Source organism: Triticum urartu, chromosome 2 (genome assembly GCF_003073215.2).
Source record: "Triticum urartu cultivar G1812 chromosome 2, Tu2.1, whole genome shotgun sequence".
In the NCBI taxonomy this organism is placed as follows: Eukaryota; Viridiplantae; Streptophyta; class Magnoliopsida; order Poales; family Poaceae; genus Triticum; species Triticum urartu.
In genome coordinates, this window is record NC_053023.1 from 361,471,286 (window position 1) to 361,543,374 (window position 72,089).

General features: G+C 43.4%; 3 long non-coding RNA genes across 3 annotated transcripts; all 3 read left to right on the forward strand.

Annotated features, from left to right (window-relative positions):
* The first annotated feature begins 5,353 nt into the window (after positions 1-5,353).
* LOC125537306 lies at positions 5,354-7,731 on the forward strand. The gene is made up of 2 exons (XR_007295776.1): positions 5,354-6,077; positions 6,714-7,731. It is a non-coding gene; the product is annotated as an uncharacterized LOC125537306 (long non-coding RNA).
* Positions 7,732-8,521: 790 nt separating this feature from the next.
* LOC125537307 lies at positions 8,522-10,721 on the forward strand. Its single transcript, XR_007295777.1, has 3 exons — positions 8,522-8,607; positions 8,706-8,763; positions 9,717-10,721. It is a non-coding gene; the product is annotated as an uncharacterized LOC125537307 (long non-coding RNA).
* Positions 10,722-12,544: 1,823 nt separating this feature from the next.
* On the forward strand, positions 12,545-13,985 carry LOC125537308. The gene is made up of 2 exons (XR_007295778.1): positions 12,545-12,851; positions 13,543-13,985. It is a non-coding gene; the product is annotated as an uncharacterized LOC125537308 (long non-coding RNA).
* The last annotated feature ends 58,104 nt before the right edge of the window (positions 13,986-72,089 follow it).

A 72,089-nucleotide genomic window follows, 5' to 3' on the forward strand; every position in this document is an offset into this window, starting at 1 on the left:
CATCGCGCGCTGGGTCATGCCCATGAGGTCAGTTACGGTGCTGCTCCGTACCCGAGACCGCCGGTGAGTCAATGTGCCTACTGTAGCTCCGGCTTGGATGAGGGGTTGAATGAATCCGGTCACGGCTATAAGAGTAAGCCTGTTGTTGCACTAAAGCTGTTTGAAGGAGCTCCCTAGTCCTTCGGGTTTCAACCGCTGTCGGAGTCTCACCCTCAACTGGTAAAGCCGCCAATCGCATCGCCGCAGCAATCATGTTGTCCAAACGGGTGGAATAGTGACCCGACGGTGTTACCACATGTTGAGGTGGGGTGTTGTTCATATACGGAGAACTTGTCACATGCGGCTGACCCGGCACCCCACGGCTTGGCGCTTCAGTCATCAGATTTACCACCGGCAGGTTACTGGCCCCGGCTCCAGGGGTGATGAAGAGGTCCCTTGACTCATAAACTGAAGGCGGATGACTCCGGTATTTTCTCCTCAAAACTTTGTTCGACGTGTTCTGATCCACCATGAGCCGGTATGAATCTGCTTGAATCCGCTGTGGTTGGGCACTTAAAACGGCCCGCTCTGCAGCCATCCTCGCGTTTTCTGCTGCTAATTCCGCCTTAGCTTGTGCTATCTCATCATGCAGCTTAGGTATCTCTGCCTTATGCTGCTCCTGGTTGTCTGGGGTTACCTCAACCTCCATCAGAGTCGCCAGAGCATCCAACAAATCTGTTAAGATTTGAGCCGGCGGGCGCGCTGAAACGCCAGCCCCGGCTACCGTACTGCTGCACTAGAAGTCATAGCAGCGACGGCTGTTGAACCAAGAACCGGCTGGGTGCCAGCCATGAAGATCGCCACCCTGTTCGGCGGCTCACGGGGATCCAAAATACTGTCACCATCGGAACAGCCCCCAAGCAGCCCGTCTTGTAGCTGATACATTGAGTTGGTCTCGCCTGTGGATGACTCATCATTAGAGCAGATGGCCGTCTCACCGCCAGAGACAGAGCCTTCCAACTCAGCCCCATGGGTGAACCCAACGAAGACATGCCTTACGGCGGGTTGAGCCCGGGCGGGTCGTGCACGCTGAGCCGTCTTGATGATGTCGATGCAGATGTCCGGCTCAGGGCCGGGCTCGCCAATCTTGCCGATGAAGACGTGGATTCCGCCGAAAGGGACCCGGTACCAGTACTCAATTGAGCCGGCCTCGGGGCCCCGGCCTGCATCGTCGATGTAGAGCTTGTCGCGATGACTCTTGGTCATCCGGCCCACAGCGTATCCCTTGAGCCCTTCGAAGCTACCCTTTAAGAACTCAAAACCGCCATGCGCTGGTCCCACGGTGGGCGCCAACTCTCGTGGAAGTGTCACGGCAGATGTCCTCATGGAAGGACTTAGTTGTGGAGCCATTGCGATGAGGTTAGCTTAAAGGGGTTAAATGGGACAAAGGACACGGAGAGTTTATACTGGTTCGGCCCCTTGCGGTGAAGGTAAAGGCCTACTCCAGTTTGAGGTGGTATTGCTAGGGTTTCGATTACTAGGGAGCAGACACGCTTTGCCTCGCTTTCGACTATTTGTTTCTTGCCCTAAGCCGCTGCGGGGTCGCCCCCTTATATACATGGGTTGACGCCCTGTAGCCTACAGAGTCCCGGCCGCCTCATACAAACGTGTCTGGCTCGGTGACTTATCTTACATGCCTTACAATTCAAGTTTACATATACATGGCGGTTTACACTTACGGACCTTAAGCCGCCTCCAGACTTGGGCCTTTTAACAAGCCTATTTATGAACCGCCATCTTTAGTATACTCTTGGGCTTCTTTTAGATGAACCGCCATAATGGATGAACCGGCCCCTCCTGGGCGGGTCATATCTGATAGTCATATCCCCAACAAGTTTGGCTTCAGATTTGAGGATCCCGGAGACTCGGTCATCTTCCTATGATGGTGAGCCTATGCCTTGGAAGATGGATGGCAAGCCTACTACATCAACAACTCCATCATCACCACCTCCGAAGAAATAGACATAAATACATGGGTATGGGAAATACCCTTGGCAACTTCCAAGCTTGGGGGAGGTGCCCCAGTATCGTATCACCATCACATCTTTATCTTTATCATTTTTCTTATTTCGATCCTTTTGGTTATATCTTGATGTAGTAGAATAAAGTTTTACTATGATCTAGCTTTCAGTTTTGTTTTGATCTCTATATATATATCCCGTCTATTCTGATAATATTATTAGAATAGTTATTCTGATAACACTTCCGCACTGCATGCTCAACGCGAGGGCACTGCACTTTCTTTAGCAAGAGCACTGCATTACAGAGACTAGTGAACTTCGTGTCGGAAAAACCTGCGCGTAGTGTTTTTTCGGTACTGTTTTCGCTGTAATTTTTTAACCGTTTATCGGAACAAGGTGTGTAATATATCATTGGAAAGCTACGGATTAGGCGCAACTTCGCCATGTTGAACACTTTTCGAGATTCCCCGCGGTTTAAGAGCAGTTTCAAAAACGGTGCGGCCCATAAAGAGTGGCAGCGACCGTTTTTTCATGTTTTTTTCTAAACGCTCGTCGGAATGGGGAAAATGATACACCGTTGGATAGATATCATCGAGGCGCATCTTTTTCATAACTATTGTTTTCTCTAATTCGTTATGGTTTAAGATCAATTTCAAATTTACTAAATCGCAGAATTCTGTTTGTCAAAAAATTTCAAATTTTCGGTACTGTTTTCGCTCCAGTTTTTTAACCGTTTGTCGAAACAAGGTGTGTAATATACCGTTGAAAAGCTATGGGCGAGGCTGAACCTTCATATGTTGAAATGTTTTTGAGATAACTTATGGTTTTAAGTTAATTTTGAAAATCGTGCGGCAGACAACGAGTGGCAGCGGCCGTTTTTCATGAAATTTTTACGAACCGCTGATCGGAATGATTCAAACGATATGCCGTTGGAAAGATATCGACGAAGTGCAACTTTTTCATGTACAACACTCTCTGTAATTCTTTACGGTTTAAGAGGAATTTCAAATTTACCGAAATGCAGACACTTTGTTTTTCGCGACACCTAAATCGACGTGGGTACTTCATCCGACTGAAAACCGCACTGCATCGGACGAAAAACTGCACTGCATCAGACGGGTAAGAGAACTGCATGGTTTCTTTTTTGTGGGACGTAAATTTTTGAAGACGAGGAAGAAAACCACACTGCTTTTAGACTGAAAACCACACTGCATCAGACGAACTAGCGGACTGCATGATTTCTTTTTTGTGGGACGTAAATTTTTGAAGACAAGGAAGAAAACCACACTTCTTTTTAAACTAAAAACCACATTGCATCAAACAGGCAAGCGAACTTCATGATTTCTTTTATTTATACATAAATTTTCTCGCATGAGTTTTTGTTGTCTTTTTTCGACTTTATTTTATCAACGCGAGTGGACCGCAGATATGAGGGCGAGTGAACCGCGACATATATCAAAGTGAACCGCATTACTATTGTTGTTTCGCTATTTTTCGCATTTTTCATGTTGGGCACAAGTGAACACCATCACTCTCAAAAGTGAACCACATCCGTGGACCGAACACACTGAGGTGTTACATTGATATAGTGAACCACAAAGGAGTTTTATAGCGAACCACGTGAGAGAACAAAGTGTGATGCATATCATATATCCATTCATTTTTTACACAGCCACCCACACATACATACACCCAAAATCAACAATGTCATCAGCCGAACCAAAATTGAGGACTAGTGAACCAAAATCAACACTGTGCACAACAATATGGCGAATAGCTACACCAAAAATTATTTGGAATTTTCAAATGAACCAGAAAACAAAAAACACACCACAAAGGATCTGTGCATACAATAACCAGTTTCTTGAGTGCACTCTTTTTCTCTGTTTTTTTGGAACTAGACGCATATGCTCCTAAACTAGACACGAGGCTGGAAGGCTTGCAGTGCCGCCGCCACACTGCATGCCTCATGGAGCTAGACTGCAATTCCGCGTGCCGTTTCATCGTCATCAGGGAGAGGTTGAGGGAGGTCCTGCTCACGGCTCTGCGCATGCAAGCTACAGAACTGCTTTCGCCCGCACAAGCAATTTTGTGCGCCGGCGGACTGCATCGACGATCGAGATGACCTGCATCGGGGAGCGACCTGTACAACATCAGTGAAGAACAACGAGAGGAGTAGAGGTGAAAGAGAGACGGGGCTATCATGCACGTCGCTGTCAGTGGACTGCAGGAGGCGTCAATGTGCACACGACGGAGCTGCACTGGAGGTTGCAATGTACTGCACCAAGAGAGAGAAAAAGGATGAACAGAGCACTGCACCAAGGATGCCATGGAACCGCACCTCTTCGCGTTGCCGCATTGTATCTGGGAAAAAAGCCTCTCCAAAGGCAGCGGTGCAGGGGAGCCGGAGCTTAACACAGGTGGGGCGATGCGTACTGCAGGTGCCCGTGGGATGGACTGCAACAGCAGGGTGAACCATGATCTGTGGTGTGGATGACGTCGCCGAGCATGAACTGCGACATGGAAGAGGGGCGTTGACAGCGATCTACAGATTGGGGAGGAAAGAGCTGTGGGGGTTAGTTTGGAGAACTGCTTCGGTTGCAGGGGAGTGAGAGTGGCCAGAGCAGGCGTTGGTGAGGAGAGGCCAGGACTGCACCGAACTAGGTGACGAGCTACAGGTGCCGGAGCAGGGAAGACTGAGCTGCGCCGCTTCAAGCCCCGGATCTTGGCGAGGCCATGACGAGGACCCAGCCCGACGCCTTACCGGAGAAGAACGAGAGGGGGGAGATCCTCGTCGGGACCAGATCGAGGCAGTACGGGGGATGGGTGGGGGCGGATCCGGTGGTTGTTGCAGTCCACAACCATCAGGGAGTCCGGATTCGGTGGGTTCTCGTCGTGAGCCCACGGTCGGATGCGGTGCTCGGCGACACTGGTGGGAAGGAAGTGTTGGTGGCCGGGGCGTGGGGGTTCTGGCGGCGTCGGTGCCGGGAAGAATGTGGGGAGCGGGGTTTCTAGCGGCATAGGGGCCCCGACAGGGAAAAAGTGGGGGAGCGGGGGTTCTGGTGGTGCGGTGCCCCGACGGAGAAGAAGGTGGGGGCGGGGCTTCTGGTGGCGCGGTGCCCCGGCGGGGAAGAAGGTGGGGGAGCGGGGGTTCGGGAGGGAAGAAGCCAAAAAGATGGGGTTCGGGGCACGGGACGGGGGTGATGTGTTATCAGAATAAGGTAGAAGTGTTATTAGAATAAAGTCTTAAGAGGTGTTATTAGAATAGACCCACCCTATATATATATATATATATATATATATATATATATATTCTATTACTACTAATAGAATATTATTTTGTTACCCTCGGCCCTATAAGGCGGGGCCGGCCCCAAAAGAAGAAAACAACCCTGATCCTCCCCGCAGATCCTTCTTGCCACCTACTCTCCGTGCCCGCCGCCGCCCGACCTCCTACCCACTGCGCCGCTGCCCGGCCTCCTCCCAGCGCGCCGCCGGCCGGCCTCCTCCCAGCGCGCCTCCGGCCGGCCTCCCCACAACCGAGCCACCGCTCGGCCTTCTCCTCGAGTGCGCTGCCGCCTGGCCCTCTCCCCATCGCCGGCAGCGTCTCCATTCTGCTCCGGCCGCCTCTCTCCCTCCGACCCCTATAGGCGCACGCGCGACGCAGCTTCGCGAATCCAACCCACTTCCCGATCCCATCTCCTCCTACAGCGAGCCACCACCGCCGTCCGCCGCCACCCCATGCCCCGCCGCTGCACGCCGCCACCCCTCGCCCCGCCGTCGCGTGCCGCCAGCCCACTTCCCGTTCCTACGCATGCTGTTGTGAGGTACGAGGCGGAGGACAGACCGGCGACACACGCGCTAGGGATGCAGAGGACAGGCACAACGGCGACGCAAGGTGGTGGTCATGGCGGTGATGCGCCTGTGCGTCGCCCAATCCCCTGCTGACCGCCGCTCGAAGTTGCCCTCCACGCCGCCGACTCATCGCCGGCGCGGCCCCCCTGCTTCCTCCCGTGTGGCCTTCTTCCTCAGTTTGCTACTGACTCATCGGTCGTTCTTCTTCGCCAACACCTGAAGGTCCTGTTTCTTCATCTCATCATCTTCATTTATTTTCGCTGCTCGCTTGGCAGTTCATAGACAAAAAAATTGAACGGGGGTCTCTAAATATTTTCTTGATATATGTCTAAACAGGACCAACTTTGCCATGTTTTCTGCTTGTATGTGTGTGGTTGAACTATTTAGCTTTTGAGTGAAGTTCAAACTTCATATGTGTAAAGGTCGAATCAAATTCAGTTTTGTACATATGAGGTTGAGCCAGTTTTTTAGGCTACTGAAACCAATCATTTGATAGGGAATTCAGAAGAACAGTATATATGAGCATACGTGAAGTTGAAGTTCTTGGTTCAGGAAAGTAGACATCCCTATTTTACACTCTTCTATATTTTCGGTCACAAAAACATTAGGAAGAAAATGCTCGATCGAGAAGTTCACACACTACTGTCTCAAACGTTCGGACGTTCTTTTCCGTACGCAAAAATCGAATACAGGTTAATTCCCCATGAAATTCGCTTTGTTGCTTTTCTTCCTCACCCAGCTATGTTATGCAAAAAATAGTTCAATTTTGCTAATTCGTCCAGTTTTGATTAGATAAATTTTGTAGTTCATTTTTTTTGATTCCTACTGACTATAGTTTCTTTTGGTTTGTTGCAGCAGATCAAGCTAAATTCGAGAGAGAGAAAATTAGTTCACCTTTGTGTGTTTTTTCAGATCATCTTACATGTTAAGCACCAAACCGACACCGCGGCTTCTGCTGCTGGTGCTAGTGTGGATGTTAGCAAGTTCAACTACCAGTCTACGCCGAGTTCAGGTACATTGTCGTCGACGGCCAAGTTCAGGGATGCCTCTGTGCCTAAGGCAAGTTGACGCACTTTAACCAGTTCTTTGTAATAGTCCTATTTATTGCTTTGATCTTGTACAGCAAGGTGAGAACATATCTATTGATCTGACATGTTAATTAGGGATTTAGTTTTCTCTCGTTCTTCTAGGGGAATTAACCTTGGGCGGTGGGTAGCACATAAAATGCATGCCCGCCATATGTTCGCTATATTGCTGCAGTAGGATTTTAGATTTTTCGTTCTACCTTGGATGCACTGAATACGTGACATGTTGTGAAATAATTAAGTACGGAATTCTGAGGCTGTATGATCTATTAACAACATGAATTGCATTTTTTGCATCCTTACTGGATGCTAAGGATGGCTAGATTATATTTGGCATTAGCACCATCGGTGTGTATGCAAAATCCTCTTTTTTCTCAATTATGGTACTCTTGCTGTATACACATGGTATGACTATTCTGAAAAATTTAAAATTATAAAAGCAGATAAGTTCACGGGTTCACCGGTGGAAGTTCAAGGAATAAAAAGATCAAAGAAAAGGAGTGTTCAGTAAATGGTAGTACTGTCTGCTGTTGGCTGATGTCTCCTGTTGCCTGAAGCCCCTGCTGCTTGCTAGCTACTTGTTGTGCGTGCGTGTTTGTGTGCTGCTGCTGTTTGTTGCTGCATCAGGGTGATGTGAGAGAGATAGATAGATAGCAAGTGGAATGATCTTCCACATTGACTAACTCGTGACACACTTGGTTCAGTTTCTAAATTTAATCTAGTTCAATTAGAATTTTAATACAGTTCAAAGACTGTTGCTGTTTATCTCCTTGATGTTCAGTTTTGTGTTCTCTTGTTTGCCCCAATTGATCCTTGTGTTAATGTTTGTATATGTTGTGCACTTCTGATCCCATAGTGAAGTGAAAAATGACAAGCGAGCTAAGTACTAGTTCGGAAAGTTTGCAAGTTTGAACACATAAACCTAAAAAAGTTCATTGAAAAAGTTTGGTTTGCCTGTTCCGTGAAAATGTCTTGCTAAACAAATATCTCTTGTGCACTTATTTATGCCGCGCCCCGCCGCCGCCTGCCATCTCGCGCACCGCCCGCGCCCCGCCGCCGCCCGGCCAACCCGCGCCCCGCTGCTGCCTGAGCCTCCTGCCAGCTACGTGCCCCGCCACTTCAGCGTGTAGGCCATTCAACTCCGACACCCCAGGCCGTTCACGTCCGCCACGAGTGTCGGTTCAATGCCGCCCCGACAATCCAACGCACGTTGAGAACTACAAAAGAGGTTCAGTTTCTGAACTTTTGAACGCCAAGAGGTTCAGTTCAGAACTTGGTATGGTGGGTGTACTACTGATAATCCCAAACTTGTTCCTCTTAACTTCAGTAGAAGAATTTCTGGGAATAGATAAATGTGTGTATGCAAAGTGTTGTGTGATGGGATGTGGCCTGTGGCTGGGTTAATTAGCTAGAGATCTCAATTAGCTATGCCGGGGCAGATCCTTTGTGTCTGTACAGTTTAGGCCAAGAAGAGAAGCAAACGTGCTGCTCATCATTTGCCATCATCCATCTCTACTCAAATTATGTTCATCTTTTTCAGTTCATCTTTGAAATTTCGGTCCATTTTCTGTTGGCAGGATGCGTAAAAAAAGTCGAAGGCAGCAACTCAAAAATAGATGAATGTTGGAAGGAAGATGTATAAGGCTGAGAGGAAATATCATCTTGAGGTCCGTTACCCTTCAACTTATAGACATATATGCTCAGTTATTGTTGTGTAACATAGAGTTACCCTGGATGTAAATGCTCCTTCTCTTGTGTATTTCAGTTCAACATTTGGTGTTTCTTCAGGTCACTTTAGCGTGCATTTTCAGTACATCTTCCAGGTGAAGGAGCTTCCCTTCAGTTAATTTTGTTTATGTAGAAAAAAGATTGTGTCAAAAAATTGAAGGCATCAGTTCAAAAGGGTATAAGGCTGAGAGGAAGTGGTCTCAGGTCACAAAATTTCCACTGAGAAAAAATAGCCACAAACAGGTTGAGTTCACTACACAGAATCTGTTTGTTCAAAACAGAAACAAGCTCATTGTTACAACCCGGTGAATGCACAAAGGAAAAAAATGGGAATTAAAAGAAAACTTGTAGAAGTTTGTTGTATGCAATTCTGAATGTTCGAGTCCCAAAACGAGAGAAGTACAAAACACTGTTGCAAAAAAAGATAAAAAAATAAACACACAAAACATTTTCTTTTTGGAAAAAATATCATTCAGTTCAACGATATAAACCATATAAGTTCAAGGACGATGATAACATAAACCATTGAAAAGTTATGAGGATAATCATAAAAAAAAGTAGAGTAAAGTCCAATCTATGAAAATACATCAGTACAAAAAAACACATATATCAGTACGAGTACTTTGTTTTTCAGACAGAAAAATAACACGATGAGAGAAATTCAAAATGATAAAAGTTCAAGTGGTAAAATGAGAGAAGTCCAACATATCGTCGCACAACAATGTTGAGTTCAAAAGAAAATACAAAACATTTTCATTTTATTAAAAAATCATTTAGTTCACATTTTGAATATATACTAATAAAATGTGTGGTGGCATTGTCCACATTTTGAATTTAAACCACTAGCTTTTTTATACACAAGGTCTTGTCCTGGGAGAGCCCTATATAGGCATGAGCACTACTGCTACAAACTTTAATCCCCCATTTTTTGGCCTGCAGAGCATTAGAAAAAAGTTCAATTTTGAAAATTCATTCAGTTCTCTGGTTAGTAGACTAGTGGTTCATCTTGCTAAATCTTGTGGTTTAAAGTTTCTTTTTGTTACAGCAGTTCAGTGTGTATTTTAAGAAGAAAAACCAATATTGGCGGCTGCACTGGAGCCGCGTGACTACTATTGCTGATAGGTTTGTGAACTAATAAACATTCTTTTTATGTTCCTGTGATGTTTCATATTTTTGTGAACTGGTAGTTGATGCTCTTTGTGGACTGATAGCTGATACTTTTTGTTAACCGATAAACTGAATAAATGAGATGGATGTATTATCAGGCCGCGAAAATGATGTAAAAAATATGTGCAGTTCAGCGGATGAGTATTATGCATGTCCTTCTAATCTAAAGGTAGTGGCACCACTAAGAAAAACAAAATAATCAGTTTTTTGTAGCCACGGAGGGCATTTGGCTCACTAATCTTCCATTGCTAGAGGTACTGCCTCTTGAGTTAATTTATGAAACTGAAATCATCCTTTTTATGTTTTCGTGTTGTCAAATAAAACCAATTTTTTTGGACATGCGGCGCTCAAGCCGTTCACCCTTACCACCACAAGCCGTTCACCTCCGCCACACGAGGCCGTGCGACGACGCAACTATCAGAACGTTCACCTCTGCCATAGGAGGCCGATGCAACGCTAAGAATGTTTTGTTCTTTTTCAGTACATGTTTTGTGTGCTTTTTAGTACACCTACTTAACGATTCTATGTCCAATTTCCCCTGTTTAAGTGTTCTTCCTATAGCACAATAGGAGTTGTGTGTTATGCCTTAATAAGCATTTGAGAAAACCTTGTATGGATCGAAACTAGCATATGTTATGTTCTATTCTTGTAAATGAAGCTCCACTTTTGTTTCGTTTGAGGTTACTTAACATAAAAGTTAGTATATGTTCTATTGTAAAAACATATCTAAAATGTCATGATGCATGCTAGCAGAAATCTGAAAATACACTCAGCTCAGTTCCTATATTTTATTTCAGTTCAATTTAGAACTATTTGCAACTGTTCAGACTCGAGTGTTCCTATATTTTATTTCAGTTCGATTTAGAAGTATTTACAACTGTTCACACTTGAGTTTACAACGGAAAAACATTTGGAAGTTTAGCGAGCGAAAATACTTGTTAGATTAATTTAAAAAGTGTCATACAGTTCAACTTTTATATATAATAAATTCATAATGAAATGTGGGAACAATTCAATATGTGTGTGTGTTAAAAACATAACAGTACAGAGAAATTTGGTACGTACTTGTTGAAAAAAATCGCATCAGTTCGAGAGGCATGGAAAAGAAAATTTGGCACCAATAAAGTTTGAGGGAAAAAACAACTTTAAAAGGAAACGTGAGAAGCTCACAAATTAATTCTGTGACATTGACGTTCAAATTCTACAACTGATCCATACAAACAAAAACGGTCGTCCGTTCTACAAAGGAAAATTGGTTTAATTAAAAATATTGATCAGTACAAGTAAAAAACGGTGGTCCCTTCAAAATAAAAGAAATAACAGAAATTCAAATTGTAAAAGTTCAAGCAAAAGGAAACCCCATGCAATTCAAATGGTAAAAGTACAAGTCATAAAATAAGAGAAGTCCACAACATTATTGTAAAAAAATGTTTAGTTCAAAAAAAGAATAAAAAAACATTTTGTTTTTGAAAAAAAATATCATTCAGTTTGATGATATAAACCATGCAAGTACAAGGCCGGCGATACAATAACATTCAGTTCAACAATAAAAACCATGCAAGTTCAGGGCTAGGATACAGTAAACCGTTAAAAATTTACGAGAAAAATATTACCCTAAAAACAGAGCAAAGTCTAGTTAGTGAAAATATGCTTAGTACAAACCCATGCAAGCATCAGTACAAGTACTTTTTTCGAAACAATTTAAAATTACCCTACAAAAAATAGCTCAGAACAAATATACACATATATCAGTACGACTACTCTGTTTTTCAAACGAGAAAACAGCAGGATCCGTCATACTGTATTCAAGATTACTCTTAAACGTTTGCGAGGTAAAGAAAACGTCCAACATGACTAAGTTTCGCATTTTCGATAGCTATCCAATGGTATATTATTTGCCCCATTTCGACAAACTTTTAAAAAAAACCGCATTCAAAACCAATTTTAACTGTATTTGAATTCGTATTTAAACCGTTAGGAATTAGAAAAAACTTTCTATACGCAAAAGTTGCGCATTTTCCATAGCTTTCCAACGCCGTATCATTTGCGTCAATCCGATAAACCGTTTGCAAAAAACAGTGAAAAACATTTCGCCCAGAATTTCACCGTTTTTTAAATTACTTTTAAATCGTATAGAATTTGAAACAATAGTAGATATATGAAAGATGCGGATTTTCATAAGCTTTCCAACGCCATCTCATTTTCTCAATTTTGACAAACCGTTTGAAAATTAAGTCCAAAATACGATTCGCGTTTTCGGTTTTGGAAAAAATGGTTTTTTCAAAACTGCTCTTAAATCATAATTTTTTGGTAAAAACAAATTATAAGATTGTAATGTGGATGTCAAGAGCTTTCCAACGATATATTACACGCCCTGTTTCGACAAAAAAAGTTACAAAAAAATTTGAACTAAAGAAGACGATTTTTGACAACGAGAGCAAGCATTAGTTCAACTGCTCGAATTTCATCAATTCAACCGCTTGAATTCATCAGTTCAAGTAGGGTAATAGAAGAATATTTTGTTACACGTAACAGAATAGCCCAGATGTATGTATGTATGTGTATATATATAGGACAACACTATTCTAATCCCAGAATTAGAATAATTATTTGGATCACAGCGCCCTATGTAAGCTCGATGCGGATGTTCCCGTAACAGAATAATATTCTGTGTGTGTGCGCGCGACCACAGAAAAAGAAGGGGAATAAGCCCACCCCACCTCCCCCCGATCCTGATCCCACCAGCTCCCGCACCTCCCGCCCGCCGCCCCTTCCCCAACGGGTGGCATCGGCGCCGCCGCCACCTAGCCCCCAACCGGAGACACCGCGGAAGCCCCGCCATGCCTCAACCGGAGACACCGCGGCCCCAACATCCCGCCGCCGCCCCCAGCTTTCCCTGCCGTCAATACGCGTCGCCGTCACGTTGTGCCACCACGCGCCGCCGGAGGTGGAGGAAGCTTCCTCCCCCACAGCGCTAAAACCGTCCACCCCATCCCCTACCGCTCCCTCCGGTGAGGTAAATGATGAGATCCGCCACCCCCTCTGTACTCCTCCCCAATCGTGCTTGTATCTTCAAGATCTGGGATGTAGTTCTGGAGGCTTCTCCTCACTCCATGAACGGGGTTGCTCATTGGAACACACAAGCCGTGGTGGGCTGCAATTCGGCGGGCACGTGCAAGTAGTTCATCTTTGGCCTGTGGCGTCACCCTTTGCGCTGGCGAGCACCGGAGCTGGCCTGAGGCGTGGTCCTACTCGTCGTCCCTTGGTGCCGCTCGGCTGAAGAGAGATGGAGCTCCGCACAACGTGCGAAGTTCAACGGGTGAGCCTACGCAGTCCGACGGTGCGTGTTGGGCAGATGGTGAGCCTCCTGCGCCTGCTTCAGCCACGAGAGCGTCCACTGTGACACTTGCACCGACGGATCAGTGTGGAAACAACTCACGGACGGGGTTTCCTGTATGCAGGCACGCAGCTGCCGCGGTGAAGCCCCTGCCTATGTAGTTCAGTTTTGCCTACTGCTGCATTCTCTGTTTCTTAACTGAACATTTGTGATAGACGTATGTGTGTGCTTTCTACTGATGTGTGTGTCGTGCAATGGCATTTTAGCTAGCACCCAAACATGCTTCTTACTTTGTTGTATGTACAAAATTGTGGTTGCTCGCTTCTTTCTGAGTTACTTGATTGTTGTACGTCTGTACTTCCTATACCAGTGATGAACCTGCAACTAGAGGAGGGCTCGGCCTGCAGCGAGAGGAGGGCACGACCTACAGCCGGGTGGCCACATCCGGCAGAGAAGATAGATGCAGCTGGGTGATGGATCTTGCACGCGCCCCTCCGGCCAGGAGGCTGCCAAGCTGCTGGGTCGTTGGCCACCAGCAGAGCAGCAGCAGGTCATCTTTCCCCACCTCCCCGTACAGAACGCTGACGATGACAAGCTTCTCAGCCCCTCTGCCCTCCACCAGTATTCCTTGTAGAAATCGAGCGTTGGTCCCAACAAGCTAGGAGAGGTTCATGTATTTTTGCTCACGAGGGAATTTTACCTAAGTTGACGCAAAAAAGTTCGTTTTGTAATTCATGGAAGTTTGATGCCTATGCTTTTGAGACTGAAACTGTTTTCATTTCATGAAAGCCAAAAAAATTTGTGGATGTGTTGTGGGTGTGTGTGTGTGCACGCGCGCACACGCGTATTACTCTAAATTTTAGAACTCTTTTTTGTCATGTTTGTTTTCCATATTGGTTTTATAGTGTCAGTTTTTTGTGTTCATGGAGTAAAAAATTAGGAAGTTCAATTTTGAGAAAGCGGCAAGTTCACCCAATACGGAAAACACTAAAACATACATTGAATAGAAACTTTTTTAGTTAGGTTCAAAATGGAAAGACATGATAAAAAAATTGATCTCTGTTCTTTACGGTAAAAATGCATCATGTATTGGGCGGTTTCCCCAACTAGTTGCTCTCTGACACACATTATGTTGCTGCTTTCCTTTTCCTTCATGAAACTATTACAAAAAAATAGAGCATAGAAGTTCAATATTAAAAGTAAAAAAACAAGCGAGCATTTCTTGAAGACAAAAAAAGGTTTATGTGAAGTTCATATTCTCTACCACAGATAGTTCAATATGTTCACTTACCGCAAAACACACACATTGGGTATCCAAAAACAAAGAGGCAAACATACAAAAATTCAATGAAGCTCAAATTTTAAAAATAGAGAGGTCTGAAGTTTATTAAAAAAAGAAAAAATATTATTCGTTTCTAAAAAATAAAATAAAACATTCAGGTTTAAATACCACAACAGTTGGATGTTCATTAAAATACTCCTAGAAAAATAACTAGGAAGTTCAATTCTAAATAATAGAATAGTTTGAAGTATATTAAAACCTTGGATTTTTCTCGTTATGAAAAGAATAAAACCAAGATTTTCCTCATTACTAAAACAATAAACCCAAGAAGTTCAGTTTATAAATAGTAGAGTGGTTTGATGTTTTTACAAAACTCTCATTTCTCCTGTTACTAAAGAATAAACCAAGAAGTTCAATTTAATAACAGAGTACTTCAAAATTCAAATAACACAATTTTCTATACATAAGCTTTTCCAAGCGGTATTATCATACCCGGCCGCCGGCCCGTGCGCCACCGGCTATGGCTCCCATCTCAGCTACACTTTGCCACCACCTTGAACCTCAGGGCGCCGAATATGGTAAGGATCCACTGAAAATTTGAAACCAGTGGTTCAACTACTACATGGAGTGTGTTTCAAATAAGAAAAAAAAAGACAAGGTATAAAAAGACTTTAGAAGTTCACGTGGTCGCCCCAGGAAGTTCAAATATTCTTGTAAAGGAGGTTCGCCGTCTATTTACTTGTGCAAAAACACACACAAAACGTCGTGCAACTCCGACGAACGGGTGGGGAAATTACGAACAAAAAAATTTGACCGAAGTTCAATATGAAAACAACGAGCAATTCAACTATTTATATAAAATGTGTTTTCAGTTGAGAATAAAAAGAATACAAAACTAAAAGCCTAAAAGGTTTGTAGCGAGAAGTTCACGTGCTCCTCATGCACAGTTGAAAAATTAAATTGTGAGACGTCTAACCTTCAATTACATGTAAAAGAGGAAAACCAATGTTGTTTTCGGCATTTTATGCTCTCAAAAGGAAACGAATTTGTAACAAGTGTCTACATAAAAAAGTTGTTTAAGAATAAAACCAAGAAGTTCAATTTTAAAAGCAGAGCAATTTGATATTTATTTAAAAACTCAGTTTTTCCCGGTTACTAAAGAATAAGACCAAAAAGTTCTATTCGAAATAACGAAGAAGTTCAATGTTTCTAACAAAACTCCAATTTTCACATTTCCAAAAAACACACAAAAAAGTTCAAATAAAAAAGTTAGAGCGGTTCGATGTCTATAAAAACTCAGATTTTTTTTCGTTACTAAAGTGAAATAGAGAGAAGTTTAAATTGACAACAGACGGAAGTTCATGTACTGTATGGTGTGTATTTCGTATGGAAAAACAGGAATAAAAAGGTGAAGTCCAAAAAACTGTTGCTAGAAGTTCAAGTGCTCGGCCCGAGAAAGTTCAAATTAAAGTAACAAAAAATAGTTTCGAAAATTTAATTAGGAAATGGATTTCCCCGTTTGTAAAAAAACATAGAAGTTCAAATTAAAGCAATGAGCGGTTCAATGTTTATTAAAAACTCGAATTCTAACCTCTAATAGAAAATAAAACCAATGTGAGGTTCGAATTAAAATAACATGGAAGTTTGGAGTTTATTAAAACCTAAGATTGACATGTTCGAAAAAAAGACAAATGCGATTTTGGAATTTTTAAAACCAACTCATAAAATGAATAAAATTTCTTGCTAAAAGTTCAAGTGCTCGACGAGGGAAAGTTGGAAATTGCTACCCACTTTAGGCACACATAATTCTCTCTCCCGTTTCTGTCTATGCTTTTACAAATAAATCAAAATTTAAAAAGAATGTGGAGGGAGTCCAATATTTATGACAAAACTAGGATATTTTGATGATAAAAGAAATAAACTAAGAAGTCCAAATTACAAAATAAAGAAGTTCAATATTTATAAACAACTCATATTTTCCTTGTTAATAAAGAATAAAAATAATGAAGTTCTAATTAAAATAGAGTACTTCGATGTATACGGGAAACTCAAATTATTAATGTTTCTAAGAAAAAAAGTATGAAGTGCAATTTACAAAAAATGTTTAATGCTTATTTAAAAACATATTTTCTTTCTAAGAATATGACTAAGAAGTTCAAATTAAAATAACAGAGAAGTTTGAGGTATATAAAAAAATCAGATTTGTTGCAAGAAGTTCCCGTACACCTCCGTGCACGGTTCAGAATTTATATTCCGGGATGCCCGAACTCCAATTACATGTTTTAAAATGGCAAAAAATGACGTCCCACCTTCAATTGCGTCCGAAGTTCATAGTGAAAACAATGAGAAGTTCAAGTACTGCAATGAATGCATTTCAGGTGAAAATAAAAGTATAGGAAAATAAAATCTTAAAAGGTTTGTTGAAAGAGGTTCAAGTGCTTTGTCCGGGGAAGTTCAAAAATTCTTGTGAGAGAGGTTCACCTTGTATTTCCATGTTCGTAAACACAAAAAAGAAATTGTTTTTTGCCTTTTAAAATAATTCTCTCAATGCACAAAGAAGTTTAGTTATTATTTGGGAGCAATTTGATTTCAAAAAGAAAATAAAAAATTCAAATTATAAAAATGGAAAAAGTTCTTGTACTACATGGTGTGTTTAATATGAGAAAAATGAATAAAAAGGCAAGGTCCAAATATTTTGTTGTTATAAGTTCAAATCCTCGGTCGGAGAAAGTTAAAAAAATATTTGTGAGAAAGGTTTGTACAAAAGGAATATCTTTTGTGTAACACTGACGAATGAATGAGGAAATTACAAACGAAAATACATCACCGAAGTTCAACGTGAAAACAGCAGGAAGTTCAACTACTATAGTGAATGAATTTCAGATGAAATCTTTTTAAAAGAGTCACGAGTATGAAAAAACGATCAACACGGGAAAGTTGCGTGTTTACAGCAGTTTTCCAACAGTATATCACTTGCTCAATTCCGGTGAGTGGATGGAGAGCTACGAGTAGTGGATGGAGATCTACAAGCAAACAAAGCACGTGAAAAGCAGAGTGAAGTTCAGGTACACGCGCCGAGAAGTTCAGGTTCTTCACGCGGTGCATTTTCGAATAATGTCTTTCGCGATAAAGGTAGAACGAATGATCTTGCCATTTTTGAAATTACATGAAAACGGCTAAGAATCAGAGAAAATCCTCAACATGGAAAAGTTTTGCATCTTCTGTAGCTTTTCAGCGGTATATTATTTGCCTCATTCCGATAAAGTTTGTAGAAATTACGGGGAAAATACGTTTTTAGCCATTTTTAAAATTGACTTAAAACTGTAAGGAATTGCAAGAAACAATATATACAGAAGAGTTTCGCATTTGTTCAAGCTTTCCAACGCCATATCATTTGCTGCATTCGGACGTATGGTTAAAAAATTAGCTTGAAAATACTAACTCGGTAGAACTTGTATCATTTTCTAAATTACTTTTAAACCGTTCAAAATTAGAAAAAAACTTTTAACATAAAAAAGTAGCGCATTTTCATAAGCTTTCCAAAGCCATATTATTTGCCTCAACTGGATTCGCCGTTTAGAAAGGGCATCAAAAATACGAACTCGGGTGTTCCGTTTGTGAAATTCTACGATTTTCCAAATTACTCTTTATCCATAGGGAATTAGAGAAAATTTTCAACATGTGGAAGGAGCGGTTTTGCAGCAGCTTTCCGACGCCATATTATTTGCCTCATTCCGATAAATAGTTTAGAAATGCGATCGAAAATACGATTCACGTTTTTTATATGAGGAAAAAACGGTTTTCAAAACTGCTCTTAAACCATGTACATTTTGCCAAAAATTTAACTTGGGTCATGATACTCATGTCCATAGCTTTCCAACGGTATATAGCAAGCCCCATTTGGACAAAGTTGGCGGAAGTTCAACCTAGCACTCGGAGAAGTTCAGGTCAAACAACTCAGGCAGTAAAATTGCAAAAAACGCAATTTCATCACGACCTAGGAGCAAAATCCGCCAACGAGCGAGATTCCTATTTTAAACTGGTATTTAGTTGCTAAAAATGTTTCTAGATTACACTAACATCATATAGAACACGACTAAACAGAATAATTCACGGGGAAAGCCACAGTTGCGAAGATAGCACGAAGGTCGGGTTCGTACAGAGGGAAGTTCAGGCGTGTTACTCAGGCAGTTTAGGTTGTGATCAGAATAAATTCTGATCCCGTGATCAGAATAGTGTTTATGTGTCTATATATATAATATATATATATATATGTAATAAAGACTAGTTTTGAGTTGAGGGCTTTGCTTTCTTGCTATGATCTTGAGGGAATAAAAGAAAAGAGAATACAAAGAAACAAAAAGATCATATAGTGATCTTATGGAGAGTAATGACTTCACATATAAAGAGTATGATGAATAAAAGTTGTTGAGAGTTGACAAACATAGTTTTGGTCATTGTTGCAATTAATAGGAAGTAATAAAGAAAGAGAGGCTTCACATATAAATATACTATCTTGGACATCTTTTGTAATTGTGAGCACTCATTAAAATATGACATGCTAAAAGGTTGATGTTGGACAAGGAAGACAACATAATGGGTTATGTTTTCTTATATCCGAATAGAAGTTATATTGTCATGGATCCTCCAACATGTTGAGATTGCCTTTCCCTCTCATGCTAGCCAAATTCTTTGCACCAAGTAGAGATACTACTTATGCTTCCAAACATCCCTTAAACCCGTATTGCCATGAGAGTCCACCATACGTACCTATGGATTGAGCAAGATCCTTCAAGTAAGTTGTCATCGGTGCAAGCAATAAAAATTGCTCTATAAATATGTATGATCTATTAGTGTGAAGAAAATAAGCTTTATACGAACTTGTGATACAGAAGAAATAAAAGCTACGGACTGCATAATAAAGTTCTTTATCACAAGCGGCAATATAAAGTGACATTCTTTTGCATTAAGATTTTGTGCGTCCAACCATAAAAGCGCATGACAAGCTCTACTTCCCTCTGCGAAGGGCCTATATTTTACTTTTATCTTCTACCTTAGACAGGAGTCATGGTGATCTTCACCTTCCCTTTTTACAATTTTTCTTTTGGCAAGCACTATGTGATGGAGAGATCCAGATATTTATATCCACTCAGATGTAGGTTATCATAAAGTATTATTGTTGACATTACCCTTGAGGTAAAAGGTTGGGAGTCAAAACTATAAGCCCCTATCTTTCTCTGTGTCCGATTGAAACTTTGTACCCATAAGTATCGCGTGAGTGTTAGCAATTGTGAAAGACTAAATGATAGTTGAATACGTGGACTTGCTGAAAAGCTCTTATATTGACTCTTTCCGATGTTATGATAAATTGCAATTGCTTCGATGACTGAGATCATAGTTTGTTAGTTTTGAATGCAGTTTCTGATTCATACTTTACCTTGTGAATGAATTGTTACTTTAGCATGAGAAATTATATGACACTATATGTTGTTGTCCTAAAGATGATCATCATGCCCTCATGTCCGTATTTTATTTTATCGACACTTCTATCTCTAAACATGTGGACATATTTTTCGATTTCGGCTTTCACCTGAGGACAAGCGAGGTCTAAGCTTGGGGGAGTTGATACGTCCATTTTGCATCATGCTTTTATATTGATATTTATTGCATTATGGGTTGTTATTACATATTATGGTACCATACTTATGCCTTTTCTCCCTTATTTTACAAGGTTTACATGAAGAGGGAGAATGTCGGCAGCTGGGATTCTGGACTGGAATAGGAGAAAATATTAGAGAGCTATTCTGCACAACTCCAAAAGTCCTGAAACTTCACAGAGAATTATTCTGGAATATATAAAAAAATATTGGGCGAGGAAAGCACTAGAGGGGGCCACCTGCCATCCACAAGGGTGGGGGCGCGCCCTACCCCCTGGGCGCGCACCCCTACCTTGTGGGCCACCTGGCAGGCCCCCGATGCCCATCTTCTACTATATGGTGTGTTTTGACCTAAAAATTCAGAAGAAGCACCGCCGTCTCGAGGCGGAACTTGAGCAGAACCAATCTAGGGCTCCGACGGAGCTGTTCTGGTGGGGAAACTTCCCTCCCGGAGGAGGAAATCGAAGCCATCGTCATCACCAACGATCCTCTCATCGAGAGGGTGTCAATCTCCATGAGTATCTTCACTAGTACCATATCCTCTCAAACCCTAGTTCATATCTTGTATCCGATCTCTGTCTCAAAACCTCAGATTGGTACCTGTGGGTTGCTAGTAGTGTTGATTACTCCTTGTAGTTGCTGCTAGTAGGTTTATTTGGTGGAAGATCATATGTTCATATCCTTAATGATAATTAATACTCCTCTAATTATGAACATGAATATGCTTTGTGAGTAGTTACGTTTGTTCCCGAGGACATGGGAGAAGTCTTGTTATAAGCAATCATGTGAATTTGGTATTCGTTCGATTATTTTGATGAGAGGTATGTTGTATTTCCTCTAGTGGTGTTATGTGAACATCGACTACATGAAACTTCACCATTGTTTGGGCCTAGGGGAAGGCATTGGGAAGTAATAAGTAGATGATGGGTTGCTAGAGTGACAGAAACTTATACCCTAGTTTATGCGTTGCTTCGTAAGGGGCTCGTTTGGATCCATATGTTTCATGCTATGGTTAGATTTATCTTAATTATTCTTTCATAGTTGCGGATGCTTGCGAGAGGGGTTAATCATAAGTGGGATGCTTGTCCAAGGAAGGGTAGCACCCAAGCACCGGTCCACCCACATATCAAATTATCAAAGTAACGAACGTGAACCATATGAGCATGATGAAAACTAGCTTGACAGTAATTCACATGCGTCCTCGGGAGCGCTTTGCTTTAAATAAGAGTTCATCCTGGCTTGTCCTTCGCTAAAAAAAGGATTTGGACACTTGCTGCACCTTAGTTACTTTTATTACTTGTTACCCGTTACGAATTATCTTATCACACGACTATCTATTACCGATAATTTTAGTGCTTGTCATTTCCTTCTGCTCCTCGTTGGGTTTGACACTCTTACTTATCAAAAGGACTACGATAGATCCCCTACACTTGTGGGTCATCAGGAAGTGGCAACGGACTGTCCAAGTGAATCCCAAATAAAAAAGGAAAAAATGAGAGAAAAGGGAGAAGGGACAATCTTACTATCCTTTTTTCCACACTCGTGCTTCAAAGTAGCACCATGTTCTTCATGATAGAGAGTATCCTATGTTTTCACTTTCATATACTAGTGGGAATTTTTCATTATATAGAACTTGGCTTGTATATTCCAATGATGGGCTTCCTCAAATTGCCCTAGGTCTTCGTGAGCAAGCAAGTTGGATGCACACCCACTTAGTTTTTTTTTTGAGCTTTCATACACTTATAGCTCTAGTGCATCCATTGCATGGCAATCCCTACTCACTCACATTGGTATCTGTTGATGGGCATCTCCATAGCCGTTAATACGCCTAGTTGATGTGAGACTTTCTCCTTCTTTTTGTTTTCTCCACAACCACCATATTCTATTCCACCTATAGTGCTATATCCATGGCTCACGCTTATGTACTGTCTGAAAGGTGAAAAAGTTTGAGAACACCAAAAGTATGAAACATTTGCTTGGCTTGTCAACGGGGTTGTGCATGATGAAATACTTTGTGTGATGAAGATGGAGCATAGCCAGGCTATATGATTTTGTAGGGATAACTTTATTTTGCCATGTTATTTTGAGAAGACATGATTGCTTTATTAGTATGCTTGAAGTATTATTGTTTTTATGTCAATATTACACTTATGTTTTGAATCTTATGGATCTGAATATTTATGCCACAATAAAGAGGATTACATGTATAAATATGTTAGGTAGCATTTCACATCAAAAATTCTATTTTTATCATTTACCTACTCGAGGACGAGCATAAATTAAGCCTGGGGATGCTTGATACGTCTCCAACGTATCTATATTTTTTATTGTTCCATGCTATTGTATTATCTATTTTGGATGTTTTATATGCATTAATATGCCATTTTATATTATTTTGGGACTAACCTATATCAACCTAGATCCCAGTGCCAGTTTATGGTTTTTCCTTGTTTTTGAGTTTTATAGAAAAGGAATATCAAACGGAATAAAACTTTCACGATGATTTTTCTTGGACCAGAAGACACCTATAGGACTTGGAGAGGGGGCCAGAAGGTTCTCGAGGAGGACACAAGCCTACCAGGCGCGCCCTAGGGGGGGCACACCCTGAGGGCTTGTGGGCCCCTCGGAGGTCTCATAACCCTAATCTTTGCACTATATATTCCCAAATATTGCCAAACCATCAGAGGCATCCACCAAAATACTTTTCTGCCGCTGCAAGCCTCTGGTCCCATGAGATCCCATCTTGGGGCCTTTTGCGGCACCCTGCCATAGGGGGATTCGATCATGGAGGGCATCTACATAAACCTTGCTACCCTTCCGATGAAGCGTGAGTAGTTTACCACAGACCTAAGGGTCCATATGTTGTAGCTAGATGGCTTCTTCTCCCTCTTTTATCTTCAATACAATGTTCTCCTCGATGTTCTTGGAGATCTATTCGATGTAATATTCTTTTGTGGTGTGTTTGTCGAGATCCGATGAATTGTGGATTTATGATCACATTATCTATGAATATTATTTGAGTCTTCTCTGAACTCTTTTTGCATGAATAAATATCTTTGTATTTCCCTTTGAATTATCGGTTTGGTTTGACCAACTAGATTGGTTTTTCTTGCAATGGGAGAGGTGCTTAGTTTTGGGTTCAATCTTGCGGTGTCCTCACCCAGTGACATAGTAGGGGTAGCAAGGCACGTATTGTATTGTTGCCATCAAGGGTAAAAAGATGGGGGTTTCATCATATTGCTTGAGTTTATCTCTCTACATCGTGTCATCTTACTTAAGGCGTTACTCTATTCTTATGAACTTAATAATCTAGATGCAGGCAGGAGTTGGTCGATGTGTGGAGTAATAGTACTAGATGCAGAATTGTTTCGGTCTACTTGACATGGATGTGATGCCTATATTCATGATCATTTCCTTGGATATCATCATAACTATGTGCTTTTCTATCAATTGCTGGACAATAATTTTTTTACCCACCGTATATTTTCTTTTAGGAGAGAAGCCTCTAGTGAAACCTATGGCCCCTGGGTATAGTTTCCATCATATATTTTCAGATCTATAAACCAAAAAACCCCAAAAATACCTTGCTGCAATTTATTTATATTTACTTTAGTTTTCTCTTTTATTTATCTTTTATACCTATCTCTATTAGATCTCACTCTTGTTCGTGACCATGAAGGGATTGACAACCCCTTTTTGCGTTGTGTGCAAGTGTTTGTTAGTTTGTGCAGGTGCATAGATTGGAGACTTGCTTGTCCCTCCTATTGGATTGATACCTTTGTTCTTAACTGAGGGAAATACTTATCTCTACTTTGCTGCATCACCCTTTCCTCTTCAAGGTAAAAATCAACGCAAGCTCAACAAGTAGCACATTATAACCATTAAACCACCTAATTTTTTAGATTGTTTTTACATGCCTAGGGTTTCGATAATCCAATGTATAAATTTCTAATTCTTTGTATCATCTTTTCTTCATAATTTCAGGACATTAGCCTGACTTACAGTGTTGGGTAAGAAGCATTGTCAGGTTCTAAGAAAAATCTGTATGTTTATTTATCACGCACACACATACATATATATGGTGTTAGGACTTAGGGCCCTTGTTGTCGAGTTCTCCCAAGGGCCTTCCGAAACACAGGGTCAGCCCTGCCTAATGGGCCAGGCGCACTCCCCCTTAGGCCCATGCGACTGGGGGGGCCTAGGGGTGGGGAGGCGTCCCACCTGGCTTGGGGGGCAAGCCTCCCCCCTTGGCTTCCGCCCCCTCCGTCACCCCTATATATAGTCGGGAGGCACAGGGGGGATGCCCCCTTCCACCTCGGCCCTCCCACTCTCCCAACTACTCCCATCTCCCTTCGGTACGTGCTCGGAGAATCCCTACTGGAATTCCGTTGCTGCCACCACCATCATACCATTGTGTTGGCTCCAACCTCATCTACCTCCTCAGCCTCGCTTACTGGATCAAGAAGAAAAGGACGCCATCGAGTTGAACGTGTGCTAATCTCGAAGGTTCCATCCGTTTGTCACCAGATCGGATTGGATCACGATTGGATCATGAAGAGTGTGACTAAATCAACCGTGTTACATACGCTAATGCTTTCAGTCTACAAGGGTACGTCGACACATTCCCCTCTCATTGCTATGCATCTCCTAGATATCTTGGATGTTCGTAGGAATTATTTTGATTTCCATGCTTCATTCCCCATCACCAACCGCTAGTAACGCTTAGTACTACAGTAGTAGCGCTTCCTGTGGTACTTCCGTTGTGGTCTACCATAGCTACTTCTGGTTGGGGAAATGCTTCTGGAACGCGTGACAAACTTCACGGTAGTAGAGCGGTAGCACCACTCTGAGTGGTAGCACCCCTCTAACAGAACTACCGCCCTTTTTCTGTCTCGTTGGGTTGCTTTGAACAAGCTATGCATAGATTACCCCAAGTTTCTATCGGAGAATGTAAGACAAAAACGTGCATCAACTCCTATGCATAGATTACCCCAATGTCACCTCGGGAATCCACGAGTTGAGTGCCAAAACATACATCAAGTGAATCAATAGAACATCCCATTGTCACCACAGATATCCCATCGCAAGACATACATCAAGTGTTCTCAAATCCAATACTCAATCCAACATAACGAAACCTCAAAGAGCAAGACTCAATTCATCACAAGAAGGTAGAGGGTGAGAAACACCATATGATTCAACTATAGTAACAAAGATCACAGTACATCAAGATCATGCCAAATCAAGGACATGAGAGAGAGAGAGAGAGATCAAACACATAGCTACTGGTACATACCCTCAGCCCCGAGGGTGAACTAATCCATCCTCATCATGGAGACCACCGGGATGATGAAGATGGCCTTCGGTGATGGTTTCCCTCTCCAACAGGGTGCCAGAATGGCCTCCCGATTGGTTTTTCATGGCTACAGAGGCTTGCGGTGGCGGAACGTCCGATCTAGGGTTCTTTTCGGAGGTTTCTATATTTGTAAGAATTGTTGGCGTCGGAAACAAGTCAGGGGGTTCCCGAGGAGTCCACATGCCAGGGGCGCCCCTACCCCCTAGGGTGCGCCTTGGGGACTCGTGGGATCCTCGGGACTATTTTGGTCCAGCTCCGGTGCTTCGGAGGTCTCTTTTGGTCCATAAAAAACCACCGTAAATTTTCAGCCCATTTTGAGAACTTTTATTTCTGCATAAAAAACTACACCATGGTAGTTCTGTTAAAAATAGCGTTAGTCCGGATTAGTTCTAATAAAATCATACCAAAACCATATAAAATTGTTGTAAACATGGCATGAATACTTCATAAAGTATAGATACGTTGGATATGTATCAGGAGTCCATCAGCAAATGCCTCTGAAGAAGTCTGTGGAGCTGGAGGAGATGACACTGGAGGAACAACTGTGGCAGTGGCTACCAGTGCTGAAGTGGTAGTCCTAGAGTCTCTGGCAACTGGCACGGCTAATGATCTTTGTGCCCTTGGCACTCTCTGGAATGTATCTGTTGTGGGTCTACATCAGGATCCTCAGCATCATCCCATAGCTTCTCCACAACTATCTAAAACTTAGTGCCCTTCGCATCTAGGTCATGGAACTTAGTCTCAATAATCCTCTCAAGACTTTCCTGATTTTGAGACAAGGTGGCCAAGCTCTTCTCAATTCTCACGATGTCCTCAAGCAGATAACTGAGTTGGTCTTTCTTGGTCTTGTGATTCGCATCTTAAGCATCTGGGGCACTTGCTACCTTTGCTGCTTTTGCAGCCTTTGCTTTCTCCATCTTCTCCTGGGCTTCTGCACAAGTAGGATGTGAAGCATCCATGACAACCTTGTTGTCCTCAAAGTCTGGCCTCGGGGGAATATGCTCTTTGTCTAGTAGATATGTCCCAGTTCCCATCTTGGAGTTGATCAAAGTCTGAATGTGTGGGGCATATCCACAGGACCTCTTCTGGTCTGCAGTTGTTCTCTTCACTATTTCAATGATCAAGCTCATGACCTTGAATTTCTGAGGAACATCAAACAAGTGAAGCAGATTGATGGAGTGACCACGAATCGTCCTATGATCTCCAGACTTGGGAAATAGAGTGTGCCTCAAGATGGTGTTCATGGTGGTCAAGCCATCAAGCAGATAGTATATAGAACCAAACTTGTGAGTGTCCAGAGCTGGATCAGGGATTGGCTTGTACATGTTAGCCATGGAGTTGTGATCCTTCCTAGGCTTACTGTATACATCAAGATCATCCTCTTCTTCCTTGGGGACATTGATCAACTTGGCCCATTCAGAGATTGTAGACTGATATCTGGCTCCTTCTGTCATCCACACTATCTTACCATCAGGGTAGAAGTGAGCTGTTAACTAGAACTATATTATCATTTCATCATTCCACTTTGTCAATTTCTGACCAACAAATTTGTCGACACCATTCATCCTGAAGCTCTCATGCACATGAGGAAAGCAATCTTCATTAGAGTCAATGTATTTCCAATCTACCCACTTCATGTCACATACTATGGGTTTCTTGTCCAATAGGACAGTGTCATAGAAGTCCGACTATTCTTTGATGTGAAAGTGATAGTCCACAACTGTCCTTCTCCTAGTGGCATAAGGATAAGTCTTCCTCCATTGTCTTAGACCTGCATCCTTTCTCAACTTCATGTTCTCTGCCACAGGATGATCATCATTTTGATCTAGGATCTTGGTTTTGAGTTTCCTGAGCACTAGTGGCTCTTCACCTTGAACTTCAAGCACTGGGGCCTTATTCTTCTCTGCAGCTGAGATGTTCCTTGCTGATCTCTATGGAGCAGTTGACTTGGGGGCTTGAGCTGGAGCTGAAGGCTTGGGTGCAGACTTAGGCTTAAAAGGAGCAGCCCCAGTCTTGATGGCATCCCCCATCAGCTTCTATGTCTGGCAGGAGGTGCAGCAGACACTTCCTCCTCCTCTTCTCCTTCCTCATCCATCATTATTGATGGTCTAATCACTTTGGCAATGGTATTCCTAACTCTTTCTTTCCTCTTCTTTCCACCAGCAGCATCTTCTTCCTCTCTGGGCTCAAGTGTAAACTGCATGGTTTCTTGAGTTGAAGCTCTGGCCTTAGACATTGGAGTCCTCTTTGCAGGTTCCTTCTTGGAAAGGCATGGCTTTATGGCAGCAAAAGTAGCATACTCTTTCTTGAGCACTTTCTTATTGGAGGTCACTTCCTCCTCCATCACAAAATCTTCATCTTCAGATCCAGATGTCCTATTCTTACTTTGCCTAGTAGCTTCCTTAGGCAAGTTGTTGGGAGTGCTCCTACTCCCTTCATCATAGCTACCTAAGGGACTGGTGCCCTCATTGTGATTGAGCTACTCTTCAGACTTGTTCTGACTGTCACTGGCCTCTGACATAGCTGCAGCTGACCCTGTGAATAGTTGGGTGTGGATAGAGTAGATGAGCATCACAAAGTATAGCTTATTTTGCAAAAAAATGAGACAAAAACTTAACTTTAGTTTTCTGCAAAAAGCATTTCGAAGCTACCGATTTGACAAACTCGGTGACGCTGAAGCACTAATAGAGTCTAAACATGCAGTTTTGCTTAGACCATAATGTAGTTCAGTGACACCGAGATGCTAGGGTTTCACAGAGAAAGTGATTTCGGTCTCACCGATTAGTACACTTCGGTCAGACCAAGTTGTACTTTGTGCAATGGCCAGGGCCAATCGGTGTGAGCGAAATCCTCAGATCTGTCGGTCCGAGATGGGTTCAGCGGAAACCTAACCCTAAGTTTTTGCACCAAATCTATTCTAAGGAATTTGTTTGCTGGATATATTGATCTCATACGTGGGAAGAACAAAGGCATTATATTTTGTGCAAGAATCGGAGCAATGGAAAGCACAAAGGGTCAAATCCATACCCTAACTTGGTGACGGATTGCTACGGCCGCAACGGTGGTGAAGATTCCCGTTGACGGCGGTGGAAACCAACGGTAGAGGGTCACTGGTGACGACGGTGACGATCTAGAGACCAAGGGGGCGGCAGTACTGGGGCGCGGGCTCGTGCGGTTTGAAGTGATTTTCAACTGTATGGGTACGCGAGGTATATATACCTAGGCGCTGTCGGTGGCGCCAAGTGGAACATCTCGATGGCATCGAGATGCAAAACTTAGATCAACTTACTGATCTCAGTGAGACCGAGTTGGATAGGTCGGTCTGACCAAAAACCATTAAGAGGTTTTGGAAGTTAAGCCCTTGACGGATCGGTGACTCTGCGTGCTCCTCACCCGGAGGGTCCAAAAGTGACTTGTTCAAACTTTGTGATGTAGCATGAATAGAGTTTGAGACGAGAAAAAATATAGATAGCTAGAGGAAGTACTTAGGCATTCTTGTCCATCCATTTGGCAAAAGAAAAACCAAACAATCAAAACAACAAATGGATGTCCTCGAACGGAGAAAATTATGCAACCAACATGCTCACACAATAGGATAGAAAATAAAACATTTGGCAAAGCATGCACATACAGTCTAGCATCTATCTAGAAATTGGTGATGACTAGGTCATCTGTGTAGGAGTATATTGACTGAGGATTAAAATGAGAACATTTGATTGTAGGTCATACTCATCGTTTAAGCACAAGTGGGGTTACCACTTGTACATAAAGCATTGTTGTGTTCACAACATTAGAGTTTATTTAGCTCAATTCTTAGAGTAAAGCTCCCCCTAGATGTGATATCCCCCCTAAGAGGGATGAACTAACCTTGGGTTTTGTCGATGATGACTTCATATAGATGTTGAAGATGTGGATGCTCAATGTTGATGTAGATCATTTGGAGCAATCCATTGGAGTGTTTTGCACTTTCAATACCTACATGGGTTAGTCCCACAAGGAACATACAAGCATATCCATAGATATAGAGCGAAACACACTTATGATGTTGTCCATGAAAGCATTAGGTTACCTTGTCCCTTGTCTTACCAATAAGAGGGTTTGTGACTACATGAACTAGTGCAAGATGTGAAAGTTGATTGCACTTGTCCTTGCCAAAATGAATGTGAGTGCAGTATGTTGGCGGAGTCACCCTCAAGAACACTCTAGTTCTTCTTTGGGATCCACATCAACTTGATGGGAATCCTTGGAGTTGTAGCCATACTTGATGAAGTAGAATTGGGCGTAGTCTTGGGAACCCACTTGACCATGGCCTTAGGAGCTTCTTCAAATGAATCAAACTCTTCTTGAAGGTTGTCCTTGCCTTTTAGCTTGTGGTCTTGTGGTGGAATATCATCTTGAGCTTGTGTTACCTTGAAATAAGTGGGGTCATACTTCTCTTGTTGAGCAACAAACTTTGTCTTGGGATATTGATCTTCTTCCCACTCAACTCCATTGGCATTGAACTTTCATTCAAAACCAACACCTTGATTCTTCCGATGCCTTCCTTGCTTGTGTAAAATTTCCTCAAATTGCTTACTTCCGGCAAGGCTCTTCTAAACGCCTTTCTCTATAATTCCCTTCAATGAGCTATTTTCTTGCTCAAGTGTAACTTGGCTAAGAGAATCATTAGTGGAATCAAGAAAACTACTAGAAGCAACAATATTAGATTTAACATGATTATTGTTACTACTAGAGGAAGAATCTTTCTTGTTCTTATTGCTAGATTTTACTTGTGGCATGTAAGTATACAAGAGACGTTTGGCAAGATAAGAAGAGCTCTTCTTTCGAAGATCATCATTGATAGCTTTTAGGAACTCATGCTCTTGCTCTAAATTTAGCTTCTCGAAGTGTAGCTTCTCGTGAGTTCATTTGACCTCTCTATGATCGTCTAGAGTTGTATCATGAGCTAACTTAAGAGTGTTTAGTTCTTTAGTTGGACACTCAATCTCCTTATCATTGTCACTCGTTTCATCTTGATTAGCATGAATAGTAGCTATTTCATCATAGTTTTCATCACTAGTGTTGTCAACAAGTAAATCATCATCACCTAGCAAATCATCTTCGTCACTATTGAAATCAACATACTCTAGGTGAGATACCTTAGGGCCTTTAGCCATGAAGCATCTTCCAATTCCATCATTTGGTGAGTCAAATATGTTGTTGGAGTTGGATGACACAAGTGCAAGTCTGGCAACACCTTCATCTTGAGTATATTCGGAGTCGGAGTGATAGCTTCTCTTGGAGTAGTTGTCGGAGTTGGAGTCGGAACCGGATACCCATTCACCAACGTGAGTTTGATGTCTTCGTCTTGTTAGCTCATTGATGACGTGTCCTTCCTTTCCGAATCCTAGCTTCTACCGGAGGGTCTTCATTCATAACGATCATCTCTACTCCTTCTCTCTCTTGGTGGTGATTCATCTCTTTTACTCCTCCTTTTTCTTGAATCTTCTCTTTTCTTATAGGGAGCCATACACTCATTGGAGTAGTGTCCGGGCCTTCCACAATTGTAGCAATTACGATCGCGACTAGAAGATCTTTTGTCATTGTAGGACCTTGACTTGGAGCTTCTCTCTTTGCTTCTATTCTTGTAGAACCTGTTGAAGTTCTTCACCATTAAGCTCAATTCTTCATTGAAGGCTTGTTTCTCACTTGATGTTGTAGGAGCATCACTTGAAGCTTTGTAATCACCAGTAGACTTGTTGTGGAGCTCTTCCTTATCCTTGAGTGACATCTCATGAGCAACGATTCTACCAACAACTTTCGTGGGCTTGAGATATTTGTAATTGGGCATCATTTGGATCAAGGTACACACGGTATCATATTTTCCATCCAAAGACCTTAGGATATTCTTGATGATGAATTTGTCGGTCATCTCTTCGCTTCCTAAGCCGGCAATCTAATTTGTGATGAGAGAAAGCCTAGAGTACATCTCAGCAACTCCTTCACCATCCTTCATCTTGAACTTGTCAAGTTGACTTTGAAGCACATCCTTCATCATGAACCAAAGTATCCCAAATTTCCTTTGCATTCTCAGGGCGGCTAATTTTGTTGAATTCTTCAGGGCACAATCCGTTGAAGAGAATATTGAAATCTTGAGCATTGTATTGCAATATCTTCATTTCTTTCGCTGTCAATTCACGATCCGGTTCTTTTCCATCCTCGAAGAAATCACCTTGCAAGCCAACACGCACAATAACCCAAACGGCGGGGTTATGACAAAGAATATGTATTTTCATCTTATGCTTTCAACTATCAAAATTAGTACCATCAAAATAAGGACCTCTACGTTGGTAATTTCCCTCGCTAGATGCCAAACTCTCCTAGGTTGTGAAACCAAGGCTATGATCACCAAAGCTATGGAAATCAAGGAAAATGGAGACCAATGCTCTGATAGCAGTTGTAGGATCGAAAGTAGGTCTAGAGGGGGTGATTACATTACTTGACCAAATAAAATCTAACCTTTTACCAATTTTAGTTGTGGGAAGATTTTAGAAAATAGCACAAGTCAAGCAATCAACCTACACATGCAATTCTAAGAGCATAGCAGCAGAAAGCAAAACATTGCATATGAATTAAAGGGAAGTGTAGGAGTTATTGGCGACAGGTACCCAGAAGACGGCAAGACAATAATTCAAGATATCGGGGATAGCAAAGCCCCTCACTCTGGCTGCCCGGCCGCTCCTGCCGGCTCCACGGCCCACTACCTGGCTGGCTGCCGGCTGCCGACTGCGCCAACCAGCCGGTTGCCGGCTGCAGCTCGACCCAACACCGACAAGACCCCGACGGGACGGCCGTACCGCAACGTCATCTACAGTGTACCATGTCCCCTGGGCATTGACTTATAAAATGCCCTAGGGGACAAGCATGACATGCACCATGCCACTAGCTAGCTAGCTACCATGCCTACATAGCTTGGTTTGTAAGCTACCCAAGGTAGCTTACAACCAACACCACCACCACCCATGCCAACTCCTATATATAGGCACACATCCATCCATCCAGGGAGATGGACAAGGCACTCACGCCACACCCATTCGGCCACACTCGGCCACAAGAGAATGCCATGCACATGCATATACGAGATCAGATGCACTTTTCACTAATCTCAGATACAGCTCCAGGAGCACTTTGTACTGCCCGATGTACACCCCAGATATATACTCAGACATGCAGGAGTAGGGGTATTATCTCTCCGGAGAGCCCCGAATCTAGGTAAACTAGCGTGCTACTCGCATACCCATCCCTGAATATTCCGCCAGCAGTCTTGCCCTCACACTAAGCCACCCTGTGGCATGTGTCGTCTTGCACCCCCCGTGAGAATACCACGACAGTTGGCGCCCATCGTGGGACGGTACTATGCTACCGCGCTGCTACTGGTTTCGCACTCTGGGTGGGACCATCTTCGTCATCTCCGCTGTGACGTCGCCTTCGTCTCATCCGGTAGTGCTCGGGGGCCCGACATCAACACGCCCTCGGAGTGGCCGCGAGGGGCGGCACGTCCTCGCCGTCGGCCTCGCCATCTTCATCATCACTACGACGTCGCCACCTCTCCGGCGCCGGTCAAGGGCTCGACATCAGCACACCCTCGGCGCGTCCATCCTGGGTGGTGCGACTTCGTCACCATCATTGCAACGCCGGCAGTCCGTCCGCGCATGCGCCGCGCGCGGGCTCACTTCGGTCGGCCGTGTCCATCCACGCGTCGTTCGTGTCTGCTCCCCTCCAAGTTGCGCCTTGCCTTTGGCCGGAACGCGTGTTCGCTCCTCCATATATTATCCACACTAGCTGTCTAGATGCAAGTCAACTATTGGCAAACCATTAGCCAATCATGGTCAGATATAACCCATACACTAGCCAGACTCTAGTCATACATCTCCCAGATGCAAGCCATACATGCATGTAAGCAATGCGTACACTACTCGCCTTGCATCGCGGTTCTGCTGCTCCACTGCACCGCGCCGTCCGCTGCAGGAATCCCAAGCGCGATCGCTGTTTAGTGCTTGCGTCCTCCTTCCCCTCCATGTATGCGCGCACCGGGTATCCCGCCGCCTGGGTTCGCCTCTGCTCCATTCCACGAGCATGCATGCGCACGCTGCTGTCCGGCTCGTAACCGCCCGCCGCGTTGGCCCTCTGCCCCGCTCGGCCCTAGCGTGCGCGCAGCCGCTTGCCGCGCTGGCCCTCCGCTCCGCTGTGCCATCCCAGCGCGCCTCTCCCTTTGCAGCTCCTGGCCGGCTCGCCCAGCCGCCTACCATCCAACTCGCCGCGCGCCTCCCGCAAGCCGGGCTCGGCCTCTCGAGCCGTCTCCGCTAGCGGGCCGGATTGCCGTTCGCCGGCTCCTGCGTCAGCCTGCCGGCCGCGTGCTGCCTCCCCGCGCCGGGTGCTCCTGGCCAGGACGCGCTGACGCTCCCGAGCTGACCGGCTCTCGGCTCCGCCCCCATGGCCTCCGTGCGACCCAGCCGGCCTCCTCCACGACGCTGCGCCCCTCCGCCGCGACCGGCGTCCGTGCCGGCTCGGCCGAACGTCCCCGCCTGGACCACCTCCACGCCGGGTTCCCTCCGCCGCGGCCGGCGCTGGCCGCTCCCCTCGCTCACTCCCGCACCGCGTCGGTCCGCCTCCGCGTGCCACCCCAGGCCGGCTCCCGCGCCTGCCTGCTGGCTCCGTGCCGGCTCCCAGCTCGGCCTGCCGGCTGCGCCACCCGGCCGCCTGCCCGCATCCCGGACGCCGACTCCCGCGCTCCGCTCCACTCCGCCTTGCCCTGCTAGCCAGCATCCGCCCCGTCGGTCCTCCCCGTGGACGGGTGCTCTGCGCCCGCCCGCCGGCGGCCGGATGCGCCGCCTCCCGTTGCCCGGCTTGCTACCCCAGCCCGCACTCGCCGGCCGCCTCCCGCTCCAACCGATCGATCCAGCCGGCTGCTCGAGAGAAGCAAAGAAAAAGAAGAGTCTGGCTGCTAGAAAAGTCAAGAGTCCGGCTGGCGGGTTGGCCAAAAAAAGAAAAAGAGAGAGAGAAGTCGGCTGGGACAGAGAGAAAAAAGAAAAACACATCCGGATGACCCGTCCGCCTGCTTCGCCACTCGGACGGTCAGTTGTGACCCGCACTGCCGGCTGTGCCAAGCTGGCTGGACTGCCTCCTGCTCCGACGACGCATCGAGCGGGTGCGCTGACGAGCCCCCACGAGGAAGAAGACAAAATAGTTGCCGGGAGATCCAGCCCGACTGCTCAGTAGTCGGCCCGAATCTCGGGGCTACACCCAGCGGGTGTGCTGACGCGCTCCCGCGAAAAAGAAAAAGACAAAGTAGTTGTCGGGAGATCCGGCCCGACTACACAACAGTCGGCCCGAATCTCGGGGGCTACACCCAGCGGGTGCGCTGACGCGCCCCCGCGAAGAAGAAGACAAAGTAGTTGCCGGAAGATCCGGCCCGACTGCTCAGCAGTCGGCCCGAATCTCGGGGGCTACACCCGGTGGGTGCGCTGGCGCGCCCCCACGGAAGATTGCAAACAAGAGAAGAGTTTTGTCCGATTGCCAGCAGCCGGCAGAAGAGAAAAAGAAGAAAAAGGGCGCTGCAAGACGCCTCGCCGCCTGGCCGGTCGAGGCTGACCGGCCAGGACCCCCCTTCAAGCACCCGGGGGCTCGAAGGCTACATCCAGCGGGTGCGCCGGCGCACTCTACGAGCGCCGAGCCGTGCTGGCTGTCTTCGGCAAACTCCGCCTCAGCTACACAAAAACTAATGTGACCTCCTCACCCGCATGTTTTTTGCACCACGCAAGCACGGATAACCCCGAGCGATGCTCGGGGGGCTATCTCCGCATTTAATTACAGTTGCATCACTGTTCGCCCCGGCGCCAGCCAGAGTTGGCCCGGGGACTGGCCGCTTGGCCTGAGATATTAGTTCCCGCAGACTGCTTAGTAGCGTGCGCGGTACCAAAGGCCCACTCTTAGCCACAGACCTCAGAGTGGTTGTTCAGCTAGCAAGAGTGAACGCTGGAGGCCACCCACGCGAAAAACGTCCGGGAAGAAAAACGGTTCGGGTGACCCGGTCATTTTCTTTACAAGTATCTACTCGGTTGAATCTGCTCCCAGACTCTGAGTACTGTACACTCCACTTCGCGGCTGTACGGCAAGCAAGAGCACAAGCCAAAAAGCGGAGGGAACACGAAAAAGATTAAGGGGGCCCGGAGGAAACCGAGTTGGCACCCTCCGCATAAAACTTGCAATGCTAAAGCAAAGATTTTATATATTTGCGTGGACTAACTTTGTCTTTTTGCATGATCATTTCCGTGGGGAACCCCCCCCCTCGCTCGGAGGCTCGGAGACTACATTAACACCTGCCAAGGAACTTCCGTCCAACTTTGCCAAGTTGCCCGAAGGCTCGGGGGCTACTGTCAGAGTTATTGGCGACAGGTACCCCGAAGATGGCAAGACAATAATTCAAGACATCGGGGATAGAAAAGCCCCTCAGTCCAGTTGCCCGGCCGCTCCAGCCGGCTCCATGGCCCACTACCTGGCTGCTTGCCAGCTGCGCCAATCTGCCGGCTGCCGACTGTAGCTCGACCCGACACCGACAAGACCCTGACGGGACGGCCATACCGCAACGTCATCTACAGTGTACCATGTCCCTTGGGCATTGACTTATAAAATGCATGACATGCACCATGCCACTAGCTAGCTACCATGCCTACATAGCTTGGTTTGTAAGCTACCCAAGGTAGCTTGCAACCAACGCCACCATCACCCATGCTAACTCCTATATATAGGCACACATCCATCCATCTAGGGAGATGGACAAGGCACTCACGCCACACCCATTCGGCCACACTCGGCCACAAGAGCATGCCATGCACATGCATATATGAGATCATATGCACTTGGCACTGATCTCAGATACAGCTCCAGGAGCACTTTGTACTGCCCGATGTACACCCCAGATATATACTCAGACATGCAGGAGTAGGGGTATTATCTCTCCGGAGAGCCGTGAACCTGGGTAAACTAGCGTGTGCTACTCGCATACCCGTCCCTGGATATTCCGGCAGTAGTCTTGCCCTCACACTAAGCCACCCTGTGGCATCTGTCGTCTTGCACCCCCCGTGAGAATACCATGATAGGAAGGGTTTGGAGAGTGCAAATGCAATGATGACACGGAGATTTTTGGCATGGTTCCGATAGGTGGTTCTATCGTACATCCACGTTGATGGAGACTTCAACCCATGAAGGGTAACAGTTGCGCGAGTCCACGGAGGGCTCCACCCATGAAGGGTCCACGAAGAAGCAACCTTGTCTATCCCACAATGGCAATCACCCATGAAGGACTTGCCTCACTCGGGTACATCTTCACGAAGTAGGGGATCTCCTTGCCCTTACAAACTTCTTGGTTCAACTCCACAATCTTGTCGGAGGTTCCCAAGCGACACCTAACCAATCTAGGAGACACCCCTCTCCAAAAGGTAATAGATGTTGCATTGATGATGAACTCCTTGCTCTTGTGCTTCAAATGATAGTCTCCCCAACATTCAACTCTCTCTCTCTCACACAGATTTGGATATGGTGGAAAGATGATTTGAATGGAAAGAAACTTGGGGAAGGCTAGAAATCAAGATTCTTGTGGTTGGATTGGAATATCTTGATCTCAACACATGAGTAGCTGGTTCTCTCTAAAAATGTAGGCTGGAAGTGTAGGCACGTTCTGATGGCTCTCTCACATATGGAGAAGGGGGTGGAGGGGTATATATATCCTCCACACAAAATCCAACCTTTACACACATTTGACCCAACTCGGCCGGACCTAATAGATGAACTCAGTGAGACCGATTCAGTTAAAAATGTGAACATTAGGAATCTCGGTGGGACCGACTGGAACACCTCAGTGGGACCGATGTGCTAGGGTTAGGGAAAACCTCATCTCGGTGAAGCCGATTGCTTGAACTCGGTGAAACTGATTTCAGCAAAGAGCAAACAGAGAGTTGGTCAAGGAAACTCGATGGGACCAATCGCTCATTTCGGTGAGACCGAAATGTTACGAAAGGGAAATAGAGAGTTTGCAAGGCCATCTCGGTGAGACCGAGATCTGTATTGGTGTGACCGAGGTGTTAGGGTTTCTAGCAGTGGCTAGGTCAAATGAACTCGGTGGCGCCGTTTAGAATATTTCAGGGAGGGGGGGGGAATTTGACATTGGGTTTTGGACATATTTGGAAATGAGAAAGTGGTTAAGGGCTTTGGAGAAATATCTCTAAGCATTTTCAGAAAGTAGACTATAAAGCAACACCTCATCCCATTTTGATATTATTGTCTTTCCTATGGACTCAATGTCATCTTGGATCACTAAAATATAAATGAAGAGTCTTGAGCTTTTGCCAATATGTGTCATTAGCATTTTGAGGGATCCACATCTCTAGTCCATGCCATGCCATTCATTGAACTTTCCGAAATATTAAACTTGAATGAATATTAGTTCAATGAGCTATATATTGTTATGAATTACCAAAAGCACCCATGGATTAGTTGCACTTTCAGATAGCCATAGTGTTTCTTGTTATATATATCTTGTTGTCACTTAGTTGTGTATCTTGCTTAGCAAAGTTGTTGGTGCACATAGGTGAGCCTAGTTGATTTAGGTTTTGTGCTTGACATATTAAGCGCTAGTTTTATTCCATATTTGTTCAAGCTTAACCCGTAACTATTTTAAAGCGCCTATTCAACCACCCCCCTCTAGGCGACATCCATGATTTTCCAGTTGGTATTAGAGCCACATCTCTCTTTATTAGGCTTAACCACCTAGAGAGTCAAGATGTAGACTAGGGGATTAGGATTCGTTGACACTCTTAATTTCGATGTCACAAATTTTGATGTTTTGGTAATTTGCATGCTTAATCTCTTTAGGGTCATGGGCCCAAATTTAGAGCGAACCGTGGATGGGTTTTTCTCCTCCAAAGGATCCTCAAAACCTATATTTAGAGGATGAGAAAAACTCTTATCTCAATGCTCAAGCTTCTATAGTGCTTTTTGATGCTTTGAGCAATGTAGTTATATTTCAACTCATGCCATTTCGGGATACTCATGAGTTGTGGACAAAGCTTCACAATAAATATGGTGTGTCCAAAATTTGTGGGAATGATTGTACTCCCTCCATCTCTGGTCGTGTAGTTTTCTCAACTTCTTCTACTTCACCTAAATGTGGATTGCCACAAAGTAATGATATTGTGCGTAGTGTTGGTCGTTGCAATGATGATGGTGGGATTATTGTTGATGATCCTTCATCACTATCTTATTGCAATGATCCTTCTTTGGACCTTAACACTTTGACCACTCTAGTTGTTTCACATGCTTGTGTTGATAGTCCTTGCATATCATGTAGAAATTGTTTGACTAAATCTCATGATGATATGCTTGCTATATCTTGTTGCCATGATAAAAATGCCTCTATTTTCTCGAGTTGTTGTGCTAACAATGTGGAGGAAAACCAACGGTTTATGGAACAAGGCTTGGTCTCGGATGGTGCATCAAGGGATCCTACATCATCATCTCTTGTTTCTCACTTTTTCCTTATGGATAAGGCTTCAAAGGTATCTCCTACTTTGAATCCCAATATATCTCTTGATGATAATGATGAAGAAAATGATAAAGTTGCTTCCTTAAAAATTAAGGGGGAAATGATTTTTAAAGCTCTTCATAAGAACAAAATTGCTCGTTCCAACTTCATGGAAATCATGTATATTGCCATTGAGGGTAATAAATACATTGAGGAGTTGGAAGCTCATCTTGAGTAGCATGAGGTCACCACTGAGAAAATGGAAGGTCATGAGCGTGATTACACTAATGAGATTGTGGATCTTTCTCAAGCTCTTGAGGAAGAACAAGCCACCAAGGAATCTCTTGAGGAGACCTTTTGCTCTAGAATTAACTAAAATAAAGGAATCCCATGATAGAGCCCTTGAGGTGGCCAATGATTTCAAAACTAAAAATGATAAGCTTGAAGTTGCTCATGTTAAAATCCTTGAGGACTTTGAGCACCTCAAAAATGGTTCAAGGGTCATTAAGAGTGAGATCCTCGGACTAACCGAGTCTCATCCACAACTGAAAGTTTCATATTTAAAAGAGCTTGCCAGGTTGCCTTCTCCTCTTGTTGTTAATGATGATGCTTGTGCTAAAGGCTCAACTTGAGTTGCTATCTAGCCATTATGGGAAATTGGAAGAAAGCCATGTAAAGCTCACAGCTCTCATGATAATCTTCTAGTATCCCATAATGTGCTAAAGATAGCTCATGAGGATATGATTACTAAGGTAACAGATCCTCATGTGGATACTAGCACTACTTGAAGTCAAAATGCCATATTGCCATGTGCTAGTCCTTGTAATCCATCTACTCACAATGTTGCTACATCTTGTGATGAATTGCTTTCCTTGCCTTGTTGCTCTAACGATGAAGCTTATACTTCCTCTAGTACTTTTGTTGACATTAACCATGTAGAGGAAATCAAAGAGCTCAAGGCCCAAGTCACTTCTTTGAACACTGGTATGGCGAGCTCCTATACAAACGGGTTTTAACCCCTTTCCGTGATGACATTTTGAATCGTCGCCTAGTGAGTGTGGGTGATAGGCGGGTCCCTCCCACATGACCCAGAAACCGTAGGGAATAGGCCCTCTGGTCACACATGCTGGGCAAAATGAGATCGTGTCCGATGGGCGAGCGATCAAATACAATTATACATGCCCAATCGGTTCCGGACGTAAGTACATCCCACACAGTTAGTCCTAGACAAACATTTCCGTTCATATGTACATTCCAAACAGTCAATCCAAGGAATACGTTTCTGTTCGTATGTACGTACCACACAGTCAATCCAAGAAATATGTTTCCGTTCGTATGTACATCCCACACAGTCAATCCAGGGAAAACCTTTTCGTTCCCACGTACATCACACAATTTTCCCCATTAGATCTTTTGTGATAGTGTTGCCATTATAGACGATATTAACCATTTTATCGTTTGCATTATTGAATGCATCACACACGGTGCATAGAAGCAACTATGTGGCATAGGCTATCCATCACACACACTTTTTATGTGGTAAACGTTTGCGCAAGGTGGCCTAACACAAACAGTTTTCAAGAGGAAGTCGTGTGTGATTATTCATTGATCCGACACGTTTTCTTCCTAGAAACTATGTGCATTGTCTGAGGTCATCGCCCACGGTGTTTTCGCAATACCTGTTTGCAATAGAAAAACCCAATTACCAGGCTAATTGGCCTATTGTTAGTAATCCATTTATTAATAAAATTGACATTTCATATTAAGCACACAATATATTTCATGTTCGTATTAAGGAAGCAAGATTTCATAATTGAAATACAGCAGAGTACAACATCAGATAACTTCAGCACTCAGTTACACCATATAGGCATATAGCTAGCTACCCCATTACACAACTGCACGAGCACCAAGTTTCACATGCAACATCTATAACCTTTCGAAATTAGCATCATAGACGGTACATAGACAGATGAATCTCATCTAGAAAACTGCTGAAGCGGAAGGCGAATATTGAGCCTTCATTGATATTGAAGGTCTTTGCAACTTTAGGTCGGTGCCTCTGGATGATTGACCGTCCATCCTTCATCCTCTTCAGGAAGACTTCAATACTAAACCGTGGGTGTTGTATGAATACATTCATCACCTCCTGACCACACAGATGGTTTGAGATATCATCATCAGTGAATTGCTTTGGAAAGGCCTGAAAATAAGGATATGCATAAATATTTTCTCTAGATCTGAAATGGCGCAAAGGAATAAAAAAGACGAGGTATAATAGTTAGTACCATCATGTCGTGAACTGATGTCTTCTTCATTGTGCAGACAAAGATCTTGTTGTTTTTGTCGCTAATTTCTTTATCGTAACAATCTTTGTGAGTTTCTTGACTTGACTGATATTCATGGACAACTCATTTCCCCATATACAAAAAGGGTCGAACAGTGGGTCAAAACATTTGACAGCAGGACCTACATGTGCAAGACCAAATTGTTAAAAACCTAAATATTAGAATGGTTCTTGCAATTGCACAGTAATGTGCTATTAGACAAAGGACCATGCATGTGAAAACCTCGATTGTAAACCTCGGTGCTTCCCATTGTTTCCCTACAACACATATAAGGTAGTTAGTGATCAGGTTAAGTGATGGTTGGCATTCTATCAGTAAAATATGTTGATGAAAGATAAACACATTGCAGATTCATCGGATTAATTATAGCCACATGGAAAAGCCATTTATCCAAACCAAGCATGATTAAGAACTAGGAAATATAGCAATTTTATATGTTTCTCATGTATTAAGTGTAGCCAAATTCGATTTATTCCTCGCATGCATAACAATTCAAATTTGTACCCACAATAATTGGACATCACATTGCAGAATTGAACCAAGCAGTTAACTAAACACCATGACAAATGAACCAAACATTAACTGAGCACCACTTGCACAATAAAACATACTCCTAATAGAAGATCATATAGTTAACCAAACCAAGCATGCTTAACAACTTGGAAATATAATGATTGTATTTGTTTCTCATGTATTTAGTACAGCCAAATTCAATTTATTTCTCACATGGTAGAAAATAGCAAAATGCATCCACAACAATTGAACATCGCATTGCAGAATTGAACCAAAAAATTAACTAAACACCACAACAAATGAACCGATCATTAACTGAGCACCACATTGCACAATATATAACATACTAGAAGATCAGATAGTTAACCAAACAAAGCATGCTTGACAACCTGGAAATATAGCAATTGTATTTGTTTCTCATGTATTTTGTAGGACAAATCCGATTTATTTATCACATGGAAGACAATACAAAATTACACCCAGAAGAATTGAACATCACATTGCAGAATTGAACCAAACAGTTAATAGAACCCGACAACAAATTAACCAAACAGTTAATAAGTGAGCACCACATTGCACGATATATAGAACATATACACTAGAGGAATAGATTCCATGGTAAACGTAGATAGGAAAATTCACTAGAATTTGTTAAGGAAAGGCAGGAGCAGCACATGCAACAGGTAAACCCAGCATGCTTAACTGGCGTAGCTAGCTAACTGAACATAGGTCCTTACAGTGAGCTAATTAGACAAGAAACTCCTCATCGTTGGAGATATCGATGATGATTGGCTCCTTGTACATGGAAGAGGGCGAGGCCTCCACATCGTGGGTGCCCTCCTTGTAGTGGTGAGTTGCCTGAGCCACTCCGGGCACCAATCCGCTGGCTCTCGAGTTGAGGTAAGCATGGGTACGCTGAGAAAGAACCTTGTAGTCTTCGTCAAAGGCACCGACGGTGGCCTCGAGAAAACGCCACGCACTGTCGTTTAAAGTAGCCAACCGCGTTGCGGCATCAGCGCACGAGGCGTCGATGGTGAGGTGCTCCTCCAAGATCTGGGGGTTGGCATGAATGGCAGCCATCGCAATCTCATCCGCGCGTGCGGCCCCGATATGCTTCTCCGCTATTAAATGCTCCTTGAGCTCCTGGCTATAATGCATGAACCATGGCTTAGGGTGGCGCTTATTTGGGGTAGGGGTCGGTGATTTGGGTGGAAGGTGTCACACCAGTGGTCGGGGCCTGTGGGATGTAGAAGGAGGAGGAGGATGGGGGTCGGTTGTGGATTACCTGCCTAGATCGAATGAGGCCGAGCAGCGTGAAGCAGGGTCTCCGGCGAGGAGGTGGCGCTGCAAGCAAGGAGTGAAGATTTTGACTTGGAAAGGAAGGCAGAAACAGGGGAAATGTGGCTTTTGTTAAGGGGGAGGGGTGGGGAAGTAGATATTTCTGCGGAAGCCAATTTTTTTGGCTCCGTGGAGCGAAAAAACTAGCGCGCAAAGTGTCATCGGTCCCTTATTCAGCACTGTGTACGATATGTGAACATCACAAACGATTCATATAGCTTACCCTGTGTGTGATGAGTTTGAACGTGCAAATTTAGGTCTGAATTTCCCTGGTTATAGTGGTCATCCATGTCATTGCATAATTTTGGTACGTAAAGGAGCCTACGGCGCACCCACACTTCTTAATCGAGCAGGTTTAGCATTTAAACAGAGCTAGCCGACCTAAACATTACTCTAACAAATTAAAGATCGACGCTCTTAATTAAACAAGGAGTACTACTCCGGCTGGTGCAGACTAAGGCATAGCCTAGTGGTGTGAAGGGGCTGATGCCTTCCCACCCACCCAGGTTCAAGGCATGGTACTTGCAATTTGGGTTTGTTGCACCAATTATACTGTAGGGGGTTCCCTTACAGTCTTTCTGTCAAAAAAACTACTCCGGCTAGCGCTCGTCGATCTCCACCACCTCCTCCATGTCCAGCTCGCGCCTCACGATCCCCTGGGGAAGGCGCTGCATGCCATCCATCGCACCATACTCGGCAAGCATCTCACCATCCGCATCTGCCATCTCTTTGGAAAAGGCCTCCATGAGCTGGGTGTGGGAAGCCATGATCTGGGCTTGGACGGGCACCTTCGTGACAAGGTGTGCTGCAAAGGAACGGACGGCTGCTCGAACAACCTCGGCGATTGCCAACTCTTCGGCTATGGGTTGCCGACCGTTGTCGGAGAAGCTTCATTCGATTTGTGCGATGACCGCCAGGAGGTGGGCGTGGGCGGCCTCGACATGGTCGTGGACGGCCTCCATCAGAGCTAAGGCTGCCACTACGAAACGAATAGCTGTTGCGTCGCTCTCGCCAGTTGCTATCCCTGAGGCAGATGTTGCTGCCACCACCTCAGAAGCAACAACGGCCGTTTGGGATGCCTTGGCTGCCCAGTTGCAGATTGTGGCCGTGCTCACACAACTTGTTATCATGTGCATGGCGGCTTGATACATCTCCAATGTATCTATAATTTTTGATTGTTCCATGCTATTATATTATCTGTTTTGGATGTTTTATATGCATTAATATGCTATTTTATATTATTTTTTGGGACTAACCTATTAACCTAGAGCCCAGTGCCAATTTTTGTTTTTTTCGTGTTTTTGAGTTTTACAGAAAAGGAATACCAAACGGAGTCCAAACGAGCTGAAACTTTACAACGACTTTTTATGGACCAGAAGAAGCCCACTGAGTATTGGAGATGGACTAGAAGAGCCACGAGGCATCCATAAGGGTGGAGAGCTCCACCCTAAGGCACGCCCCCTGCCTTGTCGTCACCTCATGGACCCCCCCTAATTTGTTCGTGATGCCAAAATTTTCTATAAATAGATAAAAACCCGGAAAGAAACCTAGATCGGGAGTTCCGCCGTGGCAAGCCTCTGTAGCGACGAAAACCAATCGGGAGCCCGTTCCGGCACCCTGCAAGAGGGGGAAACCATCATCGGAGGCCATCTTCATCATCTCGCGGCTCTCCAAGATGAGGAGGGAGTAGTTCACCCTCGGGGCTGAGGGTATGTACCAGTAGCTATGTGTTTGATCTCTCTCTCTCTCTCCCGTGTTCTTGATTTGGCATGATCTCGATGTACCGCGAGCTTTGTTATTATAGTTTGATCATATGGTGTTTATCCCCGTCTATCTTCTTGTGATGAATTAAATTTTACCTTTGAGGTTTCATTATTATTGGATTGAATACTATTATGGATTTGAGAACACCTAATGTATGTCTTGCATGGGATACCCATGGTGACAACCAGGTGTTCTATTGATTCACTTGATGTATGTTTTGGCACTCAACCCACAGATTCCCGAGGTGACATTGGGGTAATCTATGCATAGGGATTGGTGCACATTTTCGTCCTTGTTTCTCCGGTAGGAATCTAGGGGCACTCTTTGAAGTTCTTTGTGTTGGACTGAATATTATGAATCTGAAGTTGTTTGATGCATATCGTATAATTGACCCACGGATACTTGTGGTGACATTGGAGTATCTAGGTGACATTAGGGTAGATTTATGTGTGTCATATGATGTTATTTTACTACGAACTCTAGGGTTGTTTGTGACACTTATAGGAATAGCTCAATGGATTGATCAGAAAGAATAACTTTGAGGTGGTTTCATACACTACAAGCAATTTCATCGCATGTTCTCCGCGATAGGAACTTTGGAGTGACTCTTTGTTGCACATTGAGGGATTGCCATATGATCTAATTATGTTATCATTGTTGAGAGAACTTGCACTAGTGAAAGTATGAACCTTAGGCCTTGTTTTCAAGCATTGCAATACCGTTTTCGCTCACTTTTGCCACTTACTACCTTGCTGTTTTTATATTTTCAGATTACAAAAACCTATATCTACCATCCATATTACACTTGTATCACCATCTCTTCGCCGAACTAGTGCACCTATAAAATTTACCATTGTATTGTGTGTGTTGGGGACACAAGAGACTCTTTGTTATTTGGTTGCAGGGTTGTTTCAGCGAGACCATATTCATCCTACGCCTCCCACAGATTGACAAACCTTAGGTCATCCACTTGAGGGAAATTTGCTACTATCGTACAAAACTCTGCGCTTGGAGGCCCAACACGAGTCTACAAGAAGAAGGTTGCATATTAGACATCAAGCTCTTTTCTGGTGCTGTTGCCGGGGAGGTGAGTGCTTGAAGGTGATACGTCCATTTTGCATCATGTTTTCTTTCTATTATTTATAATGTTTTTATCTATAATAATGCTTTTTGGAGTAATTCTAATGCCTTTTCTCTCATAATTTCAAGGAACACACCAAGAGGGAGAATTCCGGCAGCTGGAAATCTAGACCTGGAAAAGCTACGTTAGGCCACCTATTCTACCGAACTCCAAATAAGTTGAAACTTCACGGAGATTTTTTATGGACTGTTTAAGAAATATTGGAGCCAATAAACACCAAAGGGGGCCACCAGGTGGGCACAACCCACCTGGGCGCGCCAGGCGCGCCCTGGTGGGTTGTGGCCTCCTTGGCCCACCTCCTGTGACGCCCCCGATTTGACCGTACACTAATCATGCACACAAATGTGTACGATCAAGATCAAGGACTCACGGGAAGATATCACAACACAACTCTACAAATAACAATAAGTCATACAAGCATCATATTACAAGCCAGGGGCCTCGAGGGCTTGAATACAAGAGCTCGATCATAGACGAGTCAGCGGAAGCAACAATATCTGAGTACAGGCCTAAGTTAAACAAGTTTGCCTTAAGAAGGCTAGCACAAACTGGGATACAGATCGAAAGAGGCGCAGGCCTCCTGCCTGGGATCCTCCTAACTACTCCTGGTCGTCGTCAGCGGGCATCACGTAGTAGTAGGCACCTCCGGTGTAGTAGGAGTCGTCGTCGACGGTGGCGTCTGGCTCCTGGGCTCCAATGTCTGGTTGCGACAACCAGGAAGAAAGGTAAGGGGGAAAAAGGGGGAGAAAGCAACCGTGAGTACTCATCCAAAGTACTCGCAAGCAAGGAGCTACACTACATATTGTATGCATTGGTATCAACTGGAATAAGGCTATTATATGTGGGCTGGACTGCAGAAAGCCGGAATAAGAGGGGGATAGCTAGTCCTTTCGAAGACTACGCTTCTGGCAGCCTCCGTCTTACAGCATGTAGAAGAGAGTAGACTGAAGACCTCCAAGTAGCATCGTATAGCATAATCCTAACCGATGATCCTCCCCTCGTCGCCCTGTGAGAGAGCGATCACCGGTTGTATCTGGCTCTTGAAAGGGTGTGTTTTATTAAGTATCTGGTTCTAGTTGTCATAAGGTCAAGGTACAACTCCAAGTCGTCCTGTTACCGAAGATCACGGCTATTCGAATAGATTAACTTCCCTGCAGGGGTGCACCACATACCCCAACACGCTCGATCCCATTTGGCCGGACACACTTTCCTGGGTCATGCCCGGCCTCGGAAGATCAACACGTCGCTGCCCCACCTAGACCAACAGAGAGGTCAGCACGCCGGTCTAAACCTAAGCGCCCAGGGGTCTGGGCCCATCGCCCTTAGCACACCTGCACGTTGCGAACGCGGCCGAAAGCAGACCTAGCCTAGTGGCCTTCCAGTCCAATCCGGCGCGCACCACTCAATCGCTGATGTCACGAAGGCTTCGGCTGATACCACGACGCCGGGATACCCATAACTACTCCCGCGTAGATGGTTAGTGCGTATAGACCAAATGGCCAGACTCAGATCAAATACCCAGATCTTGTTAAGCGTGTTAAGTATCCGCGAACGCCGACCAGGGCCAGGCCCACCTCTCTCCTAGGTGGTCGGAACCTGCCCTGCCGCTCCGCCTCAAAACTCCACTCGCGGGTGCTCCTCAAGCCGACCCGTCTTTAGTCACCACATGTATCATGTATAAAGTATATAGTATATACCCGTGATCAACTCCCGAGTGATCACGGCCCGATAGTATAGCATGGCAGACGGACAAGGATGTAGGGCCATTGATGATAAACTAGCATCCTATACTAAGCATTAGGATTGCAGGTAAAGGTAACAACAGTAGTAGCAAGGATAGGCTATGCATCAGGATAGGATTAACGGGAAGCAGTAACATGCTACACTACTCTAATGCAAGCAGTATAGAGAAGAGTAGGCAATATCTGGTGATCAAAGGGGGGGGGGCTTGCCTGGTTTCTCTGGCAAGAGAGAGTGGTCGTCAACTCTGTAGTCGTACTGGGTAGCGGCGGCGTCGATCCCGGTGTCTAGCGAGAGAAGAGGGGGGAGAAACAATAAATATTTAAGCAAACAGATGCGTAGCGATGCATGACATGACAAGTATCGATGCTAGGGGTGCCCTATCGCGGTATGAGGTGATACCGGTGAAGGGGGGAAACATCCGGGGAAGTATCCCCGGTGTTTCGCGTTTTCGGACAAATGAAACAAAGGGGGAAAGTTGCATGTTCGCTATGCTAGGGATGTGTGGCGGATAAACGGGTTGTGTATTCAAATTCGTCTTGTCGTTCTGAGCAACTTTCATGTACAAAGTTTTTCCATCCGAGCTACGGTTTATTTTATATTAATTTTAAAAGATTTAAATCATTTTTAGGATTTATTTATTTAATTTAATCAACATTATCCAGAATAGTGTTTGCTGACGTCATCATGATGTCAGCATGACGTCAGTAGTTGACTTGGTCAACCTGACAGGTGGGTCCCGTTCGTCATACTCTGTTTTAATTAACTAACAGTTAATTAGGTTAATTAGTGATTAGGTTAATCTAATTATAATTAATTAACTTAATTAATTCCTTAATTAATTAATTAATTATTTTTATTATTATTATTATTATATATATTTTTAATTCTTCTTTTTTTTAATAAAGTTCTGGGGCATGGGGGCCCACTGTCATAGTCATAAGGGGGGTCTTAGCGGGCGGTGACGCTAGTGGTAACGGGCGCAGGGGGGTTCACGGGCGCCCAACCCGGGCGGGAACCGCGTGGGCATGGCTGGGCGCCGGCGCGGCGCGGGCGCCGGGCGCCGGAGACGGCCGTGGGCATGGCGGCCAGGGTCAGCAGAGGAACAGGGGGCGGTGGCGTCGGTGAGGCAATGACAGGGGCGATGCGAGCGGGCGCGTGTGACGCGGGGAGGAGGAGAGGTAGGCCGTGGCCTCACCGTGCGAAGCAGGGGTCGGGGCAATGCGCTTGACGGAGGTCGGGGACGACGGCGACGTTGGGGAGGAAGTCCGGCGAGGCAGATCGTTGACGGAGGCGAGCTAGCGGTGACGGGGTCGAGGCGGAGGCGGCACCGGGCGGCGTCGGCGGTCCGGGCGACGTGCGAGGGAGAAGGAGGGGCGAGGCAGTCCAGCGCGCGGCGAGGTGGGGCGTCGGGGTGGCACCAGGGACGGGCTCCGGCGAGGAGGATGCAGGCCGGCGAGGGGGGGTCCGGCGACGGGGAGGTCGAGGCGGAGGCGCGGTCCAGGCGGCGACGGCGAAGGGCACGGCGTCGGGGGGGGCATTCCCCTCGATCCGATCTGGATCGGGGAGGAGGGGGGAGAGCGACTGGGGGGAGGGGGCGAGTGGGGGAGTGGGTGACGGGGTGGGGTTAGGGTTTGGGTTGTGGGGGATATGGGGAATGGGGGTGGCCGGCTGGGCCTTTGCCCAGTTGGGCCGGTTGGTGGCCTGGCCGGCTGGGCCGTCTGGCCCAGTGGGGGGTGCGTTTCCTTTTTTTTTTTGTTTTTTTTGCTTCTCTCCTTTTTTCTTTTTATTTATTTTCTATCATGTTTTAAACCATTTTAAATCATCTAGGCATTTTATAAAAATGTGTTAGCTTTACTATAACTACCCTGGCATTTAACTGCACACTCCGAACATTTTAGTTTAATATTTTGAAACCTTTGCCGTTTGACATTAATTTGAATTTTGAATTTGATGCGGTTTCGAATTAACCCGAGATTAGTAACAGTAATCGCAGATGACATGGCATCATTAGGAGAGTTTTACTGTAGCTTGATTACCTGGTCGTTACAAAACTCCTCCACTACAAGAAATCTCGTCCCGAGATTTAGGAGGTAGAAAGAAACAGTGCGGGGTATTCATCACGCAGGCGGTCCTCGCGTTCCCAAGTGGCTTCGTCTTCAGAGTGATTCGACCACTGGACTTTGAGGAATTTGATCGCCTTCTGACATGTGCGGCGTTTAGCTTGGTCAAGAATGCGGACCGAATGCTCTTTATAAGAGAGGTCCTGTTGCAATTCGAGCACTTCATGATCCATCGCTCGGATTGGATCCTTGAAGCAACGGCGGAGTTGTGACACATGGAACACATCGTGAACCTGAGAAAGGTTCGGCGGAAGCTCCAATTGATATGCTACCTTTCCACGCCTTTCGAGAATAGTGAAGGGACCGATATAGCGAGGAGCTAGCTTGCCCTTGATCCTGAAGCGGTGAGCACCCTTCATTGGTGTAACTCGAAGATAAGCCTTTTCGCCAGGTTGATAGACCATGTCTTGGTGATGACGGTCATACTGACTTTTCTGACGAGACTGAGCAGTCTTGAGATTCTCGCGAATAATGCGAACTTGTTCTTCGGCCTGTTGGATAATATCCGGACCGAAGAGTGGACGCTCCCCAGTTTCTGACCAGTTCAGAGGGGTTCGACACTTTCGTCCATATAGCACTTCGAAGGGGGACATCTTCAGACTAGCTTGATAGCTATTATTATAAGAGAACTCGGCATATGGAAGAGACTCCTCCCATTTCTTGCCGAATGAGATTACACAAGCTCGAAGCATGTCTTCGAGAACTTGGTTGACACGTTCAACTTGCCCTTGTGACTGCGGATGAAACGCAGTACTGAAAGATAAGTGAGTCCCCATAGATTCTTGGAAACTTGCCCAGAATCTTGAAGTGAATAAGCTGCCACGGTCTGAACTGATAACCAGTGGGATACCGTGAAGTGAAACAATTCTAGCCATGTAGAGAGTAGCAAGCTGACTAGAAGTGATTGTCTCTTTGACCGCCAGGAAATGGGCAACTTTGGAAAGCCGGTTAATGACGACAAGAATAGCATCATTACCTTTCTGCGATTTGGGAAATCCAGTGACGAAGTCCATTTCAACATGGTCCCATTTCCATTCAGGAATAGAGATAGGTTGCAGAGTTCTAGCAGGCCTTTGATGCTCTGCTTTGATTTGGCGACAAACGTCACACTCAGCAACATAACGAGCAATGTCCTGCTTCATATTAGACCACCAGAATCTTTGACGAATATCCTGGTACATCTTTGTACTACCAGGATGGATGGACAGAGGCGTATCATGGGCTTCTTGCATAACCCTTTTAGTCTTATCTAGGTTTTTCTTCGAACATGGTACCACTAGGCGGCCTTTGAAATACAAGGCGCCATCGTCGGCGATCGTGAAGAATGAGGGCTTTCCTTTTTTTAGGTCGCGCTTAATCTTGAGGACTTCATCGTCACATTTCTGTATCCATTTGATGGTGTCCACAAGATCTGGTTTCGCAACCAGGGTATTGAGAGAACCCTTGGAAACAACATGGAGGTTCCGTTTGGGGAAATCTTCGGGAGGGGGAGCGAGTGATCCCGGAGGAACAATATGGAGGTTCAGCCCTCTAAATTCTTCAACAAGCGATGGGTGAACTTTGTGAACCTGGAGGTGGTTACAGTAGGACTTGCGGCTCAAGGCATCAGCCATTACATTAGCCTTGCCGGGGGTATAGGATATACCCACGTCAAAGTCTGCAACAGTCTCCATCCATCTTTGCTGGCGTAGGTTCAAATCTGGCTGAGTAAACAGATACTTCAGACTTTGATGGTCGGTGAAGATCTCGCAACGATTACCGAGAAGGACTTTCGGTACGAAGCGCCGCCTCTGGTGCCCATCTTTTGGTATATACGTCATCTTAACCAAGAAAAAAATAGGAGGAGGACTTTCGGTACGAAGCGCCGCCGCCTCGAGGCGAAACTTGGGCAGGAGCACTTTTGCCCTCCGGCGAAGCGATTCCGTCGGGGGAACTTCCCTCTCGGAGGGGGAAATCATCGTCATCATCATCACCAACAACTCTCCCATCTTCGGGAGGGTAATCTCCATCAACATCTTCAACAGCACCATATCATCTCAAACCCTAGTTCATCTCTTGTATTCAATCTTGTTACCGGAACTATAGATTGGTGCATGTGGGTGACTAGTAGTGTTAATTACATCTTATAGTTGATTACTATATAGTTTATTTGGTGGAATGTTATATTTTCAGATCCATTATGCTATTTAATACTCCTCTGATCATGACCATGTTTATTATTTGTGAGTAGTTACTTTTGTTCTTGAGGTCACTGGAGAAATCATGTTGCAAGTTATCAGGTGAACTTGATATGTGCTCGATATTTTGATAGTTTGTATGTTGTTATTCCCTTAGTGGTGTCATGTGAACGTCGACTACATGACACTTCACCATATATGGGCCTAAGGGAATGCATTGTGGAGTAGAAACTAGATGGTGAGTTGCGAGAGTGACCGAAGCTTAAACCCCAGTTTATGCGCTATTTTGTAAGGGACCGATTGGATCCAAAAGTTTAATGCTATGGTTAGAATTTATTCTTAATACTTTTCTCGTAGTTGAGGATGCTTGCAGGAGGGTTAATCATAAGTAGGAGGTTTGTTCAAGTAAGAACAACACCTAAGCACCGGTCCACCCACATACCAAATTATCAAAGTAGTGAACACAAATCGAACCAACATGATGAAAGTGACTAGATGAAATTCCCGTGTACCCTCAAGAATGCTTTGCTTATTATAAGATACCATTTGGCATGTCCTTTGCCTCAAAAGGATTGGGATACCTTGCTGCATACTTGTTACTTTTATCGTTACTTGCCCGTTACAAATTACCTTGCTATCAAACTACTCGCTACTTACAATTTCAGCACTTGCAGACAATACCTTACTAAAAACTACTTGTCATTTCCTTCTGATGTTCGTTGGGTTCGACACTCTTACTTATCTAAAAGATCTACAATTGATCCCCTATACTTGTGTGTCATCAAGGCTATTTTCTGGCGCCGTTGCCGGGGAGTGAAGCGCCTTTGGTAAGGAAACATTTATATAGTGTGCTAAAATTTATTGTCACTTGTTACTATGGAAAACAATGCATTGAGGGGTTTGTTCGGGGTATCTTCACCACGTCCAGAACCAGAATTATCTACCCATCAACCTACTGCACCTACTTCAAATATTAAATATGAAATTCCTTCGGGTATGATAGAACAACTGCTAGCTAATCCTTATGTAGGAGATGGAACCGAACATCCTGATATGCACTTGATATATGTAGAACAAATTTGTGAATTGTTCAAGCTTGCAGGTTTACCCAGGGATCAAGTTATGAAAAATGTTATCTTTGAAGGGAAAGGCATTAGCATGGTATAGGCTATGCGATGATATTGGATCATGGAATTGGAATCGTTTGAAATTGGAGTTCCACCAGAAATTTTATCCTATTCATCTAGTTCATCGTGATCGGAATTATATACATAATTTTTGGCCTTGTGAAGGAGAAAGTATCACTCTAGCTTGGGCGAGGCTTAAGTCAATGTTATATTCATGCCCCAATCATGAGCTCTCAAGAGAAATTATTATTCAGAATTTTTATGCTCGGCTTTCTCGTAATGATCAAACCATGCTTGATACTTCTTGTGTTGGTTCCTTTATGAAGAAGACTATTGAATTCCGGTGGGATCTTTTGGAAATAATTAAATGCAACTCTCAAGATTGGGAAATCGACAAAGGTAAAGAGTCAGGTATTAAACTTGAGTATGATTGTGTTATATCTTTTATGGATACCGATGCTTTTCAAAAGTTTATCACTAAATATGGACTTGACTCTGAGATAGTAGCCTCCTTTTGTGAATCATTTGCTACTCATGTTGAACTCCCTAAAGAGAAGTGGTTTAAATATCACCCACCTATTAAAGAAGAAATTAAAGAACTGGTACTAGTTAAAGAAGAAACTATACTTTATAATGTTGATCCAGTTGTTCCTTCTGCTTATATTGAGAAACCACCTTTCCCTGTTAGGATAAAGGAACATGCTAAAGTTTCAACTGTGGTTAACAAAAGCTATATTAGAACACCTAAACCTGATGAACTAATTAAAGTGGAACCTAGCATTGCTATGGTTAAAGATATCTTGGAAGAAGATATTGATGGGCATGTTATTTACTTCTATGAAGAAGTTTCTAGAATTGCTAAACCTGATAGAAAAGATAAACATAGACCTGTTGTTGGCATGCTTGTCATTTCAGTTAAAATAGGAGATCAATGTTATCATGGTTTATTTAACATGGGTGCTAATGTGAGTGCTATTCCTTACATTTTATATGAAGAAATTATGAAAGATATAGCACTTGCTGAGATAGAAGAAATAGATGTTACTATTAAACTTGCTAGTAGAGACACTATATCACCAATTGGGATTATTAGAGATGTTGAGGTCTTGTGTGGGAAAATAAAATACCCTACTGATTTTCTTGTTCTTGGTTCCCCACAAGATGACTTCTATCCAATTATATTTGGAAGACCTTTCTTGAACACAGTTAATGCTAAGATAGATTGTAAGAAACAAACTGTGGGTGTTAGTTTTGGTGATGAGTCTCATGAGTTTAATTTTTCCAAGTTTAGTAGAAATCATCATGAAAAGTAATTGCCTAGTAAGGATGAATTAATTGGCCATGCTTCTATTTCTGTACCACCTACTAATCCTTTAGAACAATATTTGCTAGATCATGAAAATGATTCACATATGCATGAAAGAAATGAAATAGATAAAGTTTTCTTTGAACAACGTCCTCTGCTTAAACACAATTTGCCTATTGAAACTCTTGGAGGTTCTCCTCCACCTAAAGGTGATCCTGTGTTTGAATTAAAACAATTCCCAAACACTTTGAACTATGCTTATCTTGATGAAAAGAAAATATATCATGTTATTATCAGTGCTAACCTTTCAGAACATGAAGAAGAAAGATTATTGAAAGTTCTAAGGAAGCACCGGGCTGCTATTGGATATACTCTTGATGATGTAAAGAGAATTAGTCCCACTCTATGTCAACATGAAATTAATATGGAACCTGATGCTAAACCAGTTGTTGATCACCAACGTTGGATAAATCCGAATATGAAAGAGGTGGTAAGAACGGAAACATTAGAACTTCTGGAAGCAGGTATAATCTATCCCATAGCTGACAGTAGATGGGTAAGTCATGTTCATTGTGTCCCTAAGAAAGGAGGTATAACTGTTGTTCCTAATGATAAGAATGAGCTTATTCCACAAAGAATTATTACAGGCTATAGAATGGTAATTGATTATAGAAAATTAAAGAAAGCAACTACAAAAGATCATTACCCTTTGCCTTTTATTGATCAAATGCTCGAAAGATTATCTAAGCACACACACTTTTGCTTCCTTTATGGATATTCTGGCTTTTCACAAATACCTGTTTCTCAACCTGATCAAGAAAAGACCACTTTTACTTGTCCCTTTGGAACTTATTCTTATAGGCATGCCTTTTGGTTTATGTAATGCACCTGCTACTTTCAAAGATGTATGACTGCTATATTCTAGGATTTTTGTGAAAAGATTGTTGAGGTTTTCATGGATGACTTCTCTATTTATGGGAAGTCTTTTGATGATTGTTTAAGCAATCTTTCTCGATTTTTCCAGAGATGTGAACAAACAAATCTTGTCTTGAATTGGGAGAAGTGCCACTTTATGGTTGATGAAGGCATTGTCTTGGGTCATAAAATTTCTAAAAGAGGTATTGAAGCCGACCAAGCTAAGGTTGATGCAATTGAGAAAATGCCATGTCCTAAGGACATCAAAGGTATTTGTAGTTTCCTAGGTCATGTTGGTTTCTATAGGAGATTTATCAAAGACTTTTCTAAAATTTATAGGCCTCTTACTAATCTCTTGCAAAAGGATATCCGTTTTGTTTTTGATGATGATTGTTTAGAAGCTTTTGAAACACTCAAGAAAGCCTTAATTACTGCACCTATTGTTCAACCACCTGATTGGAACTTGCCTTTTGAAATTATGTGTGATGCTAGTGATTATGTTGTTGGTGCTGTTCTAGGACAAAGAGTTGATAAGAAATTGAATGTTATTCATTATGCTAGTAAAATTCTAGACAGTGCTCAAATAAATTATGCTACTACTGAAAAAGAATTCTTAGCAGTTGTGTTTGCTTGTGATAAATTTAGACCATATATTGTTAATTACCAAGTAACTATTCACACAGACCATGCTGCTATTAAATATCTTATGGAAAAGAAAGATGCTAAACCTAGACTTATTCGTTGGGTTGTCTTGTTACAAGAATTTGATTTACATATCATTGATAGAAAAGGAGCTGAGAATCCAGTAGATGATAATTTGTCTAGGCTTGAAAATGTGCTTGATGACCCAATACCTATTGATGATAGTTTTCCTCATGAGCAGTTAGCTGCAATAAATGTTGCTAATAGTACTCCTTGGTATGCTGACTATGCTAATTACATTGTTGCTAAATATTTACCTCCTAGCTTTACATACCAAGAAAAGAAAAAAATCTTCTATGATTTAAGACATTACTTTTGGTATGACCCACATCTTTATAAAGAAGGAGTAGATGGTATTATTAGACGTTGTGTACCTTAGCATTAACAGGGACAAATCCTACGGAAATGTCACTCTGAGGCTTATGGAGGGCATCATGCTAGAGATAGAACTGCTCACAAGGTATTGAAGTCTGGATTTTATTGGCCTACTCTCTTCAAGGATGCCCGTAAGTATGTCTCATCTTGTGATGAATGTCAAAGAATAGGTAATATTGGTAAGCGCCAAGAAATGCCTATGAATTATTCACTTGCTGTTGAACCATTTGATGTTTGGGGATTTGATTACATGGGACCTTTTCCTTCCTCTAATGGGTATACACATATTTTGGTTGCTATTGATTATGTTTAAGTGGGTAGAAGCTACTCCAACCAGTAGTGATAATCACAACACCTCTATTAAAATGCTTAAGGAATTTATTTTTCCAAGGTTTGGAGTCCCTAGATATTTAATGACCGATGGTGGTTCACATTTTATTCATGGTGCTTTCCGTAAAATGCTTGCCAAGTATGATGTTAACCATAGAATTGCATCACCCTATCATCCTCAGTCTAGTGGTCAAGTTGAACTTAGCAATAGAGAAATAAAATTAATTTTTCAAAAGGTTGTTAATAGTTCCAGGAAGAATTGGTCTAAGAAATTAGATGATGCACTTAGGGCTTATAGAACAGCATATAAAAATCCTATGGGTATGTATCCTTATAAAATGGTTTATGGAAAAGCTTGTCATTTGCCTCTTGAGTTAGAACATAAAGCATATTGGGAAATCAAGGAACTCAATTATGATTCCAAACTTGCTGGTGAAAAGAGGTTATTTGATATCAGCTCATTAGATGAATGCAGAACCCAAGCATATGAAAATGCAAAATTATTCAAAGAAAAAGTTAAAAGATAGCATGACAAAAGAATTCAAAAGCGTGAGTTTAAAGTAGGAGAATATGTTCTTTTGTACAACTCTCGTTTCAGATTCTTTGCAGGAAACTCCTCTCAAAATGGGAAGGCCCATATGTCATTGAGGAGGTTTACCGGTTTGGTGCCATCAAAATAAATAATTCCGAAGGTACTAACCCGAAGGTTGTTAATGGGCAATGAATAAAGCATTATATCTCAAGTATGCCTATTAATGTTGAAAGTAATATTATCCAAACCATGACACCGGAAGAACACATAAAAGAGTCCTTCCAGAACACTCTAGAATCATGAAAATAAGGAGGTACGTGATACGGTAAGTAAACGGACTCCGAAAAATCCGCAAAAATATTTTTTATCAGTTTTGGAATATTTTAGAATTTTGGAAATAAAGAAACTCCCAGGGAGCGTCCCCTGGTGGGCACAAGACACCAAGGCGCGCCAGGCTTGCCTAGCGCGCCCAGGTGGGTTGTGCCCAACTGGGACACCTCCCGTACTCCATTTTTCTACCTTATACTTCTCCTCCAAGATAAAAAAATATATATATACTCCCCGAACATATTGATCACCGTATCGCGGAGAAGTCCTTCGTTCTCTTTTCTTGTTGTTTCCTGTGCAGTTTTGAAAATATGTCGTCCCAAGACTCCGACGGTGAGAGCTATGTCTCGCATCTCATTGCTGACCCAAAGGCCTATGGGGACCTATCTCCTTATGGTCGAACTACGGATGATGAGGAGGATGCTCACTTGATGAGGATCGATGACTCAAGCTCGGGGGAGGAGGATGTTCCCCTACCTCAACCTGGGGATATGAAGATAAAGTTCAAGAAGTCCAGTCTCCCTAAGAGAGCTAACCATTCTAATAACCGACCTATTCCTTCTCATTTTCGGCAGAAAAGTAAAGGAGATCTATGTGACAAGATCTTGAAAGTTGGAGTTGGAAGTCGATGATTTAAAGGAGGAAATTGATCTCCTCAACTACAATATGAAAAAGTTGAAGGCACAATTGGCCTCACCACCACCATCACCTTCTTCACCACCAAAGGAGAACTAAGTATCAGGCATGGGCACTCCCCTTGGCTTCCTCCAAGCTTGGGGGAGGTGCCCCGGTATCGTATCATCCCACTATCTTTTTGCTTTTACTTATCTTAGTTTGATCTTTTGCTTTTAGGTGAAATAAAAGTTTAGTTATATCCTTTCTTCCTTCAGAGTTTGCTTAGTGATCTATCCTTGTAATCGTGTGCAAGTTATATAATAAAGTTAGTTTGAGTTTTTGCTTTCTTTGCTTTCATGTTGTAAATAATGAAAAGAAATAAAGAAAGAAATAAGAAAGGAAATAAATAGAGAAAATATTATATACTAATCCTATGTTAGGTGATAGCACCACATAAGGAAAAGTATAAGTAGAAATTTTTATTAAAGATTGAAAAACATAGCATTAGTCAATGATGCAACTCATGAAAGAATTAATAAGGGAAGAGAAGATTCACATATAGATATACTATCCTAGAAATCTTTTGTGACTGTGGGCCCTCATCAAAATATTATATGCCAAAATTGTTGACGTTGGACAAGGAAGACAACTTAATGGTTTATGTTTGTTTATATTCACATAGAAGTCATATTGTCATAGATCCTTTAACATGTGATGCTTACCCCTATCTTTGCTAGCCAAAAATTCTGTACTAAGTAGAGATACTACTTGTGCATCCAAAAACCCTTAAACCCAAATCTTATTTTCAAGTGTCCACCATACCTACCTAGGGATTGAGCAAGATCCCTCAAGTAAGTTGTCATCGGTGCAAAAAGGCAATAAAATTACTTCTAAAAGTGTGAGATCATTTAGTGTAAGAGAAAATTGAGCATTGCACAAACTGGTGATGGTGAAGAATAAAAGCGACAGACTGCATAATAAAGGTCGCTATCGCAAGGGGAAATGTAACATCACGTTCTTTTGCACTAAGGGATTGAGCATACAAGCAAATAAGCGCATGGCAACCTCTGCTTCCCTCTGCGAAGGGCCTATCTTTTACTTCTATGCAAAGAGTCAAAAGTTTTTCTCTCTATTCCTTTTATTTTTCTCTTTTGGAAAGCATCATGTGGTGAGGAAAGATCAAGGCACATATGTCCAGTTGAATATGGGTGGCATGAGTTATTATTGTTGACATCACCCTTGAGGTGAGCATGTTGGGAGGCAAAATCATAAGCCCTTATCTTTCTATGTGTCCGGTTGAAACGTTTTTCTCATGGGTATGAGGTGTGTGCTAGCAATCATAGAAGACTATATGATGGTTGAGTATGTGGACTTGCCTAAAGGCTCCGACATGTGACTCTTCCTGAAAAGATGATGAATTATAGTTGCAAAGTTGACTGAGAACATAGTTTGTTGGTTTCTAATAGAGTTTTTGCTTTATACTTCGGTTGTGTGATGAACTTTACTTATTCATAGGAAGTATATGATAAAAGTCCTATATTAAATTTTGTTGCTGTTATAATAATCAACATGATGCTTCTATGTCTGTATTTTGTTTTTATCGACACCTCTCTCTTAAAGCATGTGGACATGTTTTTCGATTTCGGTTTTCGCTTGAGGACAAGCGAGGTCTAAGCCTGGGGGAGTTCATAAGTCCATTTTGCATCATGTTTTCTTGCTGTCATTTATAATGTTTTTATCCATAATAATGCTTTTTGGAGTAATTCTAGTGCCTTTTCTCTCATAATTTGCAAGGAACACACCAAGAGGGAGAATTCCGGCAGCTGGAAATCTGGACCTGGAAAACTTACGTCAGGCCACCTATTCTGCACAACTCCAAATAAGCTAAAACTTCATGGAGATTTTTTATGGATTATTTAAGAAATATTGGAGCCAATAAACACCAGAGGGGGGCACCAGGTGGGCACAACCCACCAGGGCGCCCCAGGCCCCCCAGGCGCGCCCTGGTGGGTTGTGGCCTCCTCGGCCCACCTCCGGTGCCCATCTTTTGGTATATAATTCATTTTGACCTAGAAAAAAATAAGAGGAGGACCTTCGGGACGAAGCACTGCCGCCTCGAGGCGGAAATTGGGTAGGAGCACTTTTGCCCTCCGGCGGAGCGATTCCGCCGGGGGAACTTCCCTCCCGGAGGGGGAAATCATCATCATCATCACCAACAACTCTCCCATCTCTGGGAGGGTAATCTCCATCAACATCTTCAATAGCACCATCTCATCTCAAACCCTAGTTCATCTCTTGTATTCAATCTTGTTACCGGAACTATAGATTGGTGCCTGTGGGTGACTAGTAGTATTGATTACATCTTGTAGTTGGTTACTATATGGTTTATTTGGTGGAAGATTATATGTTCAGACCCATTATGCTATTTAATACTTATTTGATCCTGACCATGTTTATTATTTGTGAGTAGTTACTTTTGTTCTTGAGGTCACGGGAGAAATCATGTTGCAAGTAATCAGGTGAACTTGATATGTGTTCACTATTTTGATAGTATGTATCGACTACATGACACTTCAACATATTTGGGCCTAAGGGAATGCATTGTGATGTAGCAACTGGATGGTGGGTTGCGAGACTGACAGAAGCTTAAACCCTAGTTTATGCGCTATTTTGTAAGGGATCGATTGGATCCAAAAGTTTAATGCTATGGTTAGGATTTATGCTTAATACTTTTCTCGTAGTTGCGGATGGTTGTGAGAGGGTTAATCATAAATAGGAGGTTTGTTCAAGTAAGAACAACACCTAAGCACCGGTCCACCCACATACTAAATTATCAAAGTAGCGAACACAAATCAAACCAACATGATTAAAGTGACTAGATGAAATTCCAGTGTACCCTCAAGAACGCTTTGCTTATTATAAGAGACCGTTTTGGCCCGTCCTTTGCCTCAAAAGGATTGGGCTACCTTGCTGCATACTTGTTACTTTTATCGTTACTTTCCCGTTACAAATTACCTTGCTATCAAACTACTCGCTACTTACAATTTCAGCACTTGCAAACAATACCTTACCAAAAACTACTTGTCATTTCCTTCTGTTCCTCGTTGGGTTCGACACTCTTACTTATCGAAAAGAGCTACAATTGATCTCCTATACTTGTGAATCATTAGAAGGTATATCTTTAGATCTTGCAATTGAATATTTTAGTTTCTTGTTTTATCACTAGTTTAGTTTATAAAAGAAAATTACAAAAAATGGAATTGAGGTTGCCACATATTATCCATCTTTATAATGTCTTCCGTAAAAATGATGGAAAGGAAAATTGTGCTCAAGTGTTAGAAGAAGAAGTCAATAAAATGTTTGCCACTAAATCTTTGAATGGTGAGCATGATTGCAATTTTGTTAGTACGAATTTCTTGAATATCCATGATGCTAATGATATGCAAAGCTACAAGCTTGGGGATGCTATGTTTGATGAAGATGATATTTTTTGTCCCCCGAGTTTTGATGAGCAAATTTATTATGATGATAACATTCCTGATATTTATGATGATTATATTGATGGAAGTGGTTTTGGAAGAGCATCAACTTTAGGTAATGATCCCACAGTTTTGGAGGGTGTTGAATCTTATTGTCAGAATTATGAAAGTGGATTTGGAGAGGCCATGACTTTATTTAGTGATGAATCCACTATTTCGGAAGAGGTTCCAAATGATTATGAGAACAAAGTTGCTATCTATGATGATTATTGTGATGACATGTATGCTATAAAGAATAATGATAACCATGAAACTTGTCATCATGATTTTAATTTTCAATTGGATTATGCCTCACATGATAGTTATTTTGTTGAGTTTGCTCCCACTACTACTCATGAGAATAAATTTGCTTATGTGGAGAGTAGTAAAATTTGTATGCTTGTGCATCATGAAAATAATGTTTATGTGATGGTTACATTGTTGAATTCATTCATGATGCTACTAAAAATTATTATGAGGGAGGAATATATGCTTGTAGGAGTTTCAATAATATCGAGTTTCCTCTCTATGTGCTGAAAATCTTGAAGTTATGCTTGTTTTGCCTTCCTATGCTAGTTGATTCTTGTTCCCAAAAATTGTTTGGTCACAAAATCCCTATGCATAGGAAGTGGGTTAGACTTGCTAGTCATATGCTACATGATGCTCCCATTATGTTTCAATTCTTATCTTTTATGTGAGCATCATTGAAATCATCATGCCTAGCTAAAAATGCATTAAAGAAAAGCTCTTGTTGGGAGACAACCCAATATTTATACCTACTGTTTTTGTGTGTTCACATGATTTGGATACTGTATTAATCATGTTTTATAGATTTTATTTCAATAAAGTGCCAAGTAAGACCTTTGGGATGGTCTATGGTGATAGTTGATTTGATCTTGCTGAAAACAGAAACTTTTGCGCCCAGTAAAATAATTTTCTCTTATTACAAAAGCGTGATAAAATCCTGATTCTTTTTGAAAAAGATTAATATAAAAATTTCCCATGTTGCCCTAATTTTTCAGAATTTTTGGAGTTACAGAAGTATACGAAGTTTCTAGATTACTACAGACTGTTCTGTTTTTGACAGATTCTATTTTCTATGTGTTGTTTGCTTATTTTCATGAATCTATGGGTAGTATCGGAAGGTATGAACCACGGAGAAGTTGGGATACAGTAGATATAACACCAATATAAATTTATAATGAGTTCACAACAGTACCTAAGTGGTGATTTTCTTTATTATACTAACTGAGCTTACGAGTTTTCTGTTGAGTTTTGTGTTGTGAAGTTTTCCAGTTTTGGGTAAAGTTTTGATGGACTACGGAATAAGGAGTGGAAAGAGCCTAAGCTTGGGGATTCCCAAGGCACCCCAAGGTAATATTCAAGGATAACCAAGAGCCTAAGCTTGGGGATGCCCCGGATGGCATCCCCTCCTTCATCTTCGTTCATCGGTAACCTTACTTGGAGCTATATTTTTATTCACCACATGATATGTGTTTTGCTTGGAGAATCATTTTATTTTACTAGGATTTGCTTGCTATTTGAATAATATCCCAAGTTCTGAAATTCTTAAATGTTAGAGAGTCTTCACATAGTTACATAATTATTCGACCACTCATTGATCTTCACTTATATCTTTTGGAGTAGTTTGTCGTTTGCTCTAGTGCTTCACTTATATCATTTTAGAGCATGGCAGTGGTTTTATTTTGAAGAAATTATTGAACTCTCATGATTCACTTATTTTTGTGGAATTGTCACGGCAGATGTCCTAGTGTGAGGACTTATTCGTGAGGCCAACGCATCTTTGTGGTAGCTTGAGAGGGGTTGATCGGGATGAGAGACGTAGGGCGGATCAACGCACAAGACAAGGATTTAGACAGCTTCGGGCCCCAGGAAACATCATCCTGTAATAGCTCTACATGTTGTTTGTGCCTAGATATCATTATGGTTATGAGAGAGTCGCCGCATAGCCGGCTCCCCCTTTGTGTCTAGCCCTAGAGATTGTTTCTTTCTTACTTGTCCCTCTTTGGGGAGCCCTGCCCCTCCTTATATATGTTGAAGGGGCGGGTTACATGACTAGTCCTAGTAGGATTAGGATTACTCTATTACAAGTGGAGTCCTAGTATTGCTTCCTTTGCAGGAGAATATTCCTTATGTTTTCCTCTTAAGTCGGACCACCATAACATGAGCCGTCCTTCTGGGCCTTGGGCCTTGTCATCCATCTGAAACACCCACCGGGTCACCAATGAGTCTTTAGGCTCATGAGTTGTCACACCAGTGAACCGCCAGACACATGAGCTGCCAATCTTCTGGTGGGTTGCCAATGAAATGCCAAGTCCGGCCGGGTCATATATCCGGCCGGGTCATACCCCGGGGTATATCCCCGACATTAGCCCCTAGTTTAATTTGGATTTATCCATATTAAACTAATCTGCAATATAAACACAAGAACAAATTTTATAGGTTGTGCTCCGGGTTAAATTTTTTTGTAAGCCGGCACCTGATCATCCTTAAGTCCTTGACATTTTCTCCCGGAAAATCCGGGTCAATAGGCCAGCTTCATAATCCATTTGCTGACATTGGCTCTTGTAAAGAAATATTATAAGAGATAATCCATTTGAGTCGGCCTTCAATGCTCTGATTTTAAAAAATATTTGTCTTGAAATATTCAACTGATATTCAACCGGCTTAAAGATGTAGATCTTGCCGATTTATGATTGCCAAAATTGTTGGGTTATAAACAAATAATGCCGGGTCATGCAATTGTTGCTGATGCCGGGTTAATCTTATGATGACGTCGGGTCATAAACTTTGCAGATTTCTCCGATAACAATATAATACCTGATTTGCTCAAAACTTATAATTTGAAGTTATTCCTCCCTTATATGCATATCACCTGTAGCCCCCAAGTGCCAGGTTGTCATGCTTGCAGCAACCTGGGACTTGTAATTGCCTTATGCTCATAAAAATTTCAACTAGTGTAGCCCCCAAGGGCCGGGTAATTATGCAATAATGAGCAGGGACTTTGTAAATATGATCATGTAAACTTGAGAAGCAACATGTAGCCCCCAAGGGCCGGCTCAGTAAGATATTACTGAGCTGGGACTGTGTATATGATTCATTGATAATAACATCATATGATGTAATCTCCACCATGGAGCTTGAACCCACATCCACAAGGTTAAGAGCTTTGTACTCTACCATCTGAGTAGCGGATCTTTCAATATAATGGATTAAGGCTTGTGTGCCTTGAATTTTCGACAGGAGCAATTGGTAGCCCCCAAGGGCCGGCTCATTTAGAATGTGATGAGTCGGGTCTTCAATAAGTTGAGCAAAAAATGATTTGTATTAGCCCCCAAGTGCCATGGTGCATGCTGGCAGTGACATGGGACTTGCATATTCGATGTAATCTCAACTTGAATAATGTAGCCCCCAAGTGCCGGGTCGTAAGCCTACAGCGACTCGGGACTATTCCTTCCATTGTAGAATAAATTATATCCATTGATAAAATAATATACATTGCACTGAAGCGACTTTGAAAACCTCAATCGTAACATTGGTTATTGATAACCATAATAAAAATCCAGCCATGTTGGCTATTAAAGATTTGAATAATATAACTCGGTTTGAAAAACCGGTTCGTGTGATATTGAATCGTACTGCCGATCTAGGATACCTGTGCAGTAAGGGTGATAACCCAATCTTTAGAAGCCAAAAACTTCCAAATGTTTATGATTGTCATATATGGCGACTTATCATCCAAACTCAAGTCGGGTTAATCGAAACCACATATATGCTTCAGATATGAACAAAAAGTCTCAAGACAAACCCAACAGACTGTTTTCAAAAAAACTTAAGAAAAATAGAAAGAAGAATTTGAGGCTTCTGATTCGAATACGATCAGTAAACCAGACCAAAGGGGTTAAGCTAGGATTCGAATACGATCATGTAGCCCCCAGTGGCTTTGGCGTTGCACCGATCAAGAGTGTACTGACAGCTATGTTCTCTTTGGTTCGAATACGACCTATGTTTGAACAGGAAGCCCCCAAATGACCTTGAGAGTTGTTTAATGACTCTGATTCGAATACGATCAAAGTCGGACCCAAAAGGGGTTAAGCTATGATTCGAATACGATCAAGAAGCCCCCTAATAGGTTTGGCATTGTGCCGATCAAGAGGGTACCGACAGCTATGTTCTCTTTAGTTCGAATACGACCTATATTTGAACAGGAAGCCCCCAAATGACATGTAACTGTGGCTATGAGCCGGATCAAAGGGTAATCATAGCTTAGCTCAATAAGCCGGAAGCCCCGAAGTGATATATTTCTGAGCAGTGCTTGCCAGGTGCCTATGTTTGAGTTGTGTTGTGCAACAAACTCTCTTTGGTCCCTGTAATTTTTCTAAGAACTCGAACTTGCGAGAGATTATTTCTTTTAAACCGGGACTTTAAACCGAATATTGAGAGCTTCCAAAGCTTTGTGGGAGATAGATTTACCTTGAATTGGAATCCTTCGTGATAACCCGGAGTTCTTCTATTGAGCCGGAACTCTATGATTGTCAATCCCTTTTTAAGCCGGAAATTTTCTGACGGCCTTTAAATTTTCACCAACAGGGTAGTAGCCTCCAGGGCCGGGTTATTTTTCCCTCCAAGGACCCGGAGTTCTCGAATTTTGCTGAAACTGGCAACATTTGTTGGGTCATGTCATCATAGCCCCCGAGTCTCAAGGTGACTCGAGGAGTTCGCTTGAGATTCTCCATAATTGACCGTGATATAAACCGGTATGAGTCATTCAACAGCTCAGTGATATAACAGTCCTTTTTGCAGTAAACATCTTGTCCTGCATTAAAGAACTTGCAAGCCAGAGTAATTGCTCTTTTTAAAGAATGCCAATATGTAATATAAAAATATACTGGATGGATTTCACCTGATATGTTAGACCAGAAATTATCTACCGCGGAGTTGATGATCACCACGGTGAAGCTAAAATCAATCACGCCCGATTCAGCCACGGGAACAAACAGATGAGCCGGCCACGGCGTTGTAAGCCAGCGCGGACGGGCGAGGCAATCGCAGGCGCGGTAAGCCGCACGGACGGGTGATCAACCACGTCATCTTGATGTAAACTGGGCCGTAAAAAGGCGGTTTCCACATATATTCATCTAGCATCATGGCACGGTCAGATGCTGGCGCATGATAATTGTGACGTGATCTATACGTCCATGACATGGCCATCGCTCTTGCAGTGAACAATTGTCCTGCATAAACAATATTGCAGACCAAGGCAAAGATAAACTGCTCTTTTGCAAAAATAATATGTGCAAATATGATAAATTTAAATGAATATCACCTGATTTGTTCGGATGACGGATGATCCATTCAACACGATAGAGGCGGTTCAGGCAGACAGGCGACTCAATATGGCCCCGACAGCTCAACGCGGCCCCGACGGTTGGCCGGCTCATCAGGAGAGGCTACGACAGCCAGAGCACACGAAGGGAGCGGTAAGCCGGCCTGCAGAAGAGAACTGTGCAAGGAGCCTGCGGTTTTTTTCCTTTTTGAACCGGTCACATGCCCACATCCAGGGCGGCTCGCGACGGATCAACATGCCGGCGAGGCCGCCTGTAGGCGGTTCGTAGTGATAGAGACGGGACTAGCTCAAGGGAGACCCTCAGGCAGGAACAGCTCAGGGAGGTTCCCTGCGGCGGTGAGACAAGTTCATCATGCGGGCGGCTCGCGGGCCCGCATCTCAGACAGCGGGCGGCTCTTCGCGCGGTGGCAGCGGGGCGACGAGGTGGCCACCTGCAGTTGAAAACTGTGCTCGAGATGACAATGTGCTCTGCGATGAGTCAGCGAAGGCGCGCATCAGCTTGTCACTACCGAGGCGGCGCAAGGGGCGATTGATTAGTTCCATAACTCCTGTTTATAAATCGTTGAAGGACAGGGATCCGAGCCACACTCCAAACCGTTGACCCTTTGGCCAAAATGTGCAAGAATTTGATGAAGGAACCTGTCCATCGGGATGATCGGATGAGGCAGAGCTCATGACCCCATCGCTGTTGATGTACTTGGATAGTATTAGCAGTCTTGGACTTATTTTTTTGGGGGGGGGGGTATGTGGAGGACGAGTCTGATTTCTTGTTCGATTCCATGCCGACCGCGTTGACGGCTCGGACTTCTACGTCTGCGACTCCGGCTCTGCCTCGTGCGGTTCCGACTCATGTGCTAGCTTCTTGAAAGTACTGATTCCATATATGCAACTTGCGTACCAAAACACGGCGGCTCAGGCGGATTGCAGCTTGTGTCCTTCACGCACACGTAATATGCAACAGTTTTGACCCATGATTCGATGTATTGACAGCAACAATTTTGTCTTGGCACGTAGTATGATGATTGATGTGTTGTGCTCTGAACTTTCCCAGCTGCCCTCCTTAGTTTTTAAAGGGAGGATGCCCGACGCTTGGGCGGCGTATAACCAAAACCCTGCAAACTTTCGGCATGATGCTTTGGTTGAACGCGACGACATTGTTGTGAAAATTGCGTTGGGATTCATTGCTTGGCGAGATTTCTCTTGAACACTTGTGAGTCAGGATCCACAGCCGCTACGTAAACATACGACGGATCACCCATATCTGACGTACGCGGTCGTCAAAGAAACTTTTTCCCTCAATCTATTTATGCGGACGCCGAAACTTTTTCAATCTCGACTAATGAACTCGAAGTTGATGTAGTTCCTTCCGCGGCCGCGCTTTGTCATTTGAACAATAGCAATCTTCTTGAACCCTAGAAAAGATCCCTCCAAGAACTCATCACCACTGTGTGGTCTTGGGTTCGAGCCCCACGGTGGGTGCCAACTGTCGTGGAATTGTCACGGCAGATGTCCTAGTGTGAGAACTTAGTCATGAGGCCAGCGCATCTTTGTGGTAGCTTGAGAGGGGTTGATCGGGATGAGAGACGCAGGGCGGATCAATGCACAAGACAAGGATTTAGACAGCTTCGGGCCCCGGGAAACATCATCCGGTAATAGCCCTACATGCTGTTTGTGGCTAGATCTCATTATGGTTATGAGAGAGTCGCCGCATAGCCGGCTCCCCCTTTGTGCCTAGCCCCAGAGATTGTTTCTTTCTTACTTGTCCCTCTTTGGGGAGCCCTGCCCCTCCTTATATGTGTTGAAGGGGCGGGTTACATGACTAGTCCTAGTAGGATTAGGATTACTCTATTACAAATGGAATCCTAGTCTTGCTTCCTTTGCACGAGAATATTCCTTATGTCTTCCTCTTAAGTCGGCCCACCATAACATGAGCCGGACTTCTGGGCCTTGGGCCTTGTCATCCATATGAAACACCCACCGAGTCACCAATGAGTCTTCAGGCTCGTGAGTCGTCACACCAATGAACCGCCAGACACATGAGTCGCCAATCTTCTGGCGGGTTGCCAATGAAATGCCAAGTCTGGTCGGGTCATACCGCGGGGTATATCCCCGACATTTATATTATTTTGAGTCTCTCTAAACAGCGTGGTAATTTGCTTTGGTTATGAATTTAGTCCTAATATGATAGGCATCCAAGAGGGATATAATAAAAAAAATCATATTAAGTGCATTGAATACCATGAGAAGTTTGATTCCTTATGATTGTTTTGAGATATGAGGATGATGATATTAGGGTCATGCTAGTGATTAATTGTGGATTGTAGAAATACTTTTTCTACAGTTTGTGATTCCCGTAGCATGCACGTATGGTGAACCGTTATGTAACAAAGTTGGAGCATGAGGTATTTATTGATTGTCTTCCTTATGAGTGGCGGTCGGGGACGAGCGATGGTCTTTTCTTACCAATATATCCCCCTAGGAGCATGCGCATAGTACTTTTTTCGATGACTAATAGATTTTTGTAATAAGTATGTGATTTCTTTATGACTAATGTTGAGTCCATGGATTATACGCACTCTCACCCTTCCACCATTGCTAGCCTCTCTTGTGCCGTGCAACTTTCGCCGGTACCATACACCCACCTTATACCTTCCTCAAAACAGCCACCATACCTACCTATTATGGCATTTCCATAGCCATTCCGAGATATATTGCCATGCAACTTTCCACTGTTTCATTTTTTATGACACGCTTCATCATTGTCATATTGCTTTGCATGATCATGTAGTTGACATAGTATTTGTGGCAAAGCCACCATTCATAATTTTCATACATGTCACTCTTGAGTCATTGCACATCCTGGTACACCGGCGAAGGCATTCATATAGAGTCATATTTTGTTCTAAGTATCGAGTTGTAAGTAAATAAAAGTGTGATGATCACCATTATTAGAACATTCCCCATGTGAGGAAAAAAAGGGAGGCCAAATAAGCCAATCAAAAAAAGAGAAGAAAAAAATGAGAGAAAAGAGAAAAGGGGCAATGCTACTATCATTTTTCCACACTCGTGCTTCAAAGTAGTACCATGATCTTCATGATAGAGAGTCTCCTATGTTGTCACTTTCATATACTAGCGGGAATTTTTCATTATAGAACTTGGCTTGTATATTCCAATGATGTGCTTCCTCAAATTGCCCTAGGTCTTCGTGAGCAAGCAAGTTGGATGCACACCCACTTAGTTTCTTTTTGAGCTTTCATACACTTATAGCTCTAGTGCATCTGTTGCATGGCAATCCCTACTCACTCACATTGATATCTATTGATGGGAATCTCCATAGCCCGTTGATACGCCTAGTTGATGTGAGACTATCTCCTTTTTGCCTTCTCCACAACCACCATATTCTATTCCACCTATAGTGCTATGTCCATGGCTCACGCTCATGTATTGCGTGAAAGTTGAAAAGGTTTGAGAACATCAAAAGTATGAAACAATTGCTTGGTTTGTCATCGGGGTTGTGCATGATTTGAGTATTTTGTGTGATGAAGATGGAGCATAGCCAGACTATATGATTTTGTAGAGATGGCTTTTTTGGCCATGTTATTTTGAGAAGACATGATTGGCTTATTAGTATGCTTGAAGTATTATCGTTTTGATGTCAATATTACACTTATGTTTTGAATCTTATGGATCTGAACATTCATGCACAGTGAAGAAAATTCCATGGATAAATATGCTAGGTAGAATTCCACATCAAAAATTCTGTTTTTATCATTTACCTACTCGAGGACGAGCAGGAATTAAGATTGGGGATGCTTGATACGTCTCCAATGTATTTATAATTTTTTATTGTTCCATGCTATTATATTATCTATTTTGCATGTTTTATATGCATTAATATGCTATTTTATATTATTTTTGGGACTAACCTATTAACCTAGAGCCCAGTGCCAGTTTCTGTTTTTTCCTTGTTTTGAGTTCTACAGAAAAGGAATACCAAAGGGAGTCCAAACGAGCTGAAACTTTATGACGACTTTTTATGGACCAGAAGAAGCCCATGGAGTATCGGAGATGGACCAGAAGAGCCACGAGACGCCCACAAGGGTGGAGGGCATACCCCCTAGGGCGTGCCCCCTGCCTTGTCATTGCCTCATCGACACCTCTGACTTGTACCCGACGCCAAAAAATCCTATATATAGAGAAAACCCCCAAAAGAAACCTAGATCAGGAGTTCCGCTGCTGCAAGCCTGTGTAGCCACGAAAAACCAATTGGGAGCCTGTTCCGGCACCCTGCCAGAGGGGGAAACCATCATCGGAGGCCATCTTCATCATCCCGATGCTGTCCATGACGAGGATGGAGTAGTTCACCCTCGGGGCTGAGGGTATGTACCAGTATCTATGTGTTTGATCTCTCTCTCTCTCACTCTCTCGTGTTCTTGATTTGGCACGATCTTGATGTACCGCGAGGTTTGTTATTATAGTTGGATCATATGGTGTTTCCCCCCCTCTATCTTGTGATGAATTAAGTTTTACCTTTGAGGTTTCACTATTATCGGATTGAATACTATTATGGATTTGAGAACACTTCATGTATGTCTTGCGTGGGATACCCGTGGTGACAATGGGGTGTTCTATTGATCCACTTGATGTGTGTTTTGGCACTCAACTCGCGGATTCTTGAGGTGGCATTGGGGTAATCTATGCATAGGGGTTGATGCACGTTTTCGTCCTTGTTTCTCTGGTAGAAATCTTGGGGCTCTCTTTGAGGTTCTTTGTGTTGGATTGAATATTATGAATCTGAAGTTGTT